Source organism: Paramormyrops kingsleyae, chromosome 16 (assembly GCF_048594095.1).
Source record: "Paramormyrops kingsleyae isolate MSU_618 chromosome 16, PKINGS_0.4, whole genome shotgun sequence".
NCBI lineage: Eukaryota > Metazoa > Chordata > Actinopteri > Osteoglossiformes > Mormyridae > Paramormyrops > Paramormyrops kingsleyae.
Genome location: NC_132812.1, coordinates 1,606,944 through 1,679,032, shown reverse-complemented (window position 1 = coordinate 1,679,032; position 72,089 = coordinate 1,606,944). Strand labels below are relative to the sequence as shown.

General features: G+C 42.5%; 1 protein-coding gene across 1 annotated transcript; it reads right to left on the bottom strand.

Annotated features, from left to right (window-relative positions):
• Positions 1 to 15,958: 15,958 nt before the first annotated feature.
• igsf3l (immunoglobulin superfamily, member 3-like) lies at positions 15,959 to 60,302 on the bottom strand. Its single transcript, XM_023804014.2, has 9 exons — positions 59,665 to 60,302; positions 39,826 to 40,203; positions 39,270 to 39,683; positions 38,253 to 38,651; positions 34,824 to 35,216; positions 34,062 to 34,439; positions 33,277 to 33,663; positions 25,855 to 26,250; positions 15,959 to 17,182 (listed from the first exon to the last, which is right to left on the bottom strand). The coding sequence occupies exons 1-9, from the start codon at positions 59,750 to 59,752 to the stop codon at positions 16,989 to 16,991; spliced, it is 3,027 nt and encodes a 1,008-aa protein (XP_023659782.1). The 5' UTR covers positions 59,753 to 60,302; the 3' UTR covers positions 15,959 to 16,988.
• Positions 60,303 to 72,089: the final 11,787 nt, after the last annotated feature.

Here is a 72,089-nt window from a genome sequence, read left to right as displayed (position 1 = left end):
GCTCTGTGCAGCTACTATGTTTAGTCCGTGTTCAATTTGAGAATAAAAGAGCATTCTTGGACATCCTTAGCCCTCACTAAGCCTCTGTACCTCTCCTTACAAACATTGTAGCATTTTTAGTACATTAGGGGAAATGTAAAGAGAATAAAGTTTGTATGAATTTGCCCACCCCTAATTTATTTTTCATGAATGATCTAGCTCAGCCTGATTGAGAGAAGTGAAATAATGCAGTACGAAAATCATACAACCCCCCCGGACACATGAATGTCTAATACTCTACTAGCACTGAGTCACATGACAGCTTTGAAGGCTTTAGTGGATGATGCCTTGTTTCAGTGCATGTTGCCATAGAAACAAATTGAGGCAGATCTTGGTTTATAATTATAATCTAATTCTTGGTTCTTAGTCTTAGTTTTCTAGCAGAAGAATTTTCATGTCTAATGATTCCAGGCTTCAACAATGATCACCATCAGTAATACAAACCTCCTTCCTCCTTTCTCACAGACAGACCGGAGTTGTGTAATATGCTTCCTTATTAGGAAACGTCACCTGACAGTGCTACAGACCTTAAAGATAAAATAAAAGAAATAATATTGCATGTTTCTTAAGTTAGAAATTAAGAATCAATATCGTGGTGCCAGATTTCATTAAACAAAATCAAAGTCAATACATGATGTATAACACCGGGGTACTTACATAAAGCATGAAACAAACAGATACTGATAAAGCTGTCATGGTACCCATCATGACATGGTACACATCACAATTACAGTTTATTACTTTGACATTTTTTAAATGTTAAAAGCATGTTATCAGCTTCAGTGACCTAGTGTCAAATGAATTTTGAGCTGCAAAATAACTTTTATAAAACATTTTCAATATGTTTTACTTCAAAAGCAGGACACAATGGATGTTAAAATGATATTATTAGTATTCAGTCACAGCTGAATTGAAACCTATCAAATTATTATATGTTTAACAATATCTATGTATTTTAGGTGTTTGTATTACTTTTTCTGAGAAGGAGAGATGCACACTCCAGACACAGATACATAAAGCATAGTGACCGTACACATGTGTCCATGTGACCATTAGCCTATTACTGATCCCTTCTTGATAATTGCACTGGGAGTGGTACAGTATATGGCTCTGTGATTTCGGTCACTGTGCCCATATCAGAAGCTTGATGGTCCAAATCCTGTGGTTGAGATAGGGATTTTTCTGTTGGACCCCTGAATAAGGTCCTAGAGCCACATACTTCTGGGACTGACTGACCTAGCTTTTTCAGGATTGTATTTCACTTTGAATAATAGCATCTGTTAAAAATATGAAAGGTACATATGTGACGAGTTCACCCCTGCAGTGCCACTCTACCGACTTTGCACGCACCATCAGACACTGGGACAGCCAGGCAGATCACAAGCTCCCTTTTATTTGCTGCAATAAACATATATGGTACAATGAGGCCATGGGAGTTTCAACCGTCCTCAGAACAAACCCCCGTTCAATATTCAAACTTGCTTTTTTTCCCTTTTTATCCGAAATATTACCTCATACTTCTAAAGTCGATTTGAAACTCAAATAACCCAAAAGCGCAGTTTACTTAAATCCGAGCTGGAAAAAGGCCGTTTACTTCTTGATCGTAAAGTATGCTAATATAACAACTCAGCTATTCTTCTATTTCTGCGAATAAAGTTGTACCAGAAGTATCGCTGATCAATTTTAAGTACGATAAAATGAAACAGAAAACATATTAATACAATAAAACATTCGAAATTCACAACATTATACATTGATGGAATGGTGTATTAGCTGACTAGACTTACTAGCTAGCTTACAGAAATACAGCGTTAGCATTTAATACAATCCAAGCGTCTGCTGATCAAACCAGAACTGCATTTTTAAACAAGTGAAATCTTGAAAATATTACCTGCAATAAACATATATGGTACAATGAGGCCATGGGAGTTTCAACCGTCCTCAGAACAAACCCCTTTGGATAATGTGGACAGAAGGCAGTCAGCAATCAAACTTAAACACAATGCATAAAAAAACATAGCTTCTGTGCACTTTTAAACTAGTGAAACACAGTTCATCCCGGACCCCATACAAACACGACCTACCCGTTCAATATCCAAACTTGCTTTGGGCAAGTTCGCGCGATTTCCCACCAGCAACACCGTACCATGCTACCACTAGGGGGCGCCTTTGCACCATTTAAAATAATTTAACTAAGTGCTTTTGTACTCCGTCACATACACCACCCTAAAATTATGCAAAAACAGGGCAAAGGGCGCAGAACCAAGAACTGGGGGAGAGAAGAAAAAAAAAAGGAGAAAGATTGTGTGAGATAGAGAAAAACTGTATCCTGAGCACCAATGTACCAAAATCAATATTAGAAATCCTTCCCTAAGAAGTGTGTAAGAACAGAGTGGTACCAAACCCTGAACCCATCACAGAGTACCAAAGATGCCATCTACACCTCATACAGTGTACCTATTGGTGCTCATATAAGAATACCTTATGACTCAGTCTCTACCCAATCCGGTAAACAAAACAAAATGCTAAATCAAACAGTATGCACATTCCCAGTAACACCAGAATGGCTGAAACCAAAAATAGACTCAACGAGAGGTCCAGCAAGTCCCAACAGCTTTTGCCCAGACATCTCACAAATAAGCCTACGCGGATTCCTAATACTCCTCCCACATCTAGTGATAACTGAAGGGGCTTGTGTACTCTGAGGACGTGCACAGCTGACTTGCTCTGACTGACCCCCAACAAGACCCGAAAGGTAATGTCGAGCAACACATCTGTCAACAGGTAAGTGCACCATATCACGTTCTGGGTCTTGCGGTGTGTCATGAGGTGCACCTGGGTTCTGTGATATGTCTCGAATTGAGTCAGGAATGTGAACAGGCACGGAATCTTCAGAGTCACTGTTCAGCAGCTCACCAGAGTTGACTTCATCTAAAATCACAGGTAAGACCTCTCCAACGTCATCACCCTCAATCAAGCTCCTGCAAGGGCCCCTCGCCGCCTCTACTAAGTCCGATGAGTGCATGAGCCAGTCCATGGTGCGCATCTGAGAATCTACTGGATCATCCCCTGCAACAGAACTCCGAACATCAGCACAGGAAGCGGTAGACTGTGAATCCCCAAGAGATGCTAGGTCACCCATTCGATCAGGACGCATCAGAAAATCAACTGGAAGCAGCAAATTCCTGTGTACCACTTTTTCCTTCCCTGTGACAGCGTCTCTGATCCTGTACACATTGATCGCAGACCGCACTGATACCACATCATAAGGAGTCGAGTCCCACCTGTCAGCAATCTTCCTCTTACCTCTCCCTCCATGGTTAGCTAACAGCACCCGGTCACCTATGCCCAATGGCAGACCCCTGACTTTCCGGTTGTAGATCTTAGCATGACGGTCCTGTTCCTTGATGGCGTTCTTCTGCGCAATCTGCACTGCTTCAGAGAGGTCCCTCTTCAGACGGTGCACGAACTCATGATGGCTGACAACATTGGCATCCCTCAGTACGTGATGAAACATGACATCAACAGGCAGCCGCGGGATTCGCCCAAACATGAGGTAAAATGGCGCGAAGCCCGTGGTTTCGTGTACTGTAGAGTTATAGCAGAAAGTCAGCATCTGGAGCATTTGCAGCCACTTGGACTTGGACTTTGGGGGCAGGGCCCTGATCATGCTCCCCAGAGTTCTGTTAAACCTCTCTGTTATGCCATTGCCCATGGGATGATAAGGGGTCGTATGGGATTTCTGCACACCTGCCATCTCCAGCAGATCCTTAACAAGCCGACTCTCAAAGTTAGCTCCCTGATCCGAATGTATTCGTCTGGGGAACCCATAGATGCAGAAGAACTTATCCCATAAACAGCAGGCCACCTGCTTTGCGGACTGATTGCGGCAAGGAAAGGCTAGCGCTAGCTTTGAAAAATGATCCGTAACAACAAGGACGTCAATTGTTTTCCTGTCGTTCAGCTCTGCCGTCCAAAAGTCAATACACACAAGGTCCATTGGAGCTGAAGTGCGTATGCTCTCAAGAGGGGCTTGAGCCTCCGGTTCAGGAGTTTTCCCCAAGATGCATCGCTGACAGTGCTTCACATAATTCGTGACATCCCTCTGCATGCCTGTCCAGAAAAACCATTAATTGGCCAGAGCAAGTGTTCTTGAACAGCCTTGATGACCAGCAGAATCATGAACTCCAAGCAGGACCTGTTTCTTTAGGGCTTCAGGAGTCACAAACTGGAAGACCTTCCTAGTCATACATCGGCCTCTTTTCACTCTATAAAGGAGCCCGTCTCGAACCTTTAGTTTCTTCCAGTGTTTCAACATTCTCAGAAAACAGCTCGACTCAGCAGCTCTCTCATGTGCATCAGGCCTCCTATGCTGCTGAACATAGAAAATGACTCGGCTCAGTACGCTATCTTGTTGCTGTAGGTTGTGCAACTGACTTTGTGGGATGATGGTTGATGTGTCCTCTTTAGGCAACTGAAGCGACTTCGCACTTAAGCAGAGCACCTGAGAGACACCACCAGTCCGATAAGCGTCCATAATAGCTGACACCTCCTCAGAACCTACAGCTCCCCCAGAGGGCAACCAAGGATCCTGCTCGAGGCTCTGGGTACCATCAGCATGTCCATCAGCTGTCTGAATGCCTTGACAGTTGGTGGTAAGCCTAAAAGCATCCTGCACTGTACCAGTAACGACCCCATTGACCTCATCCAACAGAGACAGGTAAGATTCCCTTACCAGGCGGTGACTCACACAGCATTGAACAAATGGTTCGTGGCTCAGAGCATCAGCAACAATGTTCTTGGGCCCTGGCACATACTTCAGGTCAAAATCATAAGCCGCGAGTTTGGCCACCCATCTTTGTTCACACGCATCCAACCTGGGCTTCGTCAGGATGTAAGTCAGGGGGTTATTATCCGTCCATGCTGTAAAATGGGTCCCCTTCAGCCAATGAGAAAACTTGTCACATATGGCCCACTTCAAGGCTAGGAACTCGAGCCTATGAGCTGGGTAGTTCAACTGGGCACGTGACAGTGTCTTACTAGCAAAGGCGACTGGCCTAGCAACGTCTTCCCCAGGCTGAAGCTGGGAGATAACAGCACCAAGCCCATCAAATGAAGCATCCACAGCCAGAATGAACGGCCTCCCAAAGTCAGGGTGAGACAATGTCACCACATGCGAAAGATCATGCTTTAAAGTCTCAAAAGCAACCCGACACTCAGGTGTCCAGTCATCTGTCGTGGCGTTTTTTCTTTGATCTTCTTCCTCTCTGAGCTTTATCTCCAATCTTCTGCTCTGAAGCTTAAAAAGGGGTCTGGCCTTAGCAGAGCAATCTTCAATGAAGTGCTGATAATAGAGCACCATGCCTAAAAAGGATCGAATCTTCTAGACCAAAAGGGGAGGAAAAAGCAGTGAACTTCTTATGGTCTTCAAATAATGGCACATTGTAAAACCCAGAAGTCAGATCCATGGTGGAAAAATAGGCATTACCCCCCAGCGCAGCGAGTGCATCTGTCTGGTGAGGCAATGGGTGTGCGTCTTTAAGGGTTTTCGCATTGAGACATCTAAAGTCCGTGCAAATACGCACATCACCATCCTTCTTCCACACAAGGACTAGTGGTGATGCATAGTCACTAGTCGACTTCCGAATTATGCCTCTCTCCTCCATGTCATTTATAGTTGTCCTCAACTTTTCATAATGGTTCGGTGGAACTCTGCAGTAGGGCAAACGGAAAGGTCTTTCATCAACCAGGTGTATCTTGTGTACGAAACCAGTTGCCTCACCACAGTCAAGCTTATGACGTGAGAAAATGGTCTCATACCTCTCAATGATCCTAAAAAGCTTCTCTCTCCACAGATCGGAGGTGTCGCATGCGTCCAGGTCTAAGTCGTGTAGACCAAGCTTGGCTAATGCCTGTCTCACATCTTCCTTAGACATCCCTGTTGAAGCACCAGCTAAAGATTGAGGAAAAGACTGGATAGTCTCAGGCTGTGACAGATCTTCAATGGCAATGCAGGGAAACACATCTGCTAATTTTGTGTTCCTCCTCAACACTATTGGCTCGGTGGTGAGGTTCATAAGCTTCACTGGCAGCCATCTGTCACCCCACATCGGCGTAACAGTCCGGCCAATGAGAACTTTACTCGGCCTGCATCTTGATAGGGTCGGCTCCACTAGCACTGTACTGCCCACGGATAGAGGTGCCGAAGCTGGGAGCTTGCCCCACCCAAGATGCTCACTCCGCGGCTGCAGGGCCACACACTTTTGCAACTTGAGCGTGCCAACTTTGTTTGGAACTGTCTCACCCCTCCATCTCTCAGTGCTGGAAAGGAGAGAGAGAAATTGATGACAGTCCTCATTGCTGCTATCAGTCGGTGTAGCCATCAGCTGCCAGTAACTGCCAGTCTTTCTCATCAGTTCCAGAATTTTCTTAATGGCATTGCTGCCAAGTATCATGTCATCAGTCTGACCAGGCACCACAAGCATTGGTACGGTCATCCTGCAGTCATACACCACTACGTCTACCTCATATAACGCTGTAGGTGCGACTTGATGGCCACCACAACCAACAATAATGACATCGTCAGCAGGGCACTTTCTCAGGTCATGGTTATGCTGAAGGAGGCGTGCTTCTGCACCTTCACTCAGTGTGCACGCCATGGAGCCACTGTCTATCATTGCTCTCAAAGCAACATTCGCCGTCAACACAGTAGTGTAGAACAAACTATCAGACTTCTGAACTTTATGTTGACCTTGAAATATAATCGTCATGTTTGAGGATGCTGTAGAACTAAATGATCTGTATAGTGACTCATAGTCATTTCCAATGGGAGGTCCATTAACAAGATCTGCACCGTCCTCCCCTGGATGCAGATCCATCAGTTTCCCGATTGTGCAAGTTGGGCAGCCCCTAGCAGGGGACAGTCACGTCTGGAGTGGTCTGGCGAATGGCACTGAAAACAAAGCTTCTTGTCACGGCAGTGCGACAGTGCAGAGTGGGCAGCGTCCCCACACACAGCACATGGCAAATCTTTCAGGCCATCTATCCTGGGAAGTCTAACTTTGGATGGCTTATTTGACGTAGCATGGGTTGGGATGGGCTTATTTAGCAAAGCTTTTTCCAACATGGAGATGACACGCTCAAGAGCAAGAGACTCGCTTGTCTTGGCTGCTTGAGAGTCCCGATTGCCAGGTGAAGACAACTCAGCCTCCATCAGGCCAATCCTATTTACATGCACGTTATCATCGGACTTCCTGCCCATGGCTATAGCACCGACCTTTAAACTGACCTCTGAGTGGTACTCATCCAATATAGCTTGGACTTCTTCTGCAGTCCACTTGTCGATTGTCTTTGATCTGAAGGTCGTAGCTAGCTCTATAGATGGACAGTTCCTGATAAACATACGCGTCACTTCTAAGACTGGGCTATCTAGCGTTCTGCCTTGTTCTCTGAGGTGATCAGCAGCGACTTCAGCTGCACAATTTAATCTCAGCCAATAGTCATAGGCATCCTCACCACTCTTTGGCAGAGTAGTGTAGAAGTCCGCTAAAGGAAGGGATGAACAAGGGACAGCAGCAAAATGCTTACGCAGAAACCCATAGATAGCCTCAGGATTCTGGGTGACATCAATGCCACTATTCCTCGTACCAAACTGCACTACATCCTTTGCTCTGCCTCTGAGGTGAGTGAGTATTTCCTCTGCCTGTTGTTCTGTTCTGATGTTTGTCCTCATAATGTAACCTCTCATCAGGTCCTCCCACTCATGTACGTTCACTGTGTCTGTGCTATCACCTCTAAAAGGTGGAGGCTCCTTCACCTTCCTGTGAGGTACAAACTGGACTTGTGATTGGTCCAGACTTGGTGCAGAAGTGCTTGTGTATGTGACTTGTGCTTGTGGAATGCTAGGCGTGGGTGAAGTGTGTATTGGGCTTAAATGTGCTAGTATGCTATTCGCCAGTTGCTGACCAACATCTCTTATTATGTCACTCATCTGGCTCACTAGCATGGGTGACTGATAAGTGGAAGCTGTGCTAGATGTATCAGGAACCTGGGTGAACGGCATATGCGCAATGTGGCGGCCCTGAGAAGGAGCAGCCCCGTCCCCACTAAATATGGGAGCCCCTGCAGCATCTCGACTATCCCCAATGCCATAAGCATCCCCCTGGACAGGGCTGTCAAACCTTAATGTTGGAACTCCCCTACCCGCACCCACAGAGTGGCCCAGTGGAGTACCAAAATACTGTGGTCTGAAGCTCATGATACAATATTAACCAACAAAACAGTAATAATAACAATCATAAAAATCTAATCAGGAAGAGTTCACAGGAATAAGGGGGAGAAAAAAAATATAAATAAATAAATTAAAAAAAAAAAAATATTCCATAGCCCACTAAAGGAGCAGCGTGACAAGATATGCTGACTACTACACCGCGTGCAGTGGACGTCCAGTAGGATGGCTTCGGGTCGGGCGAAGATCCGATGATCCGAGTCACGACACCAATGTGACGAGTTCACCCCTGCAGTGCCACTCTACCGACTTTGCACGCACCATCAGACACTGGGACAGCCAGGCAGATCACAAGCTCCCTTTTATTTGCTGCAATAAACATATATGGTACAATGAGGCCATGGGAGTTTCAACCGTCCTCAGAACAAACCCCCATTCAATATCCAAAATTGCTTTTTTTTTCCTTTTTATCCGAAATATTACCTCATACTTCTAAAGTCGATTTGAAACTCAAATAACCCAAAAGCGCAGTTTACTTAAATCCGAGCTGGAAAAAGGCCGTTTACTTCTTGATCGTAAAGTATGCTAATATAACAACTCAGCTATTCTTCTATTTCTGCGAATAAAGTTGTACCAGAAGTATCGCTGATCAATTTTAAGTACGATAAAATGAAACAGAAAACATATTAATACAATAAAACATTCGAAATTCACAACATTATACATTGATGGAATGGTGTATTAGCTGACTAGACTTACTAGCTAGCTTACAGAAATACAGCGTTAGCATTTAATACAATCCAAGCGTCTGCTGATCAAACCAGAACTGCATTTTTAAACAAGTGAAATCTTGAAAATATTACCTGTAATAAACATATATGGTACAATGAGGCCATGGGAGTTTCAACCGTCCTCAGAACAAACCCCTTTGGATAATGTGGACAGAAGGCAGTCAGCAATCAAACTTAAACACAATGCATAAAAAAACATAGCTTCTGTGCACTTTTAAACTAGTGAAACACAGTTCATCCCGGACCCCATACAAACACGACCTACCCGTTCAATATCCAAACTTGCTTTGGGCAAGTTCGCGCGATTTCCCACCAGCAACACCGTACCATGCTACCACTAGGGGGCGCCTTTGCACCATTTAAAATAATTTAACTAAGTGCTTTTGTACTCCGTCACACATATGAATGTGTATCCCACACATCTCACGTATCCATGTTCATAACTGTCATGAGGAAAGATCAGTTACCATTAGTAACACATAACAGACAGGAGTAATTTTTTTAGATACTTGCTAGCAGTATATCAGTCTGTGAAAAATGTTTGCACAGAATTTGCATGTTTTATTCTTGGGAGGGTAGTTAGGTCTTTAATGTGCCATTTGACAACAACATCTGCTGAATAAAATAATTAAATGTAAATAGCTTTTAAATGTCATATCCAGGAAATTTAACATCAAATGGCAGTCTGCTTTCAACTACATTACCTATGACTGTTCAGACATCACCACAGTATGCAGTAGTCTTAGACTCAAAATTATTTCATGCAACATTTGTTCTTTGCAGCATAATTATATGAACAACTACATATATTTAAGAAGCCACAATATGTTCCACATAGGACTGGCTGATTAATTGTGATAACAAGGTGATATTAATGTGACAGTCGTTTAAATGAGTCTTGGTGTGACTCATTTGGAGTGATTTTTTCCAAATTAGCATCCACAGCAGGGTGTCCTCTGCCCTGTGATGTGTGCTGCCTGGGATAGGGTGCAGGATCCCTAAAACACTATACTGAAAAATCAATTGAAATATGGATGGATAGAAAAAACATTCTCAGAATGAATTCACCAGCCTTAATGTATTCATCACTTATGCTTTAAAAAGCCATAATTATACACTCACCTAAAGGATTATTAGGAACACCTGTTCAATTTCACATTAATGCAATTATCTAATCAACCAATCACATGGCAGTTGCTTCAATGCATTTAGGGGTGTGGTCCTGGTCAAGACAATCTCCTGAACTCCAAACTGAATGTCAGAATGGGGAAGAAAGGTGATTTAAGCAATTTTGAGCATGGCATGGTTGTTGGTGCCAGACGGGCCGGTCTGACTATTTCACAATCTGCTCAGTTACTAGGATTTTCACGCACAACCATTTCTAGGGTTTACAAAGAATGGTGTGCAAAGGGAAAAACATCCAGTATGTGGCAGTCCTGTGGGCGAAAATGCCTTGTTGATGCTAGAGGTCAGAGGAGAATGGGCCGACTGATTCAAGCTGATAGAAGAGCAACTTTGACTGAAATAACCACTCGTTACAACCGAGGTATGCAGCAAAGCATTTGTGAAGCCACAACATGCACAACCTTGAGGCGGATGGGCTACAACAGCAGAAGACCCCACCGGGTACCACTCATCTCCACTACAAATAGGAAAAAGAGGCTACAATTTGCACGAGCTCACCAAAATTGGACAGTTGAAGACTGGAAAAATGTTGCCTGGTCTGATGAGTCTCGATTTCTGTTGAGACATTCAAATGGTAGAGTCAGAATTTGCCGTAAACAGAATGAGAACATGGATCCATCATGCCTTGTTACCACTGTGCAGGCTGGTGGTGGTGGTGTAATGGTGTGGGGGATGTTTCTTGGCACACTTTAGGCCCCTTAGTGCCAATTGGGCATCGTTTAAATGCCACGGCCTACCTGAGCATTGTTTCTGACCATGTCCATCCCTTTATGACCACCATGTACCCATCCTCTGATGGCTACTTCCAGCAGGATAATGCACGTTGTCACAAAGCTCGAATCATTTCAAATTGGTTTCTTGAACATGACAATGAGTTCACTGTACTACAATGGCCCCCACAGTCACCAGATCTCAACCCAATAGAGCATCTTTGGGATGTGGTGGAACGGGAGCTTCGTGCCCTGTATGTGCATCCCACAAATCTCCATCAACTGCAAGATGCTATCCTACCAATATGGGCCAACATTTCTAAAGAATGTTTTCAGCACCTGGGTGAATCAATGCCACGTAGAATTAAGGCAGTTCTGAAGGCGAAAGAGGGTCAAACACCGTATTAGTATGGTGTTCCTGATAATCCTTTAGGTGAGTGTATGTTGTAATGGGGAAATTAACATCTGTAAATTAACAAGAATAATAATGTAATATAGTTATCATGTTCATATAAACAGCAGATATTGTGGTATGAAATAGATGGCTATAGTTGATAGTACAGTATACTCTGGACCTTGTGTGATAAGACTCGGAACTCCAAGGTCCCATCCTCTTGTCTTCATTTAATAGGAAAATAGTTTTCCATGATTTAGCACACAGCCAAATGCACACATAAACACACAAACCAAAGGGCCAAAACTGCTGGCCTCCACTCTTAAACTTCTAGATTGGACTACTGCAATGCCCTCCTTTCGGGTTGTCCATCTGGATCCCTACATATACTTCAGTTAGTAGAAAATGCAGCTGCCAGAGTTCTCACAAAAACTCAAAAATTTGATCACATTAGTCCTATCCTGTCTTCCCTGCATTGGCTACCGGTCAAGTTTAGGATTGATTACAAATTATTGCTATTGACCTACAAAACTCTGAATGGCCTTGCACCACAATATCTCAATGATATTCTGGTCCCTTACAACCCTTCTCGCCTGCTTCGTTCACAAGGAGCAGGATATCTATTAGTTCCTAAAGTAGACAGGGCTACAGCAGGCTGCAGAGCATTCTCTTACAGAGCTCCGCAGCTGTGGAATGGTCTCCCGGCGGATGTGCGGGATTCAGGCACACTCTCGCTTTTCAAGTCTAGATTAAAAACGCACTTGTATAGCTTTGCGTATAGGAAACCTAGTTCTGGTTCCAGCTAGTCCCTCACTCCCAGTCAGACTAACAGTATGAGGTGATGAGCTGGGTGGGGTTCGGTGTCATTGGCTTTGGATAAACTGAGGCGTCAGTGCTGTCACTGTAGCTCTACACTAGAGTGCTGATGTTCAGGGAGTCCCCATGCCTGTGTTCCCGCCTGTCTCTCCCTCTTTCTCATGCTGCTATACCCAGATCTGTCGGAGCCTAGACGAATATTGCACTCGATCAGTTTGCTTGCACTGCCTCTGGTTTCCTCAACTGTGACTAATACACAATTTTTTCTTACTTCCTCCCTCACCCCTTCTGGGGTGTGCTCCCTGGAGCACAATGTCGTTGAAGAATTTATGCCTCTGCTGCCTACAAGACAATTACCTCCACCACCGGCAACTACCCTCCAACCTGCCTGCCCTTGGCTCAACACGATGCCTCGCCATCCTTCCCTGCGGCTGTGCCTCTATTAATCCTGCCATCGTGCATCAAGCACCACGTGCCTGCACCGGTCGGCCGCTGCATTGAGACATATATTTCAACCCCTGTATTAGCTTAGTCATTTCATCTTGTTTGTTTGACTCATCTGCCGGCCCCTGGAGGATGGGCTCCCCCTTTGGGTCTGGTTCCTCCCAAGGTTTCTTCCTCTTAGGGAGTTTTTCCTTGCCACCGTTGCCTTTGGCTTACTCAATGGGGGGTCCTTACGAGGCAGAAATGTAAAGCGCATTGAGACAATGTAATGTTGTGATAATGCGCTATATAAATAAAATTGAATTGAAATTGAATTTAAAAAGTTCATTGCATTCACGATATGATGAGCTAATTCCCTCCTGCAACCCATGGAAAACAGTATTGATTTGAATTCATATTGACTGCCCTGTAATAATAATAATAGATACTTTATTGATCCCCATGGGGAAATTCTCTTTATACTTCCCCCAACTTGCACTCTGTATAGAAGAACAAGCTGGCTGTGAAGGGCAGCCACCTGTTGGAGTGCCCAGGGAGCAGGGGATTAAGGGCTTTGCTCAAGGACCCGCAGACATGCCGAGGCTGGGCTTGAACCACCGCAGGCACAGAGGCTTAGCCCACTGAGCCACACTCTGATCAAAATGAGTCAGCAATGAGTTTGTCTCTCTCAGGTGGTGGTGTCAGGGGTTCTGATGCTGTTGCCACCATAAGCTCTGGTTAACTGAGACACGGATACATGTGTCGCAGCGGAGCGGGCTGATTCACTGGAGTGTACCGCTCACCTCCCCTCGCAGACATGCATGAGACCACGGAGCGGGCTGTGTCAGCACAGGTTAGGGATATGCCATGTCATTCTATCCATTATGGCACAGGTATAAATTTTTATGTGATAAAAAAGCATCATCTTGTGATATCGCAAAGCATTTAGGGCTGCCACTAATGACTATTTTTCTATAGATTAATTTATCAACTATTTTACTGATTTACAGTGCATTGCCACACCCACCACACCTCAGGTGCAGCCATGTGGCAGGCGATACCTCAGCACCACACTAGTCTGAATGGATGAGTGTGAAGTTTTTTTTGGTGGCTGGAGTGCCAATCCTGCCACCAACCCCCAAATTGGAGGATCTCCTTATAGCGCTGGATGTAGATTAACATCATACCCAAGACAAAGCAATTGCAAGTTAAGGGCCTTCCTCAAGTGCGCGACAGAGCAGAATCACTCTGGGCATTCACGAGACTTGAACCAGCAACCTTCCAATTGCTGGCACAGATACCTAGCCTCAGAGCCACCATTCCATCCTAGTGCATGGTCCTTACCTCCCTTTCCTTACCGATGATCTGATTAATCTATGCAATTAATTTTCCTCCAGAACACCAAACTGACCATCTCATTTAAGTTAATTTTATTTTCACAACCACATACTGTCAATGTAGGGCTTTAGATAGTGGACACCACATTTTCGGCACTATACAGATGTTTTCTTATGTGCACAATTTGATAAGCCTAAAATATTAATAAGAGATATATTGTAATGCCCAAAAGTGAGTAATTTCTATAAATTTGGCATATGTTATGTTTATTAAATTCAGTTAGAAAAGCAAGCCACATGTGACTGTTGCTGGTCCACGATCAGATTGCCCAGCAACAATCCTAGAATTAACCTTCATAAACGGATCTTGGGTCTGCAAATTATTAGCGCAAAACTATTGAACTCAACCAGTTGAAGAAGCCAAACCACAGATGCTAAATTTAAAATTCACTGGCACATGCAATCAGATTGGTGCGATAGGCATTGATTGGCGTAAATTGCAGAGTGCACTATGTGCTTCATCATAGCGTTAATTTAAACCAATACTTGATATAGGGTTGCAACTGAGCTGGCAGGGGGTTGAGAACCACTGTTTTAGCCTAAACGTTTTCTCAAACAGTTATTCAGTGGAGATTCTAAGGTAGCAGACTTTATATCTTTAATGATGAGTATACTGTGTATATATGTATATATATATATATATATATATATATATATATATATATATATATATATATATTTATTTGGTGCAAGATGTTTGACAATGAACCAGTAAATACTTCACTAAGAGTAAGACAGAAGAATAGAAAAAGAATCACTACCAAGAGGGAAAAGAGAAAGAGGAACCATGGTGGTATACCCGAGGAGAGGAGGAATATTACTAATAAAGGAGAAGAGAGACTGAAGAATGAATGGGAAGATGAATGAGCAGAGCACTGAGTAAGAGAGGCATCTTTCAAAAGGAATCCTGATGGCAGAGCCACACATGCTTATAGATGCTATAAATCAGGGATTCTCAACCCATGGGTCACAACCCAAATGGGTCGCGGCAAGTTCTGAAAGTGTTTAATGGCAGAGTTGGAAATGAAAACATTTTAAAACCAGCAAGCTCCTATGCTGATCCACAATCAGATTTCCCAGCCTCAATCCTAGAATTAACCCATATAAACAGGTCTTGGGTCTGCAGCTGCTTAGTGCAAAATTGGTGAACACTCAACCTATCTATGAAGTCAAACCACAGATGCTTATTTAAAAATTTCCCATATGAAGCTGTAAAATATAGAAATTGACTTAAAATGTCTAATAAGTTACCAAAATACAAATAAATCCACAAGAGAAGCACAACTCATGTTAAAATTACACACCACTCTGTCAACACCATAAAAGTCAAAGTGCTTATGGTGTTCTGGGGGGCTCTGTTCTCTCCCATATTTGGGCACAAGAACCAAAATTATTGCTGTGGCAAAGAAATAAGCCACACATACATCACAGCAGGAATACCCTTGATCCTTCACAACACAGAGGAAAAAGCTGTTTCCCTGTCAGTGCTTTCAAAGCAATCTTTAACATTTAAAACAACACATTAGCAAAGATCTACCAATTCTAAATTAGCATGATGGGTCTATAAAAGTCGCATGAGGAAAGACAGATGGGACAGTACAGTACAGTGGGGGAATAGCTGAGGAAGATGTCTTCAGTGTAGCACTGAGCTGGGTGACCACCAGGTCACATGCTCGGGGTTTTCCTATGACTCATTTCCTGTCACTTGTCATGCTGCCTTCTGTGGCTGATGGCGTCTTAGCATTTTTCAAGTAGCTGAAATACCTGACCAAGTCCACCATGTGTCTTGTTCATGCCCGGGGATAAGATGATCTCACAAATACTATGTACATTTTTCACAAATATTTATTTTTGACAAATTATTCCAGCAGATTATTTAAAGGTTAGTGGGCCACCCCCCCCCCCGTGACCCATGGCCCTGGGATAACATGCACATGTGAAAATAATATTTATTTCAGAGAGTTAAGTCAACACACTTTAAAACAACCATTCTCCATTTATTTTTTGCATTAGCTTCATTTTAACAGCTACATGAATAAAGGTACACAAAGCTGGTGTTTTAGCTCTTTCTCTCCCTGTGCAGCAATATCAACAGGAAAGTTGTCACATTAAAAAAAAAAAAGAAAAAGCAAATGTAATTTTATGTTTCTGTTTTTCTGATGTTTTCCTGCACATTATCTTCATAAAATAAACAATGTACAAAAAACCCCGAAATACCACTACGTAAAATACACAGAAAAAATGCAACATTAAGGGTATCAATACAGTCACACTAGCACATTCAAACACTCAACAAACTCAGTACTTTGATTCTAACAAAGAGAAGTAAAAGTGCTCATGTTGATTAAACTGTTCATGTCTCATTCAATCGTAACAATATGAAATTAGATAAGAAGTTGCATGAGTTCAGTGGCTCATTAAACAATATAGAAAACAAGGGGTGCATTTCTTTTAACCACACATAGCAAAGCATTAAAATGGGAACTTCATCCAAAGTACTTTTGTAATTTCTCTTTGAACAGAGGTGTCTCTGCTTTTTCCTTAGTATTAGTTAGTTTTGTTACTGCTGCTAACATTTACCTAAAAGATGCATTCTGTGGTTTTGTTACCACAGCAGTGAGAAGACCATAGATGTCCTACTTTCTAACGCTGAATATGCTATATGTAGAGCATAACGTATGTTCTATGTACAGAAGTTTCACAAATCATTCTTTGTAAAATGTGCATTTTTGTATGTAAAAGTCAAATATCAATGCACTTTAAATTTGAAAAATACTTTTATTGTTAAATTAGACATTCAAGTAGAAAGCATCGTAATATTATTCAAAGTTTATAGTGGATGATTTTCATTGATAGCCCACATTTTAAATATTGATTGATAGTGCAAGACATTAATCAACTAAAACATAGGAACTCAAAAACAGAAAAAAAACTCATTGAGCAATCCCTGAGAAATGGCCCTGTGGAGGACAAGACTTGGATGTGTGCTGGGGGACGGTTCTGGGTTCACAGCTCTGGCTGTGGCTTCAATTGTTGGCTCTCAGTCCACAGGGACCCCTTCTTCCTCTTAATTTCAGCGGACTGGCGGTGTAGCATGTGAGACAGGACTACAGTCACGATGATCAAGATAACCACAAGGACCCCAAACACAACCAGGATCACTGCAGAGGAGCTGGGGCCAGACCGTACTGCGTCGGGTCCTAAAAAAAAAACAAACAGACAACTGATAGTGTCTCCCTGATCACCGTAAGGGGAGAGATCAGACTTCACAAACTGTTTATGTCTTAAGAGCCTGTAATTTATCACTATGCATTCAAATATACAGACTTTTGGGTCAAGATGCCACTAACATATCCTCAAACACACATAGTTAGACATATGGACACATCCTCCTAGTGCAGGCTGCCATTCCTGAACTTGCTGGCATCTGAATGCTCTGCAGTAGCGGCTGTAAATGTGAATACTGTGCCTTGTGGATGAGTATAGATTACATCTAGTTTTTTCTGGGTTCAGCAGGTTGAAGCTGCAACTGACTTGCATTATGGGCTGTGGTGCCCTGTCCTCATCCGCCTCCACCATCTTGTCATCTCTAAGACACATTTGTTTCTTGGCCATGAGGTAACATGGCAGGGTATCATAATACTTGCTCCTTTTTCAAGGATTCAGGGTTTTTTTTGTTCTTTTTTTGTCACATTCAAGGTATACAGTCAGACTGTAACCTGCAGTGAAATGCAAGATGGTGAACTTTGCCATATTAAACAGTCAAAGCAAAAAAGACATGAAAAAATAACAATATTACAAGTAGTGATAAAGTTAACTTGCCGAAGCAGAAAAGGTGATCGTGACTGGAGACTCAACTCTTAGAAACGTTAGAGTTTCTATCATTCGACATCAAAGTGAAATTGGACTCCCTCTCCTGCAATGAAGTCTCCACTTTGGTTGTTCATGCTGGAACTAATGATATAAAGTCCTGACAATCTGAGGTATTAATGAGGAGCTTGATTTCTATGTGTGCAAAAGCTAAAACAAAATATAGTACTCTAATTGTCTCTGGTCCTTTATCAATTCTCTATAGGGGGATGTAACCTATAGTAGGCTACTCTCCCTAAACCGCTGTTAGATACTTGGGATGAGTTTCCTGAAGCCTTCTTAATGCTAAATAGTTTGTAAGTTCTATGTGAAAATATCGAACTTACAAACAATGTAGAGCAGAGGTCACTAACAGGCGGACCGCGGTCCAGTTCCGGACCCAGAAGCAGTCCCATACGGACCCGAACAGATAGCCAAAATAGAAAGTTGTGATTTAAAAGCTGATGGGGCGCTTCTATTTTATCCGGCGCAGCTTTAGTAGTCTTTTCGGTAGTGGTTTAGCACTATAACCGCCGTTTCCCTCATCAATGAACGTCAAATGCCTTTGACCGCCAAGCAAGACGTAGTTCGGCATATGCAGCCCTTTGTCTGCGCTAATGTGCTATTAGTGTTAACAGCAGAAAAGCAAACACTCGCAACCAAAATGCCGTAATATTCCGGACAGAGTGGCTGCTCTGTCCTGAAATCCTACAGCTACAGTTTTCAAACACTACAGTATGTATTATATAACATGTTGGATAAATAGACATAGTTTATTGGTGATTTCATGTTTGTTGAAGTTTCCAATTTTTAACAACCGTTTAAAGAAGTAATGTTATTTGTAATATAAATCAACTCGGGTGAAATAAAAAATGTTCGTTTTCAGGGTTGCCAAGTCTCAAGCATCTGGCATGACACTCATGCAGGAAATCTTACAGCAAATCTATATTATTCTATTATAAACCTAAAATTAGCTACGTTAAAAGTGTATTTACACGGCTCAATACAAAAGCAGACTATTTACAAGGTAAGAACTGTTACATATTTGTGCAGACATCTCGAATTGAAATTTTAACTCCAGCCAGCTGGCCGAAGTTGGCAACCCAGCGTTTTATTTGAAATGAAAAGTAAAATGCACTGTTGTTCCCTGAAACAGCTTGTCATTCCGTTTGCGTTGTTACTCCGACAAATATGAGAATATGAGAAAAAGGGGAAATTCAAGCTTTCCTCCCTTTATTATATTTTTCTGAAGTTAAGCACCTTATTTAAACATGCATAATTTTCACATTTTATTTATTTTCTCTTATTTTGAAATGCAGCCCTACTTTTATTTAGTAAATGAGAGAACATTATACATATCGGCAGTCATACATATTCAATTCGTCAGTTGTCACGTGACAATAAATATCGTCATAAAGTTTTTGAATTGTACTGAATTAATTTGATTTGACAGTTAGGTATTGACTATATGCAATTTTGATACAACTAATAAGCTACTTAATTATATATCACACTAAATATTTAGACATTATGATCTTCTGGACCTTCAAGAAATTTTCTCTAACTGGACCTCTTTAAATTTTACTTGAATACCCCTGATGTAGAGGTAAGAAGGCTTCGGGAAAATCACCCTTGGTATGCATCTCAAAACATAGCCTTTATTGATAATTGGGACCTGTTTTGAGAACGGCTTGGCTTTTATAAATCGGACGGTCTTCATCCTAATTGAATTTATATTATCCCAAAACATGGCAAGTAAATTACCTGCCTGAATGGGAGCACCACCCAGGCCTCAGTTTTGCAATCTTAAATCAAAGACTGTTTATTCTCCCACCTTTAGATCATGTTCGGCTTTGACCCAGGTGCTCCATCACAGGGCATCCTCTAAATCTAGCGACTATGAAGAAACAGAGTTGAGTGAGCCTAGATAGAATAAACTAAATATTATTAGACCAAGACTTAGGCGTAAATGTTCCACTGGGGGTTCACTTTCATAAGATTAAATGAGCCACAACACCACCATAAAATGCTCATTATTAGATGTTTGCTCTTTAGCAAACAAATCACTTCCTGTCAATGACATGGTGCTTGACCTGTGCGGTGCTGTGATTTTTAATAGAAGCCTGGCTCAGACCCACAAACACTATTCCTTTTGTTGAAACCTCAAATGAAGGCTTTAGTTCTGTCATAGACATGGAGGTGGCCTGGCAGCTATTTTTAGCTCACTGTTAGAAATTGAACACAAAACTTTACAACATTTGAAGCAGCACAAATTCAAATGATGTCTGACCTGCCCATCTATATTCTTATAATATACAGACCACCGGGATCATACACATTGTTTCTGACTGAATTTGGGGAACTTCTCTCTGACTTGGTTATTAACTTAGACAATATTTTTGATACTTGGAAATTTCAATATACACGTAGACATAGAGACTGATACCTTCAGCAAAAGTTTCCTGTCCCTCCTGTTGAATGTTACCAACATGTATCGGGACCAACGCATGTTCACAATCATACACTAGACTTGATTATCACTCACAGAGTTTATGTTCATCATGTATCCATGGTCCATTAAATAAGTCCTTCTCTAACTATTTGCTAACTTAAATCTGAGGTCGGGTTGTATGGAATGGTGTTGAAGTGCTTTAAATCTTATTTGACTAATCAATATCAATATATTCAAGTTTCAAATGATTGTACTCCTTCGTCTATGTCATTAGTCAAATATGGAGTGTCACAGAGATCAGTGCTTGGTCTTTTTTTTTAAATTTTCTCTACATGCTGCCATTAGGTAATATAATGAGGGAACATAATGTTAACTATGAGTCCCATGCCGACGACACCCAAATATACATTTTGGTTATGCATAACAACACCTCATCTATTGACATTTTAGCTAAGTGCTTCAATGAAGTCAAGATTCGGATGGCTGAAAACTTTTTATTACTAAACAATCAGAAAACTGAGGTACTCTTGTTCGGTGGCAAGTCCATGGATAGGAATGCTATAATCTCTGCACTCCACTCCAGGGGGCTGAATTTTTCCCTTAGCAGCTCTACCCATATCCTAGGCATCACCTTAGATACAAACCTCTCATTAAAATTGCATGTGGATACAGTATTAAAGGTATGCTTCCTACAGCTACGCAACATCGCCAAACTACACTGATTTCTTACTATTCAAGACAGGGAAATTGATAGATGGCTTTGTATACAGTAGGTTAGACTACTGTAATGCTATGTTGATCTGGGAGCAAACACTGCACATTAAACACTTTGAGGTATATTCAAAATGCAGCAGGTCGAATTGTCACCAGAAGCAGGAAGTTTGAACACATAACCCCTGTTCTTAGTTCCTTGCATTGGCTTCCTGTTAGGTTCAGGACTGACTTCAAAGTTCTCCTACTTACATATAAGGCACTTAAAGGTGTACCATCCGCCTACCTGACAATTACTTAAAGTTTGCAAGCCGCATTGAACACTCAGATCACACAATGTAAGTTTCCTTGTCATTCACCATATAAACAAAGTGACAGTTGGCAGTAAAGCATTTTGTTACATGGCCCCAATATTGTGGAATTGTTTATCTGCCTATGTTTGGGATACCAATTTGGTCTCAGTCTTTACATCTCGACTGAAGACCTGTTACTTAGGTTTAGCTAACCCGCAACCTAACACATAACACACTGGCATAGACAATGGCTGCTGTACACACTGTTTTTATATACTATGCTTGTTCATTAATGTGCCAATATATGTTCTGACCATCCATTCTTTCTGCCTTCCCACATATCCGGATAGTGCATATCAATATATTTCGAGTGGTGGGTGCTTTGTTATTCATGTATCCAATCAGGAAGTGCATATTTTGAAAAATGAAAAATTATCTCTGTTGTTCTTTTAATGGCATTATGATCAGGAAATAAAATGAATAGAAACTTTAATATTTACACTAAGGTGGCTCTTGTGTTTTACATCCTAGGTATCAGCCCATGATCTCTCAGTATTTCAACACATACAATTTATATACATCTTCCTATTAGATTGTTATTTAAAATGTATGAAAATTTAAATATGAAAAGAAGATGAAGACAAATCGATGTTGTGCTACTACCAGCCATCATGTACACTTTAACACTGGTGTTTATGTACTATAATACCTCAGACCAGTATATTCTCTGACCATCACCATATTACGTTTAATATTTACCTTGCTCAAAATATTAACTCCTCGACTCGCTTCTATGCCAAACATGCAATCACATCAAATACAGCAAGTAACTTTATTGATAATCTCCCTGAGCTATCGTTTTTGTCAAAAGTAATGTTGAATCCCACTGAACTTGATAGCACTATGGATTGTTTAGCGTCTACGCTTAGTTCAACCTTAGATAAAATTGCTCCGTTAAAAATAAAAAAGATCAGAGAAAATAAAACTGCTCCTTGGTATAATGACCACTTGTGTACTTTGAAACAGGAGACATGGAAATTACAACGTAAGTGGCGTCAAAATAAGCTAGTGGTGTACGAACTAGCATGGAAAGAGGCTATGGGTAGCTATAAAAAGGCTCTTAGTGCCGTTAAATCAGAGTATTTATATCAGCTAATTGAAATAAACAAAAATAATCCAGTGATGACTTTATGCAATTTTTTGACCAAAAAATATGTTCAATTAGACAGAACATTTTGACTATTACAATAACTACATTCTCTGGCCTTGACACAGCCTGTGTTAATGCTGCAACCATCATATTTGAATCATTTACCATGGTTAACCAATCAGAATTGATGTCCTTAATCTTATCTTAAAATTCATCTACTTGTATGCTAGACCCTGTTCCAACAAAATTATTCAAAGAGATGATCCCAGCAGTGATTGAACCGCTACTAGCAATAGTTAACACCTCAATCAGTATTGGCCATCTACCAAAATCTCTTAAACCATCAGTAAGTAAACCTCTATTGAAGAAGCCAAACTTGGATCCCTTGGAAATTAGAAACTATGGACCAATTTCTAATCTACTATTTATCTCTAAAACAATAGAGAGAGTTGTAGCTAGTCAAGTACTGTAATCTCTTTTCTGCAGGAGAATCAGATTTATGAAAGATTTCAGTCTGGGTTTAGAGGTCATCATAGCACAGTAACTGCTCTACTGGAGGTGGTAAATGATCTTCTCCTATCTGCTGACCAAGGCTGTCCCTCGCTCTTAGTGCTGCTTGATCTTAATGCAGCTTTTGATACTATAAATCAGGGGTGTCAAACTCATTTTAGTTCAGGGGCCACATACAGCACAATTTGATCTCATCTGGGCCAGACCAGTAAAATAATAGCATAACAACCTACACATAACAAGAACTCTATAATTTTCTGTTTGTTTTATTGTAAAGAACTACAAATAAGTGAAAGTACAAGTAAGAAAATGTTTAAATTTAATTAACCATCTTTTTACAAAACATTATGAACAACCTGAAATTTCATTGGAAAAATAAGTGCAATTTCAAAAACATTATGCCACAGTGGATCTACAAAGACACAAAACATAGTAACAGGTATCTGAAATGAAGAATAGTAAAACACATTATGATTAAAACAACTTGTCAAGATCTAGAAATTATTTTAAATTTACACTTTCACATCAGTGTAGTGCATTGAAACTTGCTTCAAACACACCAAGCACACAGGTATTCCATTCAGCTCTGTGAATAAACAATTAATGAATAATTAAATCAGTTTTTCTTGGAAAACTCTGCACTCACTGTCCACTTTTCTCTTCTTTGACAAAGACATTTTGGGTAACAAGAGTGCCAAGTATGGTAATTTTGACAACAAAGGCGCACATACAATACATCAAAATATATGGCAAAATTGGCGCTTTTAGAACAACTCAGCTCCAGATATGTATTACCAGTTTGCCGGTTGCTTCAGCATGAACAATTTGCTAGCTTGACAATGTTGGTGCCATCTTCAGTGTTGTATTGCAGTAAAATCCCGTTATAGTGGACTCGCTTATAACGGAATATCATCTATAACGGATGAGATCCGCTGGTCCCGACTGTGCGCCTTTAAGAACATGCAGAAAATGCACCGCATATAGCAGACTCACTTAAAACAGAGTTTCGCTTATAACGTACAAACAATTCGGTCCCCAGGGCCGCTCTTGGCTTGAGTTTTGTTCGGCTATGTATTTTTCACACTTTGCAAAATCTAATTTCGTGGGCCGTATTGGACCCTATGGCGGGCCAGTTCTGACCCGCAGGCCGTATGTTTGACACCCCTGCTATAGATCATGCCATTCCCCTAGACAGGCTTGGACATACTGTAGGCATAAGGGGAGTGTCGCTCTCTGGGTTTAAATCTTACCTATCGGACCGCTATCAGTATATGAATTTAAATAGTGATTCCACAGAACATGTCATGGTCAAATATGGAGTGCCACAAGGTTCAGTTTTAGATCCCCTACTATTTTCACTATACATGTTACCTTTAGGCTCAGTTATTCGTAAGCATGGAGTTAGCCTTCATTGCTTTGAAGATGATACACAATTATATATATCGGCTAAACCAGAAGATAGACAGCAACTTCAGAGAAAAGAAGAATGTTTAATTCACATCAAAAAGCAGATGTCAAACAACTTTCTCCAGTTAAATCTAGACAAGACTGAGGTTCTTCTTACTGGCACTAAAGCCACCAGAAGTACACTATCTGACATCATAGTCAATCTGGATGAACTATCTATTGCACTAAGTACTGTTGTTAAAAACCTTGGTGTTATTCTAGATTCAGATTTTTCGTTTGATGTACATGCTTCTAACATTAGCTGTACTGCCTTCCTTCACCTGTGTAATATTGCCAAATTAAGAAACATGCTATCCTTTCAAGATGCAGAGAAACTGGTTCATGCGTTTATTACCTCCAGGCTCGATTACTGTAATGTCTTATTCTTGTTCTTTGTTGACTACAAAATAATACTCTTAATTTATAAAGCTTTAAATGGTCTTGCACCTCAGTATGTGAGTGACCTCATTTGCAACTACATTCCGACTTGTACGCTTCAGTCGCAAGATGCAGGTCTTCTATTCATACCTCGAATAAAGAACGTTACTTTTAGGGGAAGAGCATTTGCTCAAAAAGCATTACAGTTATGGAATAAACTTCCTATTAGTTTTCGGAACTCAGAAACAATCTCTGCTTATAAGTCAAGGCTTAAGACTAACCTCTTTAGTCAGTCTTTCGGATATTAAAATCCCCTTTTTTATGGTGAATGGGAGATCTGGAGGTTCACGGTCATTTGAGAGTAAAGGTCATCCTGCCACTCTTGCCAATCACTTAAGTTGTTGACGGTAGTTTGGCTTGACACCAAAACCCCTAGAAACCCTCATGTCTGTGCTTCCTTCCAGGTCTCTCTTTTAGCCAGTACTGCCGGGGGTTAGGTTAGGTGTAGGGCAATAACTGTCTTCTCCATCTTCTCTTTTCCGAGCTGATCCCGAGCAGATCCTGACCTGACACTACACCTTCTGAACCCTCACCTGGACTCCTTGGTGATAATTACATGGAATAAACTGGGACTTTTAAAACTATATGGACTGGAAATAGACATAGAGACAGATAGTTGTAGCCAGCAGACAGTGATGAGCAATACAGTGATGCGGAAAACATCAAGTAAGAGAAAGCAGAATGGAGGGAACTGGGAAGCTTCCGAAACCTGGTTTGAAGATGAGATTTGGAGACTGGGAGAGAGACACAGAGTTACAGATATCAGACGCAAGGGAATTCCAGAGACGAGGAGGCACCCTGGAGAAGCTGCGGAGTCGGGAAGGAGGAACAATGAGGAGCCCAGAAGAGGAAGATGTAAGAGCATGAGGGGGCTGGTGGGACAACTGGAGGTCAAACAGACAGGGGAAGCAAGATTATTAAGAGCTGTATAGGTAAAGAGAAGAGTTTTGAAATGGAATCTAATGTGTCCGTTCAAGGTGAATGACTGGGCAACACCTACTGAATGAATGAACAAAGACATACCTGTTGACTCCACGCTGACTCTGGTGACTCCTGACTCATCAGAGGCCTTCAGCAGCAAGGTGCTTTCTGGGCCTAGTTGGTGCTCTTCCACCCAGCAGGAGTAGTTACCACTGTCATTAACTCTGGCTTTCTGGATGGTCAGCCTGAAGGTGTCGAGGGCTGTTCGATAGAAAGACATCCCTTGTGGTACTACAGTTGCAGGGTCCAGTTCACCTCGAGGTCCAAATTTTGCTAGCACCAATGTGTCTGAAGAGTTGACTTCATTGAAGTTCCAGGTGATGGAATAGTGAGACAAAGATGTGGTACTGCCAGAACCCAAGGTGCAGTTGATAGTCACAGGGTGGTTTTCTGCTACTGAGATCTCAATGTTGTTTTTCATCAGTCTGAATTCACTTTCTGATGGAAGAAATGAATGTTTTAGAGTAAGTAGTTAGAAAATCAGCAAAAAGAACAGGTGATTCTGAGTGTGAAATTACTTTGACACAGAAAAAAAGACATTTGAGTGAATTTGTTATTCTTTAAAAAATGGGAAGACCTAACAAGTAACTTGGACCAATCCATTTAACAGGCAGACCTTAAAATCAGCATGAGTATTGCAAGATTGTTTTACTGCCAGCTGCTTATAATCTCAACAATAAATTTATATTTATTACTTCTGGCACTCAGGTTAAGGTCAAAGTTCTAAAGCACATTTAAAACAATCAAAGACCAAAGTGCTGAACAGTCAAAAATCAAACATGAATAGATACAGCAATCTGAAATTTTATGAAATGCAGAAACTAATAAAATGTATTAAATAGGGGTGTAACAATACATTGATTTGTATCGATACATCGATTCAACGGCAAAAGATCCAATGCATCGATGTGACCGCATAAATATTGATACATGCATTTTTATTTTCTCGCCTGTTCCAGTATTGTTTTCATGATCCACTCCGACGTATACATGGTCTACACCAGGGGTGCCCAATAGCTCGATCGCGAACTACTGGTCAATTGCAAAGGTAGTGTGGGTAGATCGTATGGTATAAAAAAAAAAGGATGGATGACATGTTCAACCGCGCCAGCTGCTGCAAACTACCGAGTTGCCTAGTTAGCCTCCAATTTATTTCAACTAAACTTAAGAAAGGGTATAAAAATGAATGGGGGAGCTGAACCAAGTAAGAAGCCAAAAACCTACCACTTCCATACGGAATGGGAGGAGGACTGTTTTTTTTCCACCATGTCATATTCTAAGTGCATTTGCCTCATCTGTCAGTCTACCATTGCTGTTCCAAAGAAGGGAAATGTGGAGAGGCATTTTCGGACTGTTCATAAAAACTACAACATTAACTTCCCTCCAAAAAGCGAGCTGAGAAATAGAAAGGTGAAGGAACTAAAATCCCAGTTCAATTCAAAAATACCACCTAAAGTCCCAAAGGGAAATTAATAATAATAATAATAATAGTAATAATAATAAAGACTATTAAAGAATACTCAATATTTTTATATATAAATATATGTTTAGAGTAGGTAGATCATTTATAAGTAGGTCGCAAGCTAGCGTACCTTCAGAGCGTGCGTTCCCAGATAGCAAAATTCTTCTGGCCCAGATTAAAAATGCCGACAGTCAGCCAGAATCGCTCGCCGTGCTCAGAACGGTTCTGGCCCAGATGAAAAATGCCGACAGTAAGCCAGAATCACTTGCCGTGCTCGGCCCACAATCGGCCCGCAATCTTTTAGCCGTTGCTGACAGTGAACCGAATGTGCCACAACTCAGCCAGAATCGGCCCACATGTGCCTGCTAACTGGGCAGCAGTGCCGGCTTGACGCAAGATCTGGGTCAGACCTGTCTTCTATGTGCCTGGGCCACATTGACAAAACCACAATCGGGCCACATCTGGCATGCCATAATGTAAACAGTGCCATCATTGCCAGACCTGGCCCATACCTGGTTGACATGCCACTTGCCATGCCAGAACTCAGCCAGCAGTGCCAGCTTGACGCCAGATCCAGGCCAGACCTGTCTGCTATGTGGGTTTATTGCGGCAGGTGTACGCTACGCTTAGGGCACACAATCTCCTGAACACATTGACCATTTAATTTTTCTTTTAAAAAAACCCTCTCAAAGAAGAATACTGACATACTTGTTTCACTGCAGAAGTCAGTCATGTTGATCTTCCTCATTCTACATGTCTGTCTAGGCAATGTTTTTTATTTGACTTTATTGCACTTTATTTTACTTGTTGTTATAGATTTTGGAAACACGTTTTCCCTTGCCCGGACGCGGGTCACCGGGGCCCCCCCCTGGAGCCAGGCCTGGGGTTGGGGCTCGATGGCGAGCGCCTGGTGGCCAGGCCTATACCCATGGGGCCTGGTCGGGCACAGCCCGAACAAGGCACGTGGGTCCCCCTTCCAATTGGCTCACCACCCGTAGGAGGGGCCATAGGGGTCGGGTGCATTGTGAGCTGGGCAGTGGCCAAAGGTGGGGACCTTGGCGGTCCGATCCTCGGCTGCAGAAGCTAGCTCTTGGGACATGGAATGTCACCTCTCTGATGGGGAAGGAGCCTGAGCTGGTGCGCGAGGTTGTGAAATTCCGGCTAGATATAGTCGGGCTCACCTCGACGCACGGCTTGGGCTCTGGAACCAGTCTCCTTGAAGGGGGTTGGACCCTTTTCCACTCTGGAGTTGCCTGCGGGGAGAGGCGCCGAGCGGGGGTGGGCATACTTATTGCCCCCTGGCTGGGCGCCTGTACATTGGGGTTTACCGCGGTGGACAAGAGGGTAGCCTCCCTTCGCCTTCGGGTGGGGGGACGGGTTCTGACTGTTGTTTGCGCTTATGCGCCGAGCGGCAGTTCAGAGTACCCACCCTTTTTAGAGTCTCTGGAAGGGGTGTTGGAGAGCATTCCTTCTGGGGACTCTCTTGTTCTGCTAGGGGACTTCAATGCTCACGTGGGCAATGACAGTGAGACCTGGAGTGGCGTGATTGGGAGGAACGGCCCCCCCGATCTGAACCCGAGTGGTGTTCTGTTGTTGGACTTCTGTGCTCGCCACGGATTGTCCATAATGAACACCATGTTCAGGCATAAGGGTGTTCATATGTGCACTTGGCACCAGGACACCCTAGGCCGCAGTTCGATGATCGACTTTGTAGTCGTGTCGTCGGACTTGCGGCCGCATGTCTTGGACACTCGGGTGAAGAGAGGGGCGGAGCTGTCAACTGATCACTACCTGGTGGTGGGTTGGCTCCGCTGGTGGGGGAGGAAGTCGGCCAGGCCTGGCAGGCCCAAGCGTATAGTGAGGGTCTGCTGGGAACGTCTGGCTGAATCCCCTGTCAGGAGGAGTTTCAACTCCTACCTCCGGCAGAACTTTTCCTATGTCCCGGGGGAGGCGGGGGACATTGAGTCCGAATGGGCCATGTTCCGTGCCTCCATTGTGGAGGCGGCTGACCGGAGCTGTGGCCGTAAGGTAGTCGGTGCCTGTCGCGGCGGCAATCCGCGAACCCGCTGGTGGACACCAGTGGTGAGGGATGCCGTCAAGCTGAAGAAGGAGTCCTATCGGGCCTATTTAGCCTGTGGGACTCCAGAGGCAGCTGACGGGTACCGGCAGGCCAAGCGGGATGCGGCTTCGGCGGTCGCTGAGGCAAAAACTCGGGTTTGGGAGGAGTTTGGTGAGGCCATGGAAAACGACTTCCGGACGGCTTCGAGGCGATTCTGGTCCACCATCCGGCGGCTCCGGGTGGGAAAGCGGTGCAACATCAACACTGTTTATGGTGGGGATGGGGTGCTGCTGACCTCAACCCGGGACGTTTTGGGTCGGTGGAAGGAATACTTCGAAGACCTCCTCAATCCCACCGACACGCCTTCCGATGTGGAAGCAGAGTATGGGGACTTGGGTGTGGACTCCCCTACTGTATCTCGGGGGCGGAGGTCGCTGAGGTGGTTAAAAAGCTCCTCGGTGGCCGAGCCCCGGGGGTGGATGAGATCCGCCCAGAGTTCCTGAAGGCTCTGGATGCTGTAGGGCAGTCTTGGTTGACACGCATCTGCAGCATCGCGTGGACATCGGGGGCAGTGCCTCTGGACTGGCAGACCGGGGTGGTGGTCCCCCTCTTTAAGAAGGGGACCAGAGGGTGTGCTCCAACTATAGGGGGATCACACTCCTCAGCCTCCCTGGTAAGGTCTATTCGGGGGTTCTGGAGAGGAGGGTCCGCCGGATTGTCGAACCTCGGATTCAGGAGGAGCAGTGTGGTTTTCGCCCCGGCCGTGGAACAGTGGACCAGCTCTATACTCTCCGCAGGGTTCTGGAGGGTTCATGGGAGTTTGCCCAACCAGTCTACATGTGTTTTGTGGACTTGGAGAAGGCATTCGACCGTGTCCCTCGGGCAGTCCTGTGGGGGGTGCTTCGGGAGTATGGGGTGCCGGGCTTCCTTTTAAGGGCTGTTCGGTCCCTGTATGACCGGTGCCAGAGTCTGGTCCGCATGAGCGGCAATAAGTCGGACTTGTTTCCGGTGAGGGTTGGACTCCGTCAGGGCTGTCCTTTGTCACCGATTCTGTTCATAACTTTTATGGACAGAATTTCTAGGTGCAGCCAGGGCGTTGAGGGTGTCCGGTTTGGTGACCTCAGGATTAGGTCTCTGCTTTTTGCAGATGATGTGGTCCTGTTGGCCTCATCAGACCGTGACCTTCGGCTCTCGCTGGGACAGTTCGCAGCCGAGTGTGAAGCGGCTGGGATGAGAATCAGCACCTCCAAATCCGAGACCATGGTCCTCAGCCGGAAAAGGGTAGAATGCTCTCTCCGGGTCGGGGATGGGATCCTTCCCCAAGTGGAGGAGTTTAAGTATCTCGGGGTCTTGTTCACGAGTGGGGGGACGATGGAGCGGGAGGTCGACAGGCGGATCGGTGCGGCGTCCGCAGTGATGCGGGCGCTGCATCGGTCTGTCATGGTGAAGAAGGAGCTGAGCCAAAAGGCGAAGCTCTCGATTTACCAGTCGATCTACGTTCCTACCCTCACCTATGGTCACGAGCTGTGGGTAGTGACCGAAAGAACGAGATCGCGAGTGCAAGCGGCCGAAATGAGTTTCCTCCGCAGGGTGGCTGGGCTCTCCCTTAGAGATAGGGTGAGGAGCTCGGTCATTCGGGAGGGACTCAGAGTAGAGCCGCTGCTCCTCCGCATTGAGAGGAGTCAGATGAGGTGGCTCGGGCATCTGATTAGGATGCCTCCCTGGTGAGGTGTTCCGGGCATGTCCCACTGGGAGGAGGCCCCGGGGAAGACCCAGGACACACTGGAGGGACTATGTCTCTCGGCTGGCCTGGGAACGCCTCGGGATTCCCCCAGAGGAGCTGGAGGAAGTGGCCGGGGAGAGGGAAGTCTGGGTTCCCCTGCTGAGACTGCTGCCCCCGCGACCCGACCTCGGATAAGCGGGAGAAAATGGATGGATGGATGGATTATATCCCAGCAGGGTGAGCGAGCAGTGAACGAGGAATCAGGGTCAGGCAGACGGAAATCCAACAAAGGGCGGGGGGGGTTATTGCAAGCACAGCACACAACACTGGGAAAACTTCAATGACAGATCTGGGCGACAGACTCTGACGTGGACTTAAATACACAGGACCAGACAAAACAATAAGAAACAGCTGGGAACAATTGGGTTTGCACGCGAAGTTAATAAGGGGCGTAGCACACAAGAGGGTCAAACGAGCAGGTTCTGACAGTTATGGACATACTGTTATACTTTTTTTTTACACTTTTGTATTTATCTGGAGAAGACTTGATTCAAAATAAAAATTAGTCACCATGTTAATCTACATCCATCCAAAGTTATTATTATTACCATTTTATTTTGCTTGATTAAAGGGACATACTTGACTACACTAGATTTTGTTTACAGTTCCCAATAAAAAATGATAAAATGCTAATTATATTTGCCTTTTTTTAATCCATTGAAATGTAAAGGATTGTGTGAAATTTCATAATTTCTACTACTACCCCAGTATCGAACTAGAATAGAATCGTATCTTATCGTATCGTGGGACTTTCTGAGGTATCAAAAAAAAATCGAACCGTTGGCTTAGGGAATCAATATTGTATCGTATCGCGAGGAAAGCTGTGATTTACACCCCTAATATTAAATCATATTTAAAAAAGTCTAACTAAATAAATAAATGAATAAACATGTAGACAGACTAATTAATTAATTAACTCTCCATTAGGGAAGTCAAAGATATCATGCTTCACTTACAGCAAATGCCAGTACAAATAAATGAGACTTCAGCAGGGACTTGAAAGTTTCTACAGACTGTTCAGTTTTGATACAGTATGTAAAGGCAAACTTTTCCAAAGGGTAGGAGCCACCACTGCAACAGCACAATCATCTCTGCTCTTATACCTAGATCTAGGTTCTGATTGGTTTATGGAGGTGCAGAAGTTTTGTCAGATATAAATGGTCTGACCATTTAAGGCTTTAAAAACAAACAGTAATATTTTAAAATCAATCCTGAAATGAATGGCAAGCAAATGGAGGGAGACCAAAACTGGTGATTATATAGTCTTGGTTTTTCTTTCCTATAAGCTAACAGCATGTTTCAGACCCTGGACCTGATCAAGTAACAACTTGATCATATTTTACCTCTGGAAATTCAAACAGTCTTTAGAGAATAATATTGATCGAGGTTTAAGGAAACAGGAGTAACCAGCTAATACTGCAAGCAGACTTCATGGCTTAAGGTATTGAGTTTAATTTTAAATAAAATCCAATAAATAACATAAAATTGCTAAATAGAATAAAGACAATAGACTTCATGGAACTAAATTATTTAAAAGTTATTGAGAAATTTGTCCCATGAGAATTTCCAGTTTTCTTTTTCTGAGAACTACATTTTTCTGACTTCTAGTTTAACTTCACTCACTTATTTTACAGTCATGTATAACATAGCTTATTGAACTAAAGTACAAGATGTACCGGCAAATGTTTAAATGAAACCTCATCTGCAGCACAGAAGACATTAAAAAGACTTTGTCATGCTTGTATGATTGGAGATGTGATGGTTTATAGTCTCTCGCTATTTGCTAATGAAATACTTGCGAATGGGATTAGAATTTCTGTAGCATGAGGCTTCTCTCACAAAATATGGCACTACCCTGAGTTATCATATGTAACTGTAATGTTAATTAGATCTTCTTTTTATTTTTAAATTGTTACAACCTTTCTATTTATAGGTAGCTGGCTATCCAATTGTACAATACTCATAGCATTACTTAAGTTATATAACTTGGAGTATTATACAATTATTAGAGGTTATTAAATGAAACATATAGATCTTCTGTCCTTGGGGAACAATGCAACACTGGCTGACACAACAAAGTGCAATATCTTTTTTTGTTTAGATAATATTCTTATCCGAAACAAGACACAAGAGAAAAGTGTGTAATGGACTTTAACATACGTTGAAGTGTGACGATGAGCTCCACGGAGGCAGATTGTGAGGACAGCGTATACCAGACCCCATGTGGGTCTTGCAGCCACTCTTCCACCTGGCAGTAGTGCAGACCATTATCAGAAGGCTTAGCCTGCCTGATCATCAGTGTGTACAGCTGGGCTTCACTTCTCATTAGGCTGAACCTTTTCTCTCCTTGGATCCCAGAGGTGACAGAGTCATGATCCATACTGAGAAGTGTGTGATGTCCCTTTCCCTCCCTTTGGACAAGCCAGGAGACAGAAAAGCGGCTGGAGTTGACTGTAGACTTGAGGATGCGACACTCCATCAGAACATCTGAGTTTGCATTATACTTCAGGGGAGATGGAGGTCCCATTGTGATGGACAAGGTGCTCACTAAGGGAGTGATGATGGCACAAAGAGAATGAAATCAGCAAATGGGCTGTTTTGGATGTAATTTATATATCCTCCTGAGACCCAAGGAAAAAAGTGTCCTTCAATTTTAGGTTATTTGTCTTTGGAGGAAATGACATCTTACAATTTAGATATTTTCAAATTTATTTTTATTTTTAATTTCACAGCATGTCCTCTTTAGTGTACAACAGGAAAAAATAAGTTTCCTTACAACAGTGAAAAGATAACAACAAATTTTGCAAAAACAAAATATCCACTACAATGGACATAAATGAATGGGTAGGGTCTCAGGAGGATATTGAAACAACCTAAAAAGGCACTGAGAAACCTGTTAGATGTGCACAAATGTATGCAAAAGTTGTATTTTTTTTTTCATTTACCTGGTCGTGTAATAATCACACGTAAGTGGTTGGAGGGAATCGATGACACTTGCACTTGTCTTAAAAATGTCTCAATGACACATTGGTAGGAGCCAGCCTCTGAGATGCTGGCCCTGTACATTTTCAGTGTGAAGCTGGTTTCTTCCTCCTGAACTTCTGCTTTTGGCTGATAAGTATGGCTTTCTTTATACCACCTTATATCACCAGTATGCAGCAGCGACACTATTTCTTCTTCAGACGTTGCATTTTCATGCTTAAACTTCCATGTCACTGATAAAGGTATCTTGGGCCTCTTCACTTTACAGATGAGTTCTAATGTGTCGTTTTCCTTCGCTTCCTGAACTTTGCGGCCGCTTAAAGATGCACGTATGAGGGATCCTATAGAACAATAGGTGTCAGGTCAGAATATGTCACCACTCATTTGAAGTTATTGCTTTATAACAGGGTTTAGACAGAGCACATTTTCATCTCTCCCAGCTCCCAACACACCTATAACAGGAATTCGGCTTGATTGTTTGGTTCAGGTGTGTGCAGGGCTGGGATGAAACAAAATTGTGGACTGCCAGGTGGCCCCCGACAACTGGGGTTGAGAAACACTGCTTTAGACAATTCTATATTACTCTTTATCCATCATTTACTCTGGGTATTTCTAAAGGTAAAGTACCCTACACAACTTGAGAAATCTTCATGTTAAAAGTTCAGGTGCGTAATTAATTGCTATGCTACTTTCTACATATAGTACTTATGTAAACATGCTCTTACTAATAGGCTGGACAATAGCTTTGAGCTCCTGGGACTTGCTGTCAGCCTTTTTCAGATTCCCATTGCTATCGGTCACCCAGTCAGATGCGATGCATTTATAAGTCCCTGAGTCTGTGGGCTGTGCATTGGCTATCTTGAGTGTGAAGGAGCTGGCTGACACACGGTGGACCTGTACGTCCCCCATTTCCATCCTCTGCTGGAATCGCAGAGCGGGATCCATTATTCCATTTTGATTCAGGGTGATGACATCACTGAAGGGTCCCTGGCCATCCATGTGCTGCCAGGTCACAGACACCTGTCCCTTAGCTCCTGTCACTGTGCAGGAGACCTGCAGCACACTGCCATGGATGGTAGTCACCATCAGGCTTGGTGAAGTGACCGTCAAGTTGCTTTCTGTGGACAGAAGCATGCAGTAAATGTGAGTCCATGATCAGCCTGTAGCACTTGTCCTTAAATAGCAGGAGATCATGCCTATTTAAAATGGAGGGTATTTTGTGACAATATTCAATAAATAAAAACGTCATTTAAATGATTATTCAAATTGCAATTTAAATTATACCAACAACCTTTAAAATTATCTGTCAAACACAAACTGAGTGGGCAGACTCTAAACGAAAGTAACAAAAGATCGATCTCACCTAGTTGATTGAATTATCATTTATAACCTATTTTTGGTCCCTTCCGTCCAGGGCTGTATTACAGTACATCCTAACTTCCCAAAATCTTAAATAAACTAAACTAACTTTAGGATAACTGTCCTAACTGTCATTGGCCACTACATAGTGTTAGCAATAGCTAAACTTATTTACACAACCAACGGAATGTATGGAACTCTGCTATGGAGCTTCAGTGATGACATAATGATAAAAAGTATACATATCGTGGCCACATTTTAATATATAATTGGAAGGAATTACAGTAGTCCCACTGTATCCCTGGTTTCAGTTATCCGCGGTTTACCTTGGTCTGAAACCAAAATGTTAAATGTGTAATTGTTTTTTTTCATAGTTCCTTCATCCTTTGATGAGTATAAAAAACATGGTCTACATTGCTCCGTTATCCCTTGATAATATTTTTTCATTGCTCTATCACAGAGGTCACTAACAGGCGGACCGCGGTCCAGTTCCGGACCCAGAAGCAGTCCCATACGGACCCGAACAGATAGCCAAAACAGAAAGTTGTGATTTAAAACCAGATGGGGCGCTTCTATTTTATCCGGCGCAGCTTTAGTAGTCTTTTCGGTAGTGGTTTAGCACTATAACCGCCGTTTCCCTCATCAATGAACGTCAAATGCCTTTGACCGCCAAGCAAGACGTAGTTCGGCATATGCAGCCCTTTGTTTGCGCTAATGTGCCATTAGTGTTAACAGCAGAAAAGCGAACACTCGCAACCAAAATGCCGTAATATTCCGGACAGAGTGGCTGCTCTGTCCTGAAATCCTACAGCTACAGTTTTCAAACACTACAGTATGTATTATAACATGTTGGATAAATAGACATAGTTTATTGGTGATTTCATGTTTGTTGAAGTTTCCAATTTTTAACAACCGTTTAAAGAAGTAATGTTATTTGTTATATAAATCAACTCGGGTGAAATAAAAAATGTTCGTTTTCAGGGTTGCCAAGTCTCAAGCATCTGGCATGACACTCATGCAGGAAATCTTACAGCAAATCTATATTATTCTATTATAAACCTAAAATTAGCTACGTTAAAAGTGTATTTACACGGCTCAATACAAAAGCAGACTATTTACAAGGTAAGAACTGTTACATATTTGTGCAGACATCTCGAATTGAAATTTTAACTCCAGCCAGCTGGCCGAAGTTGGCAACCCAGCGTTTTATTTGAAATGAAAAGTAAAATGCACTGTTGTTCCCTGAAACAGCTTGTCATTCCGTTTGCGTTGTTACTCCGACAAATATGAGAATATGAGAAAAAGGGGAAATTCAAGCTTTCCTCCCTTTATTATATTTTTCTGAAGTTAAGCACCTTATTTAAACATGCATAATTTTCACATTTTATTTATTTTCTCTTATTTTGAAATGCAGCCCTACTTTTATTTAGTAAATGAGAGAACATTATACATATCGGCAGTCATACATATTCAATTCGTCAGTTGTCACGTGACAATAAATATCGTCATAAAGTTTTTGAATTGTACTGAATTAATTTGATTTGACAGTTAGGTATTGACTATATGCAATTTTGATACAACTAATAGGCTACTTAATTATATATCACACTAAATATTTAGACATTATGATCTTCTGGACCTTTGCTTCAAGAAATTTTCTCTAACTGGACCTCTTTAAATTTTACTTGAATACCACTGCTCTATCATTTCTTGAGATTTAAATGGTAATTAGGTAATACATCAGAATACCTTGCTGAAACCATCCATCCATATTCTGAAGCCACTTATCTTATCCACTTATTCTTATCCAACCCATCACAGGGTGCAGTCACACACACACAATTTGGTATCTCCAATTCAGCCTTAACATGATTTTGGACTGTTGGTGGAAACTGGAGTACCCAGAGGAAACCCCATGACAACACAGGGAGAACTTGCAAACTCCACACACATGGAACCCTGGCGGAGCTCCCAGAGGTGTGAGGTGGTAATGTTAACCACTGCACCACCATGCCACCCGCTGAAATAATTTAAATTGCAACTTAAAAAATCATTTGTCCACCTGAAACTTTCATGTAGCCAGTATACCCCAGCCATCACTTCCGCTATCCAGTGGGACATAACCCTTATGATTTTATCAATCATTGCACTGTGTAAATTCAGTACCAATGACCAAATACTTCCCATTAATCACCACGGTGGATGGGCCGTTAGAGAAAAGCGACAGGTGTGCATCTGAAAATATGAGTATTTTAATTTTTTGCGCAGGTCCCTTCAGGGGCTTTGTATAAATGACATATATAATAAATAAACAGCAATTTAAACTATAATTATAATAATAATTTACGTCACATATTTATTTATTGAATATTGTCACAAAATACCCTCCATATATTGAAACTATCCGAAAGATATATAAGGAAACACCTTAAAGAAGTTTTATGTAGACAGTACAGCTTTGGACTTCATTGTGAATGCAGTTTCGTGAAATGAACACTGGTGGCACAGTTGCATATCTCTAAAGCAGAACTAGACTAGTTCACCTTTAACATAGGAAGTACACCTATGAAAGACCATGATTCTTCATTGTTAATTAACTGTATGTTTGTGATGGATATAAATATAACTCAGTGATTTAGCGTCATGCAGAGTAACTGAGCATCAAATGCTTTTCTCTAATGGCCCATCCACCTTGGTGATTAATGGGAAGTATTTATGTCTATTGTTCTGTCTCATTTTTCAGAATGAGCAGTTTTCCCACTGATACTCTACTTGCCAGCAGTGTTCAGACACACCTGTGACAGTGATCCGCACGTTCTCCACTTTGGACTCATTGCTCGGCCCCTGAATGAAGGCTCCCGCTTCTCCCTTGTTGTCCCTCCAGATCTTGCACTGATACTCCCCCTGGTCCTCCAGTCTGACAGGCCTAAAGAACAGCATGTAGTCCTTGTCACTCTTCTTCACCACGCTGACCTCCCCTTCTTGCTCCCTGCGTTCGTAATCCTGGGTGACAGAGGGCACTCCTGTGGGGCCAACACGGGCCACCTCCTTGCCAAGCCGCAGCCAAGCCACAGTGAAATATCGATCTGGAAGATTCTGTGCCTCCACTGTGCACTTCATCTTCAGAAGTTCACCCTCCCGGACACCCTCCTTAGGGGTCTCCAAGTGCACACTAAAGAAGTCTGGATCAGCAGCTATGACAGGGGCAGAGGGGTTACATGCCAATGAAAGACCTTTGAAGAAGTTCTACCATTGTACAGTATAGTGTACCATTATGTACATACAGGTAGTTCATCAACTAAGTTAATACAGTGAATTTAAGAATTTAACCTGTTTAACTGCAAGTGTTGTTTATGTTTAGAAACCCAGGACCCAATACCAAGCCACCATGAGGTTGACGTTATCTAAACTTATACACTGAGAATGACTTCTATACTTATCTTAAAAAGTAACAAGTAAATGGGGTAGTCAAGAAATTATTTAATTTCCATGGTACCAAGAACACTTGAAATGATTGATAGACTTGTAAATAGGAAGGTTGCATAGCATGAAACAATAGGAACCACAATTGTAAGTTGACCATTTATTTTGCTTAGAATCTTCATAATACTGTATGTTTTCACAAGGCCAATCACCCCATTTTTTATTTGTGCATATGTGTAACCATTCAAAGTCAATTTAGGTGTGCATAACCTTCACTGCTTCTGCAGTAGAATCTCGTTTTTCATATTTTTAAGCATTTTATATGTGAATGTTTCATGCATATGATCAGTGTTTATTGTCTGTAACAGAGCTGTATAACTCAGACTTACTCATTGGCTGGATCTGGAGGTTTGTCCCGTTGGTTCTTTTGTAGGCCAGTCTGTACCATGAAAGGTCTGGATCCTGGATCCACTCACTGCCCTCACAGAAGATGGTGCCTTGGTCGTTCACCTGTACCTTAGACAGAGCCAGCCGATAGGTGGTTCCACCCACCTTATTGAAGCTGAGCAGGCCGGTGTGGTACCGTTCCTCAAAGCCTTCCCCCGGCTTCAGAGAAAAATCCCGGTCTAGTTGGATAATAGGGTGGGGCTGGCTGTCCCCAGCCGCCTGCAGGTACCAGGTGACAGACAGGTGGGTGTGCTGGAAGCTTTGGGTAGACACCTCGCAGTCCAGCATGAGTGACTCTCCCTCCGTCTTGGACAGGTCAATGTCATCAGAAGAGGCACTCAGAGTGTCCTGAATGACTGTGGAATAAGGGTTAAGGATATTGTTAAGAGAGAGCTACATAACCATGTCAAACATGTAGTTTAGGATATAACATCTCAAATGCATCAGCTTTTCTTGCACGTGTAATTATTTAAACACATATGCGTGATTTTAACTTACTGTTTATCTTGGTCTTTTCGGCATAACTGCCGTAATACAAGCCATCTGGATTGGGGGTGGAGCACTCATATTCTCCTGCATCCAAATCGTCCGTGCTTTTGATGTGAAGTAGCACAGAGAAGTCACTCTTACGCTCAATCTCGATGTCTTTGGTTCTCACTCTTGTAGAATATTTGGCATAGGCGAAGTTGGGGTCTTTGGTGCTGATGATGTTGATTGGTTGGTTGGGCTGGGCCAGCTTATAGATGGAGAACTCAAAGTGCTGTCGAGTGTAGCTTGCCACGTTGCTGACGTTGCAGGAGATTTCCAGCGGGTAGCCGGCTGCGCGATACAGGGGGCCTTTATTTATGTCGATGACTCTCTGGCTCTCACACACATCTGTGGGACAGAGTAACAGCAGAAAAAGAGCCTATTTAAGAAGCAAACAGGAGCTCTTTTCCAGCCATCCATCCATCCATTCCACCACCCATCCAATTACAGGTTCATGGTATTATTTAACTTCTATTTCTAAAAGCACCGTAGTACAAAATAATACAGGGTTTACAATGTTAGTTTGATACGAGCAGCCTTGCACTGGAGAAGTTTAAAAAGAATAGACAAATGGATGGATAAACAAACTAAATGGTTCTAAGGCAGTTTGCCATATCACTTGAAGATGTTTTACACTTGGCCTTTAAAATGCAAATAAAAACCTGGGCGTCATCAATGCCACTTAATGCAAAAATAATGATAAAATGTGAAAATAATAATAATAATAATAACACGCTAAGTTTTATATTCAAGTCCCATGGAAAATCACAAAAATACCTGTTGCTTCCCTTCTGGCATGCAAAAATGAGCTTCTCCTAAAAGGAACAGGCCTTCTATTACAGATTTTATGGGGAAATAATCAGTAAAATAATGACCCCTGCTGACACGATGAAGCTCGGATTTGGTATCCATAAAAAATAACTGCCCAGGCCTGCCTTAGAGGGATGCTAGTCAGTCATACATTATGGGGAATTTTAGAATTGCTAACTCACCCAAGTGTTTCTAAATTGCATGAGAAAGCATACACACTATACATGCAAACACACACACACACACACACACAGTCCTAATGTCAACCATAAGTAACCAAACAAATTACAGTAGAAACCACTATAAACGTGATCAAGACTTAAGGAGGCTTCACCTTCAAACCAACCCTCTTAAAATGATGGACATATTTCTGAAAGTTGCTGGAAAACTACAAATAGATTAACTGCTCAGGGTGAGTGAATGAAGACTAACAGAGATTGACACAGTGACAGTAAACAGTTGCTTCTTTGAGATACTTGCATACAGTAAGTTTCAACTTCTGAAGTTGTTCAACACCCTTTCCATTTTACTGGCACAATGTGGACTTAAGCCAAGCAGCAAAATGGTTTATACATAAAAAGCTAGGAGTGAGAGCAGGTTGAAGATGTAGATAAAAATGTCCATGATAATCTTATGAGCTACAGCAACATTACTGTGCAGTATCGGGCATGATTGGCAGTGGGATGCAAAGGGTGTGGTAAATTTAGCTGGTTTTAAGAATGTGGCTCAGAACCGAAGTAAAGATTTAGTTTTGATCTTGTTTTTGAGCTTTAATGCCATACACAGCTGCCTCAAAGTATTCATGCTCATTTCATTTGCATGAACCCCCACAGGGTTTCTGCAGGTTTTCTAAGAGTAAATTTAAGACTTTTTTAAGACCTTTTTAAGACCAAATAAAGAAAATTTAAGGAAAAAAAAAATATCGTAGGGAAATTCATACGAATATATTATAATCATAAGAATTATGATATTATATTATAATCATAAGAATCATAACAATATACGTATTCTTCGGCCTTCCAATCGCACTACATGTCTAAATAGCGCGCTTTAGAAGAAAGGGTTCATCTGCGCATGCTTGTCAAGTTCTTCTTCGGGTTACTGACAGATGAAGCAGCACATAACGCCATCTACCGTTCAATGAATATTGAGCGATCTAAGCCATGTAGCACAGAAATTACGCTTTCGCTTCTCTTTAAAATCAAAACACACGAGGAAACAATCCCTCAGAAAAATTAATGCCATGAATTTAAGACTTGCTGGTCTGATTTAAGACCTTTTCAAGGCCTTAATTCACGGAAAAGTGATTTAAGACTTTTTAAGACTTTTTTAAGACCCGCGGAAACCCTGCCCCAGTTCATTTGTAATCGAAGTGTTTTTTTAGTATGGCATATTCTAATGCTACAGCTACACAGTTCACACAACCTGAAATGAGCTGTAACGCAATAATGTAAAACTTTTTTGTCCCCTTTTGATATTAGTTTTATATAAAACTCCTACTAAATATATTTAGATCTTCATGTGTTAAATGGTTTTTGTTTTGTTTTTTAAGCATGAACCACTTGTTTAAGTCCTACCAAGTCAGACTGTGACTAGGCCAGTCTGACACCTTCATTTTGCTTGTTTTGAGCTCTGGATAACTGTCTTGCTGCATAACCCAGTAGCAGAAATCCAACAGAATCCCACTGACCACAATTTGGAGCAGAAAATTGCCTGAATATTTATTGTTGTAGTTTTTGATTTTTAGTTCAAATACATATTCATAGAGCTCTTGACATCACATCACTATTTCATGTGCCATCATGTTAGCAGGAACAGCTTAAGTGAATGACCCTTGTGTGGATTTAAATCCACTAGACAGGGTTCCCGCCTAAGAATTCAGAAAGTTAAATTTAAGGCCTTAAAATGTCTTAAAAATGCCCAGATTTTCATCCTAGATCTTAAATTTAATTTACCCAAGTCTTAAAATTCTTACCTCCGTTCATTCCCAAAAATCGTTGTCCGCAGAAAATAAAATAGTAAAACGCTGTAAAACTAATCCGTTGGTTGTGTTTTCTGGTGTGCACCGGTGTCTGAGTGGTAATGAAACTACAAATCCCATTGCATGATCACTGCAGCTAGGCAAACAAACAGTTTGAGAATGGTCTGGCTGCAGAACGTGCACTTTCAGCCACTGACGTAAAGTGCATGCTCAGCCACAACAGGAAGTGCAGGGGAATCAAGCGCTAACTAATTAGTTCTTGAGGCCAATGTGAATGGTATGTTGTTTTATTATTTGTCTTATTGAATGATATAGTTACAAGTTTATTTCATGCCATACATCAGGGGTATTCAAGTAAAATTTAAAGAGGTCCAGTTAGAGAAAATTTCTTGAAGCAAAGGTCCAGAAGATCATAATGTCTAAATATTTAGTGTGATATATAATTAAGTAGCCTATTAGTTGTATCAAAATTGCATATAGTCAATACCTAACTGTCAAATCAAATTAATTCAGTACAATTCAAAAACTTTATGACGATATTTATTGTCACGTGACAACTGACGAATTGAATATGTATTACTGCCGATATGTATAATGTTCTCTCATTTACTAAATAAAAGTAGGGCTGCATTTCAAAATAAGAGAAAATAAATAAAATGTGAAAATTATGCATGTTTAAATAAGGTGCTTAACTTCAGAAAAATATAATAAAGGGAGGAAAGCTTGAATTTCCCCTTTTTCTCATATTCTCATATTTGTCAGAGTAACAACGCAAACGGAATGACAAGCTGTTTCAGGGAACAACAGTGCATTTTACTTTTCATTTCAAATAAAACGCTGGGTTGCCAACTTCGGCCAGCTGGCTGGAGTTAAAATTTCAATTCGAGATGTCTGCACAAATATGTAACAGTTCTTACCTTGTAAATAGTCTGCTTTTGTATTGAGCCGTGTAAATACACTTTTAACGTAGCTAATTTTAGGTTTATAATAGAATAATATAGATTTGCTGTAAGACAATGGTACAATGGCGCGGCCACGTCCGGACGCCTTCCTGATCGCTCCGCTTAGACTGTGCTTTTATTTTATTTTTTACCTAGTTTTTATTACTTTTCATGCAAGCGAAATAACTAGTTTGGTTATTTATGACAGTGCAACGCTTTTTAACATCGGAAGCCAAACTCCAAAATTTATTTTAGACGCTTTAAAACCCGATCTGTCGTGGCCGGCTGGTATCCTGCGAGGCACGAACGACAACAATGGACAGAGACGCAACCCTCCAACAGACAGAACAAAGAAACATCGCGGGACACGCGGCGGTGTTCGGAACAGACTGAGGAAGCGTGCTCATCGTCCTCCACTGCCTAGCATCTTGCTCGCCAACGTCCAATCTCTAGAAAACAAACTAGATGACCTCAGGGCGAGGCTGAAGTTCCAGCGCGACTCAAGGAACTGCAACATCTTATGTTTCACTGAAACATGGCTGACCCCCCTGGTACCGGACCTAGCGGTAACTCCGTCGGACTCTTTCTCTGTGTTTCGCATGGACAGAACGGCGGAGGCAAAGAAATGTACAGTAAGGGCGGAGGAGTCTGTTTCTGTCTGTTTGTCGCGCTCCTGCTCGCCTCATCTGGAATACCTTACCATCAAATGTCGTCCGTTTTACCTACCCCGAGAGTTCAGCTCGGTCATTGCAACAGCGGTGTATATCCCACCTCAAGCAGACACAGGTACGGCTTTGTCTCAACTACATGATGTGCTACATGCGACTCAAAACAAACACCCGGACGCAGCGCTCATCGTAGTGGGGGATTTTAATAAAGCCAATCTCAGGCAAGTCATGCCGAACTTTCACCAACATGTTACGTGTCCGACTAGGGGTGCTAACATTCTGGACCACTGCTACACTCCATTTAAGCTAGCTTATAAAGCCGTGTTACAGCCCGCTTTCGGCAAATCCGATCACTCAGCCATTTTTCTCATACCGGAATACAAACAAAAGCTCCTCCAGCAAGCCCCGGCCTTGAGGGAGGTAAAACGCTGGTCCGCCCAATCAGAAGCCACGCTGCAGGATGCGCTCGAAGACGTAGACTGGGACATGTTCCGGTCATGCGCAGCTGACGTCGACGAGTTGACGGATGTAGCACTCAGCTTCATTAGCACTCTTGCTAATGACATCGTACCCACGGCAACGGTAAAGACGTTCGCTAACCAGAAACCCTGGGTGGATGCAACCATCCGTGAGGCTGTGAACGCCCGTACCGCTGCGTACAACGCAGGACTCACCACCGGCGATATGAGCGCTTACAAAGCGGCATCGTATGGAGTCCGGCGCGCAGTGAGGTTGGCAAAACTATGCTATAGCAAACGTATCCATAAACATTTTAATCAGGGTGACACGCGCGCTCTGTGGCACGGACTGCGAACAATTACGGACTTTAAAGGCAAAACCACCACGGCTCAGAGCGTCAACTTTGCTTTTGCCAACGAGCTCAATGCGTTCTTCAGCCGGTTTGAGGCTAATCATGCTAGCGATAGCCACTTGGCTACCACTGGCCCCAGCCTGCTGCCGGAGTGCAGTGACGTCATCTGCCTTGCAGAGCTCGACGTGCGGAGGGCGTTGCAGCGCGTCAACATCAGGAAGGCACCTGGACCTGACGGCATCTCCGGGCGCCTGCTACACTGCTGCGCCAACCAGCTGACCAGAGTATTCACTTACATCTTCAATGAGTCTCTGGCTCAGTCTATGGTCCCAACCTGCTTCAAAAGATCCACTATTGTTCCAGTCCCCAAGAACAGCAAGCCCTCATGCCTCAATGATTACCGATCAGTTGCACTTACGTCTGTGGTCATGAAGGTTTTTGAGAGACTCATCAAGGACCATATTATGGCCTCCATCCCACACTCCTCAGACCCACTCCAGTTCGCTTATCGTCCCAATCGATCCACAGATGATGCCATCTCTCACGTCCTGCACACCACCCTCAGCCACGTGGACAAGAAGCAAGGGAACTATGTAAGACTGTTGTTCATTGACTACAGCTCAGCGTTCAACACCATAGTCCCTCACAGACTGTCTACCAAGCTGCGGGTGCTAGGTCTGAACAGCCACCTGTGCGCCTGGATCCACAACTTCCTCACAGGCAGACCACAGGTGGTGAGAGTAGGTGGCTGCGTCTCCAACTCCATCACACTCAACACAGGTGCACCTCAAGGATGCGTTCTCAGCCCACTGCTTTACACGCTCTACACGAGAGACTGCGAGGCCATACACAGCTCCAACTCCATCGTCAAATTTGCTGACGACACAGTAGTGCTGGGCCTCATCTCCAACAACGATGAGGCAGCCTACAAGGAGGAGGTAGATAACCTGACATCATGGTGCCAGGAGAACTGCCTCCAACTAAACGTCAGCAAGACCAAGGAGCTGGTAGTGGACTTCAGCAGGAGGACGGAGCACTTCTACTCCCCCATCTACATCAACGGGGCTGCAGTGGAGCGTGTGAACAGTTACAGGTACCTGGGTGTTCGCATCACTGAGGACCTGATATGGACAGAACACATCCGGAGCCAGTGCAGCAAGGCAAGACAGCATCTCTACCACCTGAGACAGCTGAAGAAATTTCGCGTCTCTACTGGGATCCTGAAGTCGTTCTACTCCGGTGCCGTGGAAAATGTCCTGACCCAGAACATCACATCCTGGTATGGAAATAGCCGTGCCCAGGACTTAAAGGGACTGCAGAGGGTGATTCGGGCAGCAGAGCGCTGCACCAGATATGCTCTGCCATCTCTGCAGGACAAATACACCAGGAGATGCCAGAGCAGAGCAATCAGGATCATCAAAGACACGACTCACCCCAGTAACAGTCTGTTTGAGCTGCTGAAATCAGGCAGGTGCTTTAGAAGCATTACGGCAAAAACAGAGAGGCTCAGGAGGAGCTTCTATCCTCATGCCGTAAGACTTCTCAACCAGGACATGACACCACTACCTCTCAAATATCATACAGTAGATACGTAAACTGCTGTATGATATTTTTTTCCCACTCTTTAAGGCAGGACTATTCAACTCACGGTCCTCAAGGGCCGAGCCCTGCTGGTTTTCCAGCCTTCCTTCACCTGTGAGTCAGGTGTGAAGCCTCTGGCGAATCAGAATCAGTAATTATTAAACTAACTACCTGGGAGAACTGAAAACAAGGCCTGGATTTGGATATGAGGGCCAGATTTGAAGAGCCCTGCTTTAAGGCAACTTCAATGCACACTGCACTTTGCACATCACCTTATGCGTCACCACTTGCCACTTTTTGTATTTTGTATATGTTGGATATTTTGTTAATTTTTTATTCTTATTGTCTGCACTTTATATTTATGTTATCTTATCTGCACTTTTTTTTTTTTTTTTTTTACTCTTTCTTTCTCTTTTTGCACAGTCTTTGGATCGGTCAGGGTTCATTTCACTGCATGTTGTACTTGTTATAACTATGTATGTGACAAATAAAGAATCTTGAATCTTGAATTTCCTGCATGAGTGTCATGCCAGATGCTTGAGACTTGGCAACCCTGAAAACGAACATTTTTTATTTCACCCAAGTTGATTTATATAACAAATAACATTACTTCTTTAAACGGTTGTTAAAAATTGGAAACTTCAACAAACATGAAATCACCAATAAACTATGTCTATTTATCCAACATGTTATAATACATACTGTAGTGTTTGAAAACTGTAGCTGTAGGATTTCAGGACAGAGCAGCCACTCTGTCCGGAATATTACGGCATTTTGGTTGCGAGTGTTTGCTTTTCTGCTGTTAACACTAATGGCACATTAGCGCAAACAAAGGGCTGCATATGCCGAACTACATCTTGCTTGGCGGTCAAAGGCATTTGACGTTCATTGATGAGGGAAACGGCGGTTATAGTGCTAAACCACTACCGAAAAGACTACTAAAGCTGCGGCGGATAAAATAGAAGCGCCCCATCTGGTTTTAAATCACAACTTTCTGTTTTGGCTATCTGTTCGGGTCCGTATGGGACTGCTTCTGGGTCCGGAACTGGACCGCGGTCCGCCTGCAAGTGACCTCTGCCATACATTATTGCAATGTAAATGCATTGATGTAGTGCGTTAGTAACTTTTTTCTCTGATGACTGGAGTGATTTTTTTCAGTTAAAAGGCAACTACTAGCCAGTTGGCCCACGTTATCTTATCATAAAATAAACACATTTCTACTTTTACAGAGCTTTTCATGGAGTTACCTTGGGAATGTCTTAGTTTCCAGCATTTAGTTTTTAGTTGTTCGTGTGGTCTTGGAAGAACGTTTTTCGGTCTCCTTATGGTAAGGCAATACCGCATTTATTATCATACACAGGGGTTATTTAATGTGCTTTATAAAAACAAGTTTTTAAAAAGTTAAACCAAGACAAAAAAGCAAAATAGAGATTAAAAAAACTTATTTGAATAAAAATTGCTTAGAAAATCTAAAAAATCTAATTAAAAGTGCAGTATGTCCTGCCCCGCTCGTCCGCTCCTCCCGTGTGCCACACCCCCTCGTTAACCCCCTGTGGAATCCCCGTGTTTATTAGCTGTTTCCAGTTGTTTTCATTAGTCTCATGTATTTAAGTCTGCATTAGGTATGTTTTCCCCAGTCCGGTCATTGACGTCCATCTTGCGTTTCTTCGATGTTACTGTTTTATCTCCCTTCTAATAAACCCTCGTTCACCCGATCTCACGGCGTCTGTGCTGCTGCTCCGCCGAAAGGCGTGTGTTACTGTCACACATGATTTGCGTTACTTATATTTTCTTTTTGGTTACATAAACTCCGTTTCAAAATTTGTTGCATCCGAAACCATTTCGTTTGCGCTCTCTCTTCTTATGGACGCAAAGGGAAAAGGAAGAGAGGAGACTCGTCAGCTAAAGGCAGAAAAGAGTTTTATTTAAGTTTCACCCTTTCTGAGACTGATATATTCTCTAAGAGGACTCATTCCCTCTCGGTTGTGTGCAGCCAGCGCGGTATGTTTGAGTTTATTCATGTTTTAGTTGTATGTTTTGCTGTATTTTAAGTTTTAATGTACGTAACGTGAATGCCTGTTCGCTGTTCTGTGTGAATAGTTTGACGGTGGATATATGAAAAGAGAATATGTCGATGCTGTTTAAGGACGGCGAAAGATTGTAAAAGAATAAATCCATCAGTAACCAGAAGAACCATGGTGTCGCGTATTTCCTGGAGGGAGTGAAAGTTGAACTCGTCTGATGAAGGTTTATCCCGTTGGCGAACTACCCACCTCAGCAGCTGATCAAGACGGGAAAACGGCCATACAGATATGTCGATGTTTGCGTTAAGGACACACAAGACCATTTGTTTTCTTCGAGATGCCTATAAGTCAGACACTAAAGTCTGTGTTCTGAGACGAGGCATAAGTATTGAAGTTACAAATTCAATCATTGGAAGTCATCCTTTCAGATATTAATTGAAAGAAAAAATATACCAACCACAGAGAAAATCTTCTTTCTTCCAAAATATGTTGGAGGAGTGCCTTGTCTAGAGTTATCTGCAGCAGTTGTAGCAGCAAGAGTAAGTGTGATGCTCAGAAATGAACTTAAGATAGAGGAGCTTAAAGAATACTTTTGGACAGATTCAAAGGTTGTTCTTGGGTATATACACTCACCTAAAGGATTATTAGGAACACCATACTAATACGTTGTTTGACCCCCTTTCGCCTTCAGAACTGCCTTAATTCTACGTGGCATTGATTCAACAAGGTGCTGAAAGCATTCTTTAGAAATGTTGACCCATATTGATTGATTGTAGTACAGTGAACTCATTGTCATGTTCAAGAAACCAATTTGAAATGATTCGAGCTTTGTCACATGGTGCATTATCCTGCTGGAAGTAGCCATCAGAGGATGGGTACATGGTGGTCATAAAGGGATGGACATGGTCAGAAACAATGCTCAGGTAGGCCGTGGCATTTAAACGATGCCCAGTTGGCACTAAGGGGCCTAAAGTGTGCCAAGGAAACATCCCCCACACCATTACACCACCACCACCAGCCTGCACAGTGGTAACAAGGCATGATGGATCCATGTTCTCATTCTGTTTACGCCAAATTCTGACTCTACCATTTGAATGTCTCAACAGAAATCGAGACTCATCAGACCAGGCAACATTTTTCCAGTCTTCAACTGTCCAATTTTGGTGAGCTCGTGCAAATTGTAGCCTCTTTTTCCTATTTGTAGTGGAGATGAGTGGTACCCGGTGGGGTCTTCTGCTGTTGTAGCCCATCCGCCTCAAGGTTGTGCGTGTTGTGGCTTCACAAATGCTTTGCTGCATACCTCGGTTGTAACGAGTGGTTATTTCAGTCAAAGTTGCTCTTCTATCAGCTTGAATCAGTCGGCCCATTCTCCTCTGACCTCTAGCATCAACAAGGCATTTTCGCCCACAGGACTGCCGCATACTGGATGTTTTTCCCTTTGCACACTATTCTTTGTAAACCCTAGAAATGGTTGTGCGTGAAAATCCCAGTAACTCAGCAGATTGTGAAATACTCAGACCGGCCCGTCTGGCACCAACAACCATGCCACGCTCAAAATTGCTTAAATCACCTTTCTCTCCCATTCTGACATTCAGTTTGGAGTTCAGGAGATTGTCTTGACCAGGACCACACCCCTAAATGCATTGAAGCAACTGCCATGTGATTGGTTGATTAGATAATTGCATTAATGAGAAATTGAACAGGTGTTCCTAATAATCCTTTAGGTGAGTGTAAATAATGATGCAAGACGATTTCATATTTTTGTTGCAAACCGGATTCAGAAAATCGAGTCCATTACCAACCCCAAGCAATGGCACTTTGTACATTCAGAAGATAATCCCGCTGATCATGCTTCAGAGGATTAACAGTTGAACAGCTTATCACTTCGAATTGGTTCAAGTGTCCAGACTTTCTATGGAAAGAGAAGCTCCCTTTAAGTGATGTGATGGTGGGAGAAGTCGACGACAATGATCCAGAACTTTAAAAGGCCCAGGTGCTGAACACCAAGGCAAAGGAAGAAAGGACATTGTTAGAACGCCTATCAAAGTTTTCAGACTGTAAGAGGACAGTCAAAGCCATTGCTCGTCTCAAGCGTTTTGATAAGGAGATAAAAAGCCTCAAACCCAAACAGAATGAAGCTACCAGTGTTAAAGAGAGACAGGAAGCAGAACTTTTTATCATCAAATTGGCTCAAAAGGAAGCATTCAAAAGTGAAATTGTCAGGGTCAGCCCCTGTTGTCTCACTCAGTGTCCCTTCCCCGTTTGACCAGCAGGTGTTGCTGGTCATCCTGTCCTTCATGTTAGTCTTTGTGTTTTCCCCCCTGTTTTCTGTTGGCCTCATGGCTCAACATGTTGAGCAGCCAGTTGCCTGTTTACTCTTCTGTTCTGTGTTTGAATCCCACCTCCTCTGTTTATGTATTTTGATCCCTAGTGTTTCATTTGAGTTTCTCTAGTTCTTGTGTCTGATTTTGTAGTTGGATTTTGTTTTGTTCCTTGTGCCCCTGCTTGTGTCTTTACCTGTTTGTAATTCCTTAGTGTTGGTTTCTGTTTCCCTGTTTCCTTGGTTAGTTCTTAGTTTCCCTGTTTTGTTCCTTTGAGTTTATTAGTTTCACCTGTGCCCTGTTTTCCTGGTCTGTTAATTAGTCTCACCTGTCCTGTGTTAGTCTTATTACCCAGTTTTGGTTTCTGTATTAAAGTCCCTGCTTCTGTTCTGTTCTCTAGTGGTTCGTTGATTGTGTTTGATGGTTGTGACATCAGATATTCTCAGTATTAGATGTGCATTTAGTTTTTGTTCTTTATTCTTTGTTGATCCCCTTTTAGTTTTTGACCCCTCATGGTCTTTTTGGTTTTGTTTAATAAACCCTGTTTTTGTGTTCTTTGAGCCGCTAGTGGGTCATCCACCTTTTTTGTGCACCAGGCCTCGTTCTCGCGCCCGAGCCACCCGGAACCATGACAGAAATTAAAGATTTACAGCAAGGAAAGGAAACAAAATCCAATAACAGAGCAAGTAAATTGCTCCAGTTAAGTCTATTCTTAGACGAAAATGGTGTGCTTAGAGTTGGAGGACGTTTGAAAAGATCTAGCCTCCACCCGCATGTTAAGCATCCAGCTATTGTGTCAAAGGCGAGTCATGTTTCATCTTTGCTCATCAAGCACTATCACGAGAAGGTGCATCATCAAGGCAGAGAAATGACTGCTAATGAGTTGTGAGCTCATGGAGTATGGGTCATAGGATGCAGCAGTGCTGTCTCTACACATATTTTCAAATGCACAACATGCAGAAGGTACAGGAGACATACACAAGATCCAAAAATGGCAGAATTACCAGAAGACAGAATGGAAATAACACCTCCATTCACATACTGTGGTATAGATTGCTTCGGACCATTCTATGTAAAGGAAGCGCGAAAAGAACTGAAGAAGTATGATCTTCTTTTCACCTGTATGTGCTCTAGAGCTATACATATTGAAATGCTTAATGACCTTACCACAGACGCATTCATAAATGCATTGTGTGCCTTTATTGCAATAAGAGGGCATGTAAGACAGGTAAGATGTGATCAAGGTACCAACTTTGTTGGTGCACATAGAGAGTTCATGAATGCAATGAAAGACCTGAATCAAGAACAACTGACAGAATATGGCTGTGAGTTTGTAATGAATTTTCCATCATCAAGTCACATGGGAGGTGTATGGGAAAGGCAGATAAGAACGATCAGAAGTATTCTCACAGCAATCCTTGATCAGTTTTCAAAGAGACTTGACAGTGCCTCACTTAGAACTTTTCTGTATGAAGTGATGGCTATTGTAAATAGTAGACCTCTGACAACAGAACACTTAAATGATCCAACAAGTTTTGAACCTCTTACTCCAAACCACATACTTATGATGAAATCTCATGTAACATCACCCCCACCTGGTCACTTTGTCAGTCAGGATCTCTACTTGCGCAAAAGATGGTGACAGGTACAGTTTTTGGCAAATGAATTCTGGACAAGGTGGAAGAAAGAGTATCTCCTTAATCTTCAATCCAGATCAATATGGCAAAGGGATAAGAGAAACGCAAAGGTTAATGATGTTATCTTGCAAGAGGAAAATTCCCCAAGAAATCACTGGAAATTGGCTAAAGTAGTAGAGGTGTATCCCAGTTCCAACGGAAGAGTCAGAAAGGTGAAGCTATTAATTAGTGACTCCAACATAGACAGTCAGGGTAGACGCACATCTAAGCCAACCTATCTTGATAGACCTGTACATAAAACTGTTCTGCTCCTTGAGGCAGAATAAATGTCTTGTTTTTTTTTTGAGTACAAACCCCAATTTGATGTGAATTGAAACAAATTGAAGTTTGAAAGGATTATTGTGATTATCGCAGGTTTGTGATTTGGTGGGAGTGTAACTGTCACACATGATTTGCGTTATTTATATTTTCTTTTTGGTTACATAAACTCCGTTTCAATATTTGTTACACCCGAAACCATTTCGTTTGCGCTCTCTCTTCTTATGGATGCAAAGGGAAAAGGAAGAGAGGAGACTCGCCAGCTAAAGGCAGAAAAGAGTTTTATTTAAGTTTCACCCTTTCTGAGACTGATATATTCTCTAAGAGGACTCATTCCCTCTCGGTTGTGTGCAGCCAGCGAGGTATGTTTGAGTTTATTCATGTTTTAGTTGTATGTTTTGCTGTATTTTAAGTTTTAATGTACGTAACGTGAATGCCTGTTCGCTGTTCTGTGTGAATAGTTTGATGGTGGATATATGAAAAGAGAATCTGTCAATGCTGTTTAAGGACGCCGAAAGATTGTAAAAGAATAAATCCATCAGTAACCAGAAGAACCATGGTGTCGCGTATTTCCTGGAGGGAGTGAAAGCGTGACTCAGTAAACGAACAGCTAAAAATCAGAGAGAGGTTTTAAATTATATCACAATGTTTTTATTGGTTTCTTTTGTTTAGTTTTTTTAGGCTGGTATCTTAGAAAGAGAAATTCAAGTTTTTCACAGCATTTTGATGCTTTTTTCCATTTTAGAGATCTTTGTATAAAAATGCAAATCTGTAATTTTACCAAAGTTTGGCTGTAAAATGACAGCACACATACATTCAGAGCAGGCCCTAAATTTTTACAGAGATGTACTGTAAAATAACTTTTGGTATTTAATCGTAATTTAACAGTAACTGGCAACTTTGCTGCCAGACTTATTACTGTTTTTAAAACATTTTTTACAGTGTACATAACGCATAGAGAATGTAATCATTAGGACTCTATTAAGAAGCTCATGTAAACTGTGTAAGAGTGACTTTGTAACCTTCAGAGAATGCAGACCAATTACTGCTGCGCACAATGTGTTGGAAAACAAGTATGAATTAGTGTTGGCTTAGAAGATTCTGTATTTGTTAGCTATTTTGTTAGCCTTTAATGTATGAATATGTACTTTATTAGTGCTGCAGCTTATCAGTATGTTGAAGGACAAATATATTATTAACCCTCTAGCCAGACAATGTGCAACAAGCTGAAGCTGCCATGGTTTGCTACTGAAGGAAGGGATTTCACCAAAAGTTCACAGCTAGGTATTTAAAAAAAACAGCTAGAGATGGTCATGCCACCATTATGTTCAGCCGAGGGACCAAAACAGTAAAAGAGATGATTGATAAACTTATCAAGGGAGAAAACAACAATGGTGAATGAGATATTGTTACATGATAAGAAAATGTATAATAATTAGTGTAAAACGGTATTGGACACACTTCTGCAGGGTGTCCAGCCTTGGTTGTAACCTCGCTGCTGCAATAAAGACTGAATCTGAAGATCTACACAAGCAGCTCCTCACTCCTGATTGGTGGGGGAAGAAAAAACCACAACAATTTTCTCTCGATGACAAATATAGACTTATCAAAACTTATGATAAACTGCCAAAATCAAGCCACCAAGATGCAGCAGCAAAACTACAATAAGCTATTTTTTACGTCCAGTACTGTATTATAGTGCATTTCAATTATACACAGTTCAGTAATTTAATTTGTACAGTACTGTAATTTGAAAAGCATTTGAAATGGTTGTACTGTATTTTGAAATCAAAATTAAGTACTCTGAGACATAAAGAATAAGAAAAAAAATTGTGATCAGTTTAACCCAGACAGACGTGTTCACTATAAGCATTTTTAGTTTTTTGATTGTGCAGTCACAATTTTTTTTATAAAATTTAGTTTCTCCTCAAAGGTGGTCCCCATAAAGTCAAAATAACAGGTTTTATTACATTGTTAGGATATTTGATCCCCACAATGTAATGTATACATTACCCCCAGACACACACGTATACACACAATGTACATTTGAAACTTTGAAAATCCTGTTTTAGAGAGATCAAACTCTAACTGGCTAATGCAAATTATGTAAGGCAACAAAACAGAGCCAAAAATGTGAAGATGTAGACAACCTGTCACGTTCAGCTCCGAACGATCCTCGTGTGTGTCACGCCCCCTCATTACCTCATGTCAACTACTGATTGTCATCACCTGTTGCCTATTCCTTTTGCCTTGTCTCATGTATTTAGTCCGAGTCTCAGTCAGTCTTCCCCAGATTCGTCATTGTATTGTCCGTTAGATGTCCCTACCTGTCTGTCTTTTGCTTATTAAAACCCCTGATTACCCGTCAGTTCGGCTTGCTCTCCTGCATCCCTGCTTGCCTTCTTGCCGCAACGTGACAGAATGACGAATCTCCCAAAAGACGCACTGCAGCAGGGCGAGGACCTCTGGCTCGTCCTGCTGCACGAGGTCACGTATTGGCGCGAGCTGCCGGAGATCCGCGGGGATCCCGGCCTGTTCGCCCTGGCGGAGGAAAGCTGGGATCTCCTCCAAGAGGTTAACCCACGAACCGAGGAGCGCATAATGGCGGAAGTGCGCTCCTTTCTGCAACAACTAGTCGACCGGGTAAGAGAGAAGCGGCTCCGGCCACACTCCTGCACGGAGGTAACCCCGCCCCCTCCTACCGGTCCTGGTCGGCGCAAGAAGAAGAGGCGAAGGGGAAAAGGGGAGGAAGCCGCCCCGACGCTCTTCCTGGGAGCGTGCTCGCTTTTCCCCGCCTGGGAGGACCCCGCCTGTGCTGCTCTACTGGGCTCTGATGAAAAGCCACCTCCTATGGAGGCTTACTTTTATCGGCCAGAGCGTCTGGGGCAAGGGGGAATACGCGCCGTGAGGGACGCTATTCCGCGGATCCCCAAAGCTCTTAAAGGGGCTGTCGCTGGCTTAAATTCTCCGGACCTGCCTGCTCCGGACCTGCCAGCAGCGCTGGCTGCTGCTGCCACCTCTCTGCCCGCGACGCCGCCTGCTGCCGCTGCCGCCTCTCTGCCCGCGGCACCGCCTGCTGCCGCCGCTCTGCCCGCGGCAACCCCTGCTGCAGCTGCCGTCACCGCTACGCCCGAGGTGCGCGCCTGAGGCGCCCCCTGCTGGCCGCACGCCCGAGGTGTGCGCAGAGGCGCCCCCTGCTGGCCACGTGACAGCGGTGCCCACCAAGGCGCCCCCTGCTGGCCGCACGCCCGAGGCGCCTGCCGAGGCGCCACGTCATGCCGGTGCCCGCTGAGGCGCCCCCTGCTGGCCACACGCCCGCGGCCCTGCCTGAGGCCGCCGCTCTGCCCGCGGCCCTGCCTGAGGCCGCCGTCCTGCCCATCCAGCCTGGCTTGCCAGTCCTGCCCGTCCAGCCCGGCTCGCCAGTCCTGGCCGCGGCTCCGGCTGCACCGCCTGCGGTCACGCCTGTGGCTCCGGATGCACCGCCTGCCGTTCACTCCTCTGTTCACTCCTGGCCCCTTCGTGTCGCCTGTGGGTGTTCCCTCCGTGTCACCCTTTTCTGTCTGCCTGTCTGCGTTCCCCGTCCTTTGTCAGGTCTTGTCGTTTTTCTGGTCCCTGTTCCTGTTCTGTATCTCTGTCCTATTTCCGGTGTCCCGTTGATGTTTTGCTTTTGTTTTCCAGGTTTTGGGCCCCTCGTCTCGTCCGTCGCCTCCCCTCGGGCGCGCCCGGTGTGCGCACCTTCAGCTCCGAACGATCCTCGTGTGTGCCACGCCCCCTCATTACCTCATGTCGACTCCTGATTGTCATCACCTTGTAAGGCTGGAGGCCTTGCAGGCCCCGTCGGTCTGAGCTCTGGCAAGCCTGTAATGCTCCACCCAGTGTCCTGAAGCAAAGGTCCACCGGCTCCGACAAGACTGGACCCAAATCACCTGATCACCACATCAAAAGGGACACCTCACCCCCACTGGGCGGCCAGAACCCCGCAGTCAAATTCCAGTGATAAGGCCTGGCTGCGTCAAGACACAGATGCATCCTACATTCACTAACTCACACTAACACAGGAGGTATACATTAGGGACACATACACCCATGTTTGGTCTCGTTTGAATAGTCACAGTACGACGGGCACAATACTCTCAACCTTAAAGCGGCATGTTTTCACATAAGAGAAATATAGAAAGTAAGACTAAACCCACCAAAGTGGAGGATCTTATCACCTGGTAGAACAAAGGAGTTGTCACATTCCCCCTAAAGCAATTTGATTGGCTGAGGGTCTGAGAATTGATAAGATCAACAGTTCTCCAAGACATACACACAAGATCAGAGCAGGTCCTAAAATAATCAATCACAACCTTTGATACAGCCTGTCACCTGGTTTGGAATGCTTAAGGAAGAGCGCCAGAGTAGCACGGGGAGTCACTCTAATCAGAGCTCCCACATAGTGCTGTATGAATCTTCATCTGTAATCAGATATTTTCTGCAGTTACTATGTGTCCACTCAGCTGAGATATGGAATTGTTATATACTTTTAATTGGATTATATACTATATATTATATTATATAATATAATATAATATATATATATATATATATATATATAGGAATTGTGGCCACATGTTAAAATTATTGGAATGCTATATTTGGTTAAATTGGTGTAATGTATATTAATTGTGAATAACCTGTGTTTTGATTACTTCTTGGCTGTCTGACTTTGCTGAACCTCTGCATGTTCCTCAGAGACTGGGGTTATTCTAACACTCTCTTGCAGCCTCTGAATCGACCCCGTTTCTCCGAGACCCGATGCGGCTGCCCACGTTGAGTTACGGTGTATGCCGGCTCAGCCTCTGAGGTGCGCACACGCTGGGTTACGGTAAAAGACCGGCTCAGCCTCTGAGGCGCGCACAAGCTGGGTTACGGCAGGTTCGGCCCAGCCTCTGAGGCGCGCACAAGCTGAGTTACGGTAAAAGACCGGCTCAGCCTCTGAGGCGCGCACAAGCTGGGTTACGGCAGGTACGGCCCAGCCTCTGAGGCGCGCACAAGCTGAGTTACGGCACAAAGTCCGGCTCAGCCTCTGAGGTACGCACACGCTGGGTTATGGTAGATCGTCCCAGCCTCTGAGGCGTGCACACGCTGAGTTCCGACACAAAGTCCGGCTCAGCCTCTGAGGTGCTCACACGCTGGGTTACGGTAATAGACCGGCCCAGCCTCTGAGGCGTACACACGCTGAGTTCCGGCACCAAATCCGGCCCAGCCTCTGAGGCGTGCACACGCTGAGTTACGGCAGACATCGGCTTAACCTCTGTGGCCCTCACTAGCTCGGATTCGGCAATGGTCAGCTGAGCCTCTGGGGCGTTAAGGGCCGCCGGGTCATGACGGGTATCCAGGCTGGCATTGTATTACCTTGTAGTGGTTGTCCAACATCTAAACCTACATAGCAGAGTCACGGATCGCCTTATCGGCCGAGGCGAATCCGATGCGCCCCATCGTCCGGGATTAGTGGGAGTTCAGCAATAGAAGGCACAGCCCAGAAGTAATCTAAATAACAGACATGTCATGACTAAACTTGCCAATAAAGATCTTTACTTAAATTGGAGTCAGATGTAATTTGGTCTTTACCTACAACGGGTAAGTAACTTTACAGAAGCGCTCGGAAGGATCCACACGCATTTCAAGCCTTCGGCTGTCCAATTGGATTCCGCCATTGGGCCAGTGGACGGTTCCCCTACAACCTGTTACCTATTCCTTTTGCCTTGTCTCATGTATTTAGTCCGAGTCTCAGTCAGTCTTCCCCAGATTCGTCATTGTATTGTCCATTAGATGTCCCTACCTGTCTGTCTTTTGCCTATTAAAACCCCTGATTACCCGTCAGTTCGGCTCGCTCTCCTGCATCCCTGCTTGCCGCAACGTGACACAACCTGTATTACAATCTGGACTGAGTCCATGAAGAAGGAATTTTCATGGCATTAAATGGCACAGATCTGCCAAACAGCACACACTTAACGTGATTGACAAAAGCAGTACTGTGAATTGTAGCCGGACAAATAGCAATGTGAATGTACTCAATGCCACTATGTAGATGTTGTTTCTTATAACCACCATGAATTTCTCACATCCTCCCTGCCACAAACGCTTTTTGAAAGACAGAGGACATCTACCACAAGCGTTTAATCAACTACTTCTGTTGTAATTTTAGGCCTGTTGAGACAGAACACACACACGCACATGCGCACGTATACATGTACACACACACACACAGAGCTGGGGCAGAATTCAGTATTAATTCAATACTTTTCATTAGTTTATTTATATACAAAATTGACGCGCTTCTTCCTTGACTATTAAAAGTGTTTTACTATTCATTAATATGCTAGAAGATGAATAAATAGATAGATATATAAATGTGTATGTATCCTTTAATTCTTTTTGGTGTTATGTAACAATAATAAACAACTTTCTCTGAGCCCTAATAGCAGCTCTCAGCTACTCACAAATGCAGTGCCTTCCACATTCATGTTGAACTTCCACATGAAGTTAATACCATAAGCTCTTTTCTTTATGCTTTGTGACTATATGCTTTGTGTGTGATATCCTGTAAAGGCTTCAAGAATTACATCATTTTTCATTTTTATGATATTTTGTTCTCTGTGAAGCATTCTTCTCTGTATGTAAGGTCACTGTGTGAGATGCAGAAGTCGAGCTCCCAGTTGGGTGCGGTCTTACCCCACTGCACAGCTGTGCTCAAGCAGAGTAGAAGTAGGGACACCCGGAGGCGTCGTGGAATTCGCTCCAGCCGCTCAGGAGTTTCCATCTCTCTGTTTCTGTGTGCCTGAATTGATCCGTAAGTGGCTGCTGATGCCTTCTGTACACTTCACTCTCAAGCAGAAGGAAGTGGAACATCTGTGGTCTTCTTAGCTGTCTGATCGAATTGCTGACAGACATCCTGTGACAGCCTCATGTAGCAAGGTGACCACAAAACCAGCGTGAGAACACAGCACACCCTCGGCGTCTAGTTCCTCTCATTTTTCTGTAGTGTCAGATTCAAGGCTGAAAGAAGGAAACAGGAGAGTAGCTTAACCGGTCTCTTTGTTCAGGCTGAGCATTTGGCGTTGCTGAAAATGAAAGTAAAAAGAAATAACATAAAAAATCATTTGAGTCATCCCCCTTTAAAGACTCTCTTAACTAACTATGGAAACCAAAACAAACAAACAACAATAGACCAAAAGAAATTCAGTTTTTGCTGGGCCAGTGTGACTATAAGTGGTTCCCTTTTTGGGACTGCAGCTGCCTTTGTGTTTACAGGAGCCACTCCAGGCAAGCTCTTATTTCTGCCTGTCTACCTGTAGGTGCCTGAGTGCGTGCCTAGCCAACCACTGCCGTGCCACACCCTATTCCCTCACAAAAGCCTCTCATTAGCAACCTTACGTAAGCATTGCGTCCTTCCAGGAAGCAGTGAAAGCAAGATCGGTCACGCCGTGTTATACTCATACAGCTCCGTCATTGGGAGCGCCACTTCCTTTTGTTCACAAAATCAGTCACATTATGTATTTTTTCATAAAGCTTTTTAAGGTCATAGAATAACTTTCGCTGATTAAAAGTTTTGTTATTTGTTATTAAAATGTTTTGTTATTAGTAATATTAAAGACTGTTTCGCTCCCAGACCTTAGTTCTTATAATTAATAGTTATGTACGTGATCAGGCATTAATATTAAGGACCCCCAAACCTACTCTTTTTTCATTTGGGAATCCAGAGCTGAACTGGCCATCAGGCATACTGGGCGTTTTCCCTAAGGGTCGATAGTTATGTGGGCTGAAAAAACTATTGATTTTGTATGTGTGGTGGGCCTGCATGGGCAATAGTCCAGGGTCGATTTACAATCCCAGTCCAGCCATGCTCCAACCTATAATGAATGCTGCTGAGGCTGTCTCCACAAAGATGAACTGGCTGCACATAATGCAATTCATTTGAAATGATGAGAACATTTGTGTACATTACATCACCATGGTGAGAAAATGTACATAATGTACCAAATGCCTGGGTTACTGCAGATCAGGGAGAAAACCTGGGACCTGAAATGTTAGTTTTGTTGGCTGGCTTCCCACATAGGCTGTTGACGTGAGATAAATTACACTTGACCTTTCTGTGTGATTTTCCAATGCCATGATTTGTTAACACCATGGTCACAGAGCATTTCAGTTCAAATTTGAACTGATATCAAACCTTAACATACTAAGCAAAAAAAGTGCAGTAAGTTTTCACTAGTGGGTTACAAATTAGGAAGTGTGTGGTTTATGGAATAAAGATTTGCTTGCGCATTCAGTCACATGTTAATGCTACGGTTGCACCAAAATGAAAAAAAAAATTTGACTGTCTAAATTGATAAATGTGGTCATTTTAGCATATCTGGGTCTAATGAGGTACAGTATAGCATATTCTTCTGACATGGCTGGATTTTTAAACCCATGCAATATTGTTAAAATTATTCTCAATTGCTTTAGAGCATTTCCCAAATGACAATTAGCATTTGCAAAACAACAACTGTAATTCCCACACAAGAACGTCACTTCCGTACAGCAGATCATGTTTTCTCATTGCTTCACACATATCTCCAAATGTTTTAGTACATTTAGTATTTTGTTCTTGGTGGTCTTGTTGACTGTGGTTCTGGGATGTTGGTGCTTCTGCATGTTTGCCCTGTTTGCTTCCCTGCCTGTTTTCTGTTACTAGTTTCCCCCAGGTAGGTGCTTTTGGTTGTGTTAATTTACTTCATACCCCTTTTTAGTTTTGACCCCTCATGGTCCATTTTGTTTTGTAGTGTTCCTAGTGTTTTCATTTTCTGTTAATAAACCCCGGTGTTCTTCTGGAGCCGCAAGTGGATCATCCACCTCATTGTCCTGCCTGCACCATGCTGCACCCCTGTGATAGAAACTCCCAAGTCCCTGAAAAAGAGAATATAGACCTTCTCATATCAACATTCCCACCCAGGGCCCAGTACCATTACTCCACTTGTGCCAATTGTTTTTTAGACTCTGTTTCCCTCTAGTGTTCACTATATGTAATTGCCAACAAGTATAAATGTTTAGCAAATCAGATGATGAGTGACCTCAAATTAGATCCACTTCTCCTTTGGATGGCAAGGACTCAGCTGAGGTGATTTGGGCATCTCATAAGGATCCCCCAGCTGGCTCAAGGTGCTGTTCCCAGGGGAGCTGTTCTGGGCATGTTCCATTGGCTGCAGGCTCTAAGACAAAAAATGCTGTAGGTGGTTTGAGATTGCCCAAGGGTCCCAGAGGGGCTGCTCCTGATAAAAGGTTCAAGATAAAAGATCAAACAGTAAAGAAGAAATACACCTTATGTCAGTGTAACTAATAAACAACAAACAAGAAGCGGAAATGTAAATACAATATGAATATAGTGACAGTTTCATTGTAAACACATACCCAGCAGGTATTTAACAGAATATGATCCTGATCTGAGGCTCACATTTTCTCAGGACTCTAATGTGGGCTCAGAGCAGGACATGTGCTGTGTAGCCGGACCCTTCAGGGACAGCATGGAGGCTGACTGGCATGGAGGCTCTCCACATCCTATTTCTAGGCAACTGGGTTTAATTGGCATGCTTATTCAAATATTCCCTAGGAGCCATCTGTTGACCGTCTGGCGACTATCTGCATGATTATTTACTAGCCTGTCTCCTCCTTCAGCACCAAGGGCAGTGGGTCCTCAAATACTGCTGTTACATTTCAGTAATATCAACACAGGTTTCTGTGACAGCACCCCCAATCAAAAGCAAAACTGCCTAAAGTACCTAGAAGTGCAATTCTAAAATGAGGTTCATTTTACTGAGTAGTGTATTCATTTTACATTATATTCAGTGATATGACCTGTCCCTCTGAGAAATAATTGTCGCTGTGACTGTACTTACATAGACTGCAAAAAGACAAACATCTCATTTTTTCTTAAAACATCAAAACAGTCCCAATTGCACAGAAATGTTGAAATGCCGGAAATCTAACAGTCAGCTCGGCAACGAGTACAAATGATTATATCCCTGGTTTACAAGGTTTTGTTTCCTGTATAATTGTTGGTGTGTCAGATAGATTTTGTGGTGCAGATCACAGAAATAACATTTTAAATAATACATTTTCACATCACTTAACCTCCTGAGATCCAAGGAAAAAAGTGTCCTTCAATTTTAGGTTTTTTGTCTTTGGAGGAAATAAGACCTCTTACAATTTAGATTTTTTCAAATGTATTTTTATTTCTAATTTCACAGCATGTTCTCTTTAGTGTACAACAGGAATAAATATGTTTCCTTACATCAGTGAAAAGATAGATGTAAAAACAAAATGTCCACTACAATGGACATAAATGAATGGGTGGGGTCTCAGGAGGAAAACACTTTTGCGAAGCAGCCTGTTTTGTTAGAATTATTTTAAAATGTTTAAACTTGGGTATTTTGAATTAAACTAGTCAACAAAGACTTTTTTCATGAAACTACTAAGGGGTGTCTTTTATGTACTTATTAACACTGATTTTAAGAAATGCTTTTGATTCTCATCCATATTTTTTCAGTGATGACATATTTTGAAAGTGTGCAATTCTTTATTAGAGTTTTTCTCGATTGTTTTGGTACATTTCACAAAACATACTTAACATTTGCAAGGCTATAAGAGCATTTCTCAAAATAGTTCATGCACATAGCACAACACTAAGGTTTAGATGCAAAGGCCTGTAACTTAATCCAAAGAATTAACTAGTTTCTAAAGAACAAATAATTCCATCAATGAATTAGTCAGTACCACCAAAATGAAAAATACAATCAGCATGGTATTAATCATGAGAGCCAAAATGCTTAGATATATTACAACAATTCAGAATGATGGTCAGTTCCCAATTTCACATTGTCACAAACCGATCATTCTTCTTTAGCAAACTGATATTTATTCATGTCAAAGACACTCATTTTAACTTTGCTAAACTCCATATTACAGTAAGTACAGTACACTTTTACAGTTTTTCTTAATTGCTTTGGTGTATTTCTTGAAACAATTTATGTCTGCACAACAGGTGTGCAAACCACAAAACACAGCATATTACCTGCAAAAGCAAGTAACTTGCTCAATATGCTTAGTTGATGCCCCAAAAGCAAATATTTGCATCAGTGAAACTGTCAGTGTCATCAGAATGAAAAATCCTTGTACCATGGCCTATAAACAAGATGGTCAAAATGCATGAACATGTTTTCAATATAATTGTTTGATCTTTATTAATTTTGACAAGGGTATTTTCTGTGTGGTATAACAATTTCTATACTACAAAGTTTCAAATTATTGTGTTTTATATTCAGGGATTGATTGCAAGAGACTGGATATACTGTAAGTAGGATGTTTGAAATATTGTTTGAAAATGCACAAGTGACTAACATTTTTTCAATGTCTTCATTTTCAATAATACAGTAAAATGTAGTAGAAGTACAGTCAAACCTCAGATTGCAAGTAACTTGGTTTGCGAGTGTATATAAATTTTAACTTGATAAAAGAGTGAGGTTTTGCAATACGAGTATTACATATACGCTTTGTCTGCCTAGCGACACGTGATCACAAATGAGCCGATGGTTCTTCTCTCTCTCTCTTGCTCCGGGATTGTGGGTAATTGTCTCCCATGCTCAGTCTCAGTCGGCATGCCTCACTCGTATAGTCAAAATTTAGTAGAAAAGCACCACCCGAATAAGGGCGTAGCAGTGCAAGCGATGAATCTGTTTAACAACAATGCAATGTCCACATTCAAAACAGTATTGTAGCCTGCAAAAATAACATATAAGCGAAAATATCTATGTATTAGACTATCATGTACAAATTGTCATCATCACAGTATGTTCAGTATGTCGGGGGTACTTTATGGTGCTTTCGATTATTTCTCTCCAAGTTGGCACCAGGAAGAAAACGTCACGAAACGTCACGAAAAACGTCACTTCCCGTCGGAAACACGCCTCTTTTATGACGTTGATTTCGGACAAGATTTTGTTGTCCGAGTTGCCCCTGTGACGTAATTTCAACATGGTGGCTTACACACTCAACAGTAATTCTATTTTCTAAATCTTTAAAAATGTTTATTTTGTTAAATGTATTAACTCTTTCACTGTCGCCGCCTAGTGGTTCGGATGCATACGTCCAAATTTTCAATAACAAAAAAAAATGACGTTCAATAAAAGAAACAAATGTATCAAATCAACCAAAAACGGCTTGTTACACTACAAAAAACCTTTCAGATAATATCTGTAGAAAGTTGCGCAATTTTTGTACCATGGTTTTTTTGTAACAAGTAAAAATAAAATGACCATGGTAGCCATCTTTAAACGGGTCGAGTGTCAGGAAGTAAAATATAAGTGTTAATATAATGAAAACTAAGCACTTCAAACTATTTCTTTCACGGCCAATACTTCATAAACCGTCACAGTATTAAGACAAAACACGCATTTTTCCATAAATATGACTGTAATGTTCTCAAATAGCTTGCTCACTCATCGCGGAAAAATGTCAGTCGGCATTCTGTACATTCGTGCAATGTTTTTTATCTTCGGAGTTTTAGAAGAAAACCAATGAATAAAATGACAAAGTTACCCTCGTTTGAAAGCTTGATCTCTTATGTACATAAATCAATCACTGTAATCCTTCATTGTCAAGTATTTTTTCAGATATATGCTCTGCTTCCCTGCTAGCACATTATTTTTTACGCACTGAACCTTTGCCCATGGTTATGTTTCACCATAATAAACTTTTTACATGAAAATCAAATTACAGTGTCATTTGCTTCATCCAATAGAGGTGTGTCTAAGGTTTGCAAAATGGTATGGGATGTGCTGATTGGGCATTGTTTTTCGCGCTGGGGACATGAATGCGCAACTTATTCTCTGCAGGTGCAGTATTTGTGGGAGTGTCTCGAGTATGCATTGCGCATGTAGTCTCCGTGAGTTTACCCAGTTATTTTCGGACAACAACTTTTTTGACTGTAGAAAAATGGCTCGGATGACTTTCACTGTTGAGAAAGCACAGAAGATGATTTTGAAGAGTGGTTCGGGGGAAGAAAGTGTCGCTTTTATCCATTGATTCGATGGAGGAGGACGCTTTTTTGCGCGGAGAGGATGCAACACTCGACATAAGTACATTTATTTACAGTTTACATTTTACTCTTTTATTCTATAGATTTTTATAATTCCGTGATTCAGCAAATTACAATTAACATTTGCTTTGGTAACACTTGTATTGTGGTACATTGGGAAAAGTTCCGCATCACCTTTGTCAAGCTTTGAAGTGTGCAAAGTAATGCAGCGCTTTTGGCTTTCACTTGGGCAAAGTTACGCGGGGCTTTGTTTGGGCAAAGTTATGCGGGGCACTTGTCGGCCTTGTTTGAGCAAAGTTATGTACAGTACTTGTCGGCTTTGTTTGGGCAACATTATGTATGGTACTTGTCGGCTTTGTTTGGGCAAAGTTATGCGGGGCACTTGTCGGCTTTGTTTAGGCAAAGTTATGCGGGGCACTTGTCGGGCTTTGTTTGGGCACAGTTATGCGGGGCACTTGTCGTGCTTTGTTTGGGCACAGTTATGCGGGGCACTTGTCGGGCTTTGTTTGGGCACAGTTATGCAGGGTTATGGTTAGAAACAAAATGTTTCTTATGACCCATAAGTGGTAATGCATTTAGAAAGAAAGACGCTATCCCAAAACACTGCTAGTTACACTGCGGCCATTTTGGATAGGTTTGGCACAATTCGTGTGAATAAAATATAGATTTTCCTACAAATGTGTGGTGATTTTGTGTGACAAAATGTTACTTATGACCCATAAGTGTAATGCATTTAGAAAGAAAGACGCTACCCCAAAAAACACTGCTAGTTACACTATTGCCATTTTGGATAAGTTTCAGATTAGTTTAGGTTAGGTTTTGGATAGGAGAGGCTCCCAGTTGCACCATTTGCTCTTTCCTCCGTAAAACCTGCTGGGCTGCATTAAATGATATGAAATTGGGCACACATGTAGAAAACAAGTTTGGGAACCAGATTTTTAAAATTGGACCTATTCCATCATGTAGTTTTTGAAATATTTACAAAAATCCAAGACACAAAGACAGGTTTTTGTATTTTCCAGCTGTTTTTGTTATATTCGCATGTCCATAAATTATACACAGGTTATTCATTTCGTTATTGAACTTCCTACAATCAATTGTAAAGGGGTCAACTTTGCTTTTACTGTAGGTATCAGGCATGTGTCTGTGACTTTTATATCTGAAGTTATAAGGTAATTATTCCAAAGAGGGAAGAAATGCCCCCCCATGCAAGGGGCCCCTGGTTCACTCCATAGGGTTAATGGTTATAAATGTAACTGCACATGTTTGTCACAATCGGGCTCCGGTGATCCGGGAAGCAGGGAAACGGAGCCAGGAAGTCGGGTAAAACGGGGATTTATTACGGGAAACAGGACCGGGGAAGCACGACAGCAAACATCAATGACAAATCTAGGGAAGACTGACTCAGACGAGGACTAAATACACAAGACTAGGCAAACGGAACAGGCAACAGGTGAGAACAATCAGGGATGAACACGAGGTAACGAGGTGGGCGTGGCACACATTAGGATCAGACGGAGCTGGGCGTGACAATGTTCGATTTAGAGAGTACCATATCATGACATAAACAGTATCCTATCATGCAATATCAGATTTTTACCAGACTTGTTAGTGTCTTTGGTTTGTTTGTAGTTTGTTTGCCTCTCAAAAAAAGAATATTGCTATGAATATGCTAAAATATTTTATAAAGCTTTTAATGTGGTTTGACTAGTTTGTGTTTCTTGTTTGTCTCTTGGAAAAAATTATCTCACTCCAAATCTGCTGAAATATGAAGCAACAACACACAGCAGCGTGTTCATGGAGGCAGCCATGTTTGTTCCGAGATGTGGTAGCTCGAACGGGAGATTGTCGGACGTGATGTCACTCAACTCGGAATTTCCGAGTTCCGAGAGAAAAACGAACGCACCATTAGATAACCGCCTCGACAAACATTCACATACACGTCTGAATCCTTGCTGAAGTGTGTTGTTGTGTTCTCTCTTTCACGCTCGTCACAGTATGGATAGCTTAGATGTATCTGATGTGATTTTGTTAAACGGACTTTTTCGTTTCAATTCAAAATTCAAGTAGTCCTAGCGCTTGTCACGTTGCGAGGTACATAGAAAAAATAATTGTGTGTAATTTATCACAGGTACAGGCGGGTAACGGGCGGAATGTTAACAGGCCCGGGCGGGTGCGGATTTAACTTTGAAATAATCACGGGTGCACGGGCGGGTGTGGTGCTGTACTGTGTGGGTGCAGGTCTCCAAAAGTGGACCTATGCAGGACTCTGCTCTGATGGTATATGAGCGATGGAAACTCACATTAACATTTTGGGAGATCATTCTGGATTAGACCTCTCTCGTTTTCAGGTATAAGATCTCTGTACAGGGTGTCTAAAAAGCTCAATAGATGTATGTTATACGGGCCTATAAGGGGAATGTTAGTAAGCACACTGTTGTCAGAGATGGCTGCACACATGGCGATATTCCCTCCCTGTTGGCTCTCCCTTGAATATCAACAGTAGCTCTGTGACCAGAGATTCCTTCCATGCCTTCTGCCTTTAGCCAGATTGAAGCCTGCCTCATCAACATATATGAGATTATGAAGTGGTTCCCTCGAGTCCAGATCCATTATACACTACACACCATCAGAAGAAAAACATAATTATAGTACATACTGAAATGTAAAATGTTATATTGTTTACAGTATTTTGGACAACATATTTCATCAAATAGATGCAAGCCTGTTCAGTTTTTACTTACTTTATTGTACTATGCAGAAATTTACTGTTTACTGTAGATTACAGTATGCAAATAAATATTTTACCTGAACATACTTGTCACGCCCACGGGGGTGGGACCCGACGGGTGCAACCCTTCTGCCTCCAATCAACCTTCCTTATAAGCTGAGCGGTCACAGATCGTTCTTTGCGAAGTATTGAGCCGATGAATAGAAGCCGTACTGAGCGTTACTCCTGTCTCTCGTTTACCCGTTTAGCCCCGTCCTGCCGGTTTGCCCTGTGTCCAATCCTTACCTGCTTTCCTTCCTCCTTCAGACCCGTTCCCGTCCTTAGCCTCCCTGCCCTGCTGAGCCCGGCGTTCGCTGTCTCCCCATCCGCTTGTGCCCCGGTCTTGTGCCTCTCTGTCGGACGGAATCCCCTGTTAACGAACCCTGCTACCGGACCTCGACCACGACTTCAGCGCACCCCCTTTGTACCTTGACATCGGCTGTCCTCGACCAGGATCGGAGCTCTCCCCACGACTGTCCACCTCTGCACCCCCTCGGGGGAGAGAGTGCTCCGGTTCTGGGCAGGGACCTCGCTCACCAGAAAGGGTCCTCCGCTCCTTTCATTAAAGTTTCCATTTCCCTGCACCTCTGGATCTCCGTTTCCCTTCTTACCCGAGCGTGACAGAATACTTCGCCTAACTATGGATCCAGCAGGGAACATGGAACATCGTATGGCCGCCCTGGAACAGTTAGTCGCTGCACAAGCCGCCCAGGTACCCCTCCCAGAGTCTCCTCCACGTCCTTCCTCCCCTGTGCCGATCGCCATGCCCGAGCGTTACGATGGGAATACGGACCGGTGCCGAGGATTCCTTATGCCAGTGGTTCTCAACCTTTTGCAAGCTGGTCCCCCCCAAAGCTGGCTCATTGCAGTTGGGGCCCCAGTGCCCCTCCTTAGGCCCACATTATTATTATTTATTATTATCATCATCAGTAGCGGTAGGTAGGCCTATTATCATTACTAGGCTATTGTTATAACTGGCAGTAGCACCAGACTTCTAATGTGAGCTTGCAGACATTATTGTTATTATGAGTAGTAGTAGGCCTATCATCATTACTATATAGGCTATTGCTATATAATAATGAGGTTACATGCTTTATTGTTGTTATTATTATTATTATTATTATCATCAGTATAGGCCTATTATCATTACTAGGCTATTGCTATAATTGGGAATTGACACCAGGGGGGTATTCCAGAAAGCTTGGTTAACTTACCATTTGGTAAATCTTAACCTCTGGGTTGATATACCCCAAACCCGCATACCATGAGTATGTCGGTTCCAAAACACCTGAGAAGAGTAAGTTCAATCAACCTCCTATTGGTTACCCAGAGTTAATGCGCGTGCACCGTGCATAAATAAAGACGTTTTCGATTGATCGCCGATTTCACGAGTCAGAATGGAAAATCAAAGTGAAAAAAAGAGAGCGGCATACTTCACAGAGGCGGAGTTGGAAGTTTTAATGCACGCATATGAGGAATTCAAGCCAATAATAATGAAAAAAAGCAATACGGCTGCATCGGCTAAAGAAAAAGTTGGCTTGGCAAAAAATAACGGACAGAGCAAATGCGTGTGTATTAAATTGCAAATTTGACATCGCCTCCCCTTTTATTATAATGCAAAATAATTAAACACATAACCCTTCCGCATCCTTTTTACTGTTAAATCACTATGAAAGCATTTACTTTTCCTGCCATTCATTTCTTTAGGTTAAAATAAGAATGTGTATCGACTAGGAATATATGGTTTCTTATTTAATAAGGTGTAATCCTTCTGGAGACAGAAGAACTTTGAGCCAAGTCAAAATGAAACACAAAAACATTCTGCAAAAAGGTAATTGATTACACGATCACTTAACTATTTATTAAACACGATTTAGTATATTCTTTCTGTCATGTAGCTAATAGAAAAAAGGCTGAAGCCCGTCTAACTGGCGGGAGCCCACCACCACCTCCCCTCACCCCATCTGAGGGCAACCAGTGGTAACCAGCATTGTACTGTCCTGTAATGATTACCTATAGTTAGTGGAAAAAAGTAATGAGTTTGATGATTTTAACAAGGCAAAAAATTAAGGATACAAAATCAAGTTACCTGCACATTGATACTATGAATAGATTTCCTCCGCTATCTCGCTGTACTTGTATAGTGACAATAAAGACATTATCTATCTATCTATCTATCTATCTATCTATCTATCTATCAACATAGTCTCCCTCATTTATTGAAGGAGCTTTAATAGGAATGTAGGTGCCATCAATGCACCCAATTATGAATGAATGAATGAATGCCTTTTATTGTCACTATACATGTATTACATGTATTCCAAATTACATTTGGAAACCCTGAAATAGAAAGTCATATAGGGAAGTATCAAGTGTGTGTGTGTGCAGGATGAATACATGTAGGTTATAGATATAAATAGTATGACTATATATTAAATATGCATCATAGATTTTACTACAAAGGACAAACCTACCACTCTGTGGAATTCCTCTTTAATAACACACAGAGCTTTATGGACAGGGAACTGTACAAACGTGTGTAAGAAGCGTTAAGTACCAGACATACTGTGCGAACGGCTCTAAACACAGTTGCCTTTCCTATATGCTCTGCGTCGCCCATATTGTACAAAAAATGCCCTGACGCAAAAAACCGAAGTGCTAAGCGCAGACCCGCGGTTTGGGTTTGTGACATTTGCAATATGCGGTTTCAAGAGATGTTAAGTAAATGAACGATTCTTTTGAAAACTGATAACGCTTTTTCAAATAATCATTAGGAAATGACAAGACATCAATACGCGGTCTTATAACTCTCTCCCGGCGAAAAAAACCTTGTATAATTTATGCCTCCACGTTCACAGGATCGTCATCAAAAGGGCACGCCATGCTCAGTAACCTTCTGCAACAAACTTACCCTGGAACATAACCTGCTCAGTAGCAGGTTATCTTCAGAGAGTAAGCTGCTATGGTTACGTACATACCCAGAAAGTTAACCTCCGTTTTTGGAACCGAAAGTTGAGGTTATCCACTAACTTACCCTTAAACTTACCCGGGTATGTCACATAACCTGCTTTCTGGAATACCCCCCAGACCTCTGATATTAATTTATGCTTTATTATTGTTATTATTACTAGGCCTAATAGTAGGCATCATCTGCATTTTTTACAGAAGCTTGCAGGTAGGTGATGTTAATGTGAGACCTGAGCCTGCTTTACCTTGCAAAGATCCTCAATTCTTGGCTCAATGTTTGATAAACAT

Bases quoted from the DNA above. Each gene is read 5' to 3' on its own strand.
- igsf3l (XM_023804014.2), bottom strand. From the start codon at position 59,752: ATGGAAACTCCTGAGCGGCTGGAGCGAATTCCACGACGCCTCCGGGTG. The intron at 40,204-59,664 runs GTAAGACCGCAC...TCTGTCCCACAG, and splicing joins GAGCACAGCTGTGCAGTGGG to ATGTGTGTGAGAGCCAGAGA. The intron at 34,440-34,823 runs GTAAGAGCATGT...ATTGTTCTATAG, and splicing joins AGCTATTGTCCAGCCTATTA to GATCCCTCATACGTGCATCT.